The 70,059-nt window shown below is 40.4% G+C and overlaps 7 protein-coding genes across 8 annotated transcripts in view; 1 reads left to right on the forward strand and 6 right to left on the reverse strand.

Moving 5' to 3' along the window:
• The window catches only part of cnih2 (cornichon family AMPA receptor auxiliary protein 2), an 8,358-nt gene extending 306 nt beyond the window's left edge, over positions 1–8,052 (forward strand). The window contains exons 2-6 of the mRNA XM_061085583.1: positions 2,510–2,578; positions 5,238–5,285; positions 7,534–7,646; positions 7,728–7,871; positions 8,025–8,052. Of these exons, the coding sequence (XP_060941566.1) occupies positions 2,510–2,578; positions 5,238–5,285; positions 7,534–7,646; positions 7,728–7,871; positions 8,025–8,052 (402 nt within the window). The remainder of the gene's footprint in view (positions 1–2,509; positions 2,579–5,237; positions 5,286–7,533; positions 7,647–7,727; positions 7,872–8,024) is intronic.
• A 7,500-nt stretch (positions 8,053–15,552) lies between these two features.
• On the reverse strand, positions 15,553–27,613 carry tm7sf2 (transmembrane 7 superfamily member 2). The gene is made up of 11 exons (XM_061085571.1): positions 27,544–27,613; positions 26,329–26,411; positions 25,536–25,732; positions 24,838–24,892; positions 23,560–23,754; positions 22,417–22,520; positions 19,915–20,034; positions 19,624–19,792; positions 19,461–19,541; positions 18,600–18,722; positions 15,553–16,288 (listed from the first exon to the last, which is right to left on the reverse strand). Exons 2-11 carry the CDS (start codon positions 26,402–26,404, stop codon positions 16,128–16,130), a joined length of 1,281 nt encoding a protein of 426 aa, XP_060941554.1. The 5' UTR covers positions 26,405–26,411; positions 27,544–27,613; the 3' UTR covers positions 15,553–16,127.
• Positions 27,614–27,899: 286 nt separating this feature from the next.
• vps51 (VPS51 subunit of GARP complex) lies at positions 27,900–35,243 on the reverse strand. Its single transcript, XM_061085560.1, has 11 exons — positions 34,836–35,243; positions 34,207–34,336; positions 33,226–33,372; positions 32,917–33,136; positions 31,605–32,520; positions 31,231–31,446; positions 31,020–31,103; positions 30,785–30,919; positions 30,558–30,679; positions 29,721–29,808; positions 27,900–29,613 (listed from the first exon to the last, which is right to left on the reverse strand). Exons 1-11 carry the CDS (start codon positions 35,016–35,018, stop codon positions 29,353–29,355), a joined length of 2,502 nt encoding a protein of 833 aa, XP_060941543.1. The 5' UTR covers positions 35,019–35,243; the 3' UTR covers positions 27,900–29,352.
• A 2,164-nt stretch (positions 35,244–37,407) lies between these two features.
• frmd8 (FERM domain containing 8) lies at positions 37,408–47,307 on the reverse strand. The gene is made up of 11 exons (XM_061085565.1): positions 46,941–47,307; positions 45,627–45,724; positions 45,350–45,517; positions 44,899–45,000; positions 43,865–43,923; positions 43,251–43,417; positions 41,902–42,117; positions 41,678–41,801; positions 41,396–41,545; positions 39,963–40,191; positions 37,408–39,829 (listed from the first exon to the last, which is right to left on the reverse strand). Exons 2-11 carry the CDS (start codon positions 45,715–45,717, stop codon positions 39,702–39,704), a joined length of 1,434 nt encoding a protein of 477 aa, XP_060941548.1. The 5' UTR covers positions 45,718–45,724; positions 46,941–47,307; the 3' UTR covers positions 37,408–39,701.
• Positions 47,308–49,733: 2,426 nt separating this feature from the next.
• Positions 49,734–52,106, reverse strand: rom1a (retinal outer segment membrane protein 1a). Its single transcript, XM_061085577.1, has 4 exons — positions 51,957–52,106; positions 50,518–50,948; positions 50,137–50,383; positions 49,734–49,952 (listed from the first exon to the last, which is right to left on the reverse strand). Exons 1-4 carry the CDS (start codon positions 52,104–52,106, stop codon positions 49,734–49,736), a joined length of 1,047 nt encoding a protein of 348 aa, XP_060941560.1.
• Positions 52,107–54,548: 2,442 nt separating this feature from the next.
• Positions 54,549–59,583, reverse strand: si:dkey-273o13.3 (uncharacterized). Its single transcript, XM_061085345.1, has 9 exons — positions 59,435–59,583; positions 58,233–59,288; positions 57,754–58,165; positions 56,873–57,667; positions 56,527–56,555; positions 56,162–56,323; positions 55,960–56,026; positions 55,666–55,770; positions 54,549–55,400 (listed from the first exon to the last, which is right to left on the reverse strand). The coding sequence occupies exons 1-9, from the start codon at positions 59,581–59,583 to the stop codon at positions 54,549–54,551; spliced, it is 3,627 nt and encodes a 1,208-aa protein (XP_060941328.1).
• Positions 59,584–62,434: 2,851 nt separating this feature from the next.
• zfpl1 (zinc finger protein-like 1) lies at positions 62,435–67,064 on the reverse strand. 2 transcript variants are annotated; one of them, XM_061085576.1, is made up of 8 exons: positions 66,913–67,064; positions 65,440–65,552; positions 65,235–65,346; positions 64,916–65,109; positions 64,652–64,730; positions 64,015–64,206; positions 63,800–63,923; positions 62,435–63,707 (listed from the first exon to the last, which is right to left on the reverse strand). In XM_061085576.1, the coding sequence occupies exons 2-8, from the start codon at positions 65,539–65,541 to the stop codon at positions 63,521–63,523; spliced, it is 990 nt and encodes a 329-aa protein (XP_060941559.1). In that variant the 5' UTR covers positions 65,542–65,552; positions 66,913–67,064; the 3' UTR covers positions 62,435–63,520. The 2 variants fall into 2 exon arrangements, with proteins under 2 accessions (XP_060941559.1, XP_060941558.1); XM_061085575.1 differs by having other exon boundaries at positions 66,902–67,064.
• Positions 67,065–70,059: the final 2,995 nt, after the last annotated feature.

Raw genomic sequence — 70,059 nt, forward strand, 5'->3', positions numbered from 1 at the left:
CAATCTTTAACTTAACCCTAACCTAAACTTAATACAAACCCCCTTCCAACATCCCATTGAAAGTGGATCAGAAAGTGAGGACCGGACAAAATGTCTGTAATACTCAGTCTCAAAATGGTCCTCACATAATTATCTGTACAAGCATACACACACACACACACACACACACACACACACACACACACACACACACACACACACACACACACACACACACACACACAGATAATGACATGCGTAAGTGCTACAGCTAAATCTCAAACCACAGTGAACTTGTACTTAATGGGTCCATCTGACCTCTTAAAAGCCACCAGACACTTTGCCTCACTGAGATTTAAAATAACAAGCCCTGGCGACACTCAGATGCAAATTTTTTGTTTGGATGAAACATCACCGAATTTAAAAAAGAATGTGTAAAACTCAGGATGAAAACTTTTAATTTGTGCTTTTTTTCGTCTATTTCCACACATCATCCTCTAGCTGACCTACTCCCTTGGTGGTTAACCACTAGTTGAATTAAGTGGAACTAGTCTGACCCTTGTTCAATTCAAATACAGATTGCAGCTGCCTCCATCTCCCCCACATTAAAGAAACATAGGATCCCAGAATACTGACTGATAAACTGTTCCTGCAAACAAGGTGTTTGGCCTACAGTGACCTGCACTTGATGAGAGCAGGGAGGCGATAAAACATAACAAACCTAAATCCTGCCACCAGACTGTTCAGTCAGTCTGCATCAGTCTGTGGCATTTTAACTGCTATTTGCACAGAGATCTCTGGAGACCAGTGCACCAGTGTCCAGACTCCAGAAACTCTAAAGCTCTCATCCCTCACCTTCAACATGGAAGCAGAAATAACGTGAAATACAAAAAAAACATCATTATGAATATATGACTTGAAATGACTAACGTACCAATTGGCTAAGTGGGTGAGACAATGAGTCAGTGAGTGTATCTGTGTGTGTGAAAGAGACGAGGAGAAGAATGCGTCTGGCTCTGCGCTCGTGTTACTGAAACACGCACCGACCTATGATTTTGTTCACCCCTTCCCCCAAGGCTGCTTCCACCAGGAGGGTTCAGCACCCCGCTTCTACACGGCTCTCCACCAATCAGAATCGCTGTGTAGTAACCATGGCACTCACTTAGGGGCTCACCATGTCACCATGGAAACTGCATCTGTTTACAACAGAGCTAAGTGTGAAGGAAGATGAGGGAGAGACGTATAGACTCATATAGGCGAGATTACAAGCAGGGCTGTTGCTATTTCAAACGCAGAGAAGGCTTCACTGCTGTCAATCATTGGTAAATCAAATGCTGACGCTCACTTAGCTGCGAAAAATACCTGTTTTTTTGTAACTCTGTAATGAGCCAGTGAAATGAAGCATGCTATTTAAAAGCAGAACGGATGAAAAGCACAGCAGGGGGCCTATACGCCAGGAATTGTTATTATTTTTCATAGAGCAATTAATCAGAGGGCCAGAGAGAAAAATTACACTCCCATACAGAGAGCAGTTAGTGTTAGCAGTGTTGTGAATCTACAATTCATCATCCATTTACATTTAGCGCAAAAGGCCAAAGACATAACATTATGGAGGGTTTCCAATAGATGTTCAGTACTCCTCTCGACTAAGCATACCTTTTAATCGAATTCCGTAACTTTCGATGTGACAGCCTTCTGTGTGTCCATGGATATTCAGTTTCTACTGAGATCAGGCATATGGAATAAAGACTGGCCAGGAGGTTAAGAGGAGATGGAAATCAGAAAATAAGGGTCACACCGAGAAAATGGATACTCAGCAGGGCGCATACATCGGCCAAGGTCCAACAGTCCACTTAAATTCAATCAGGCTGCACCAAAGATAGAAACTCACTTCTATAAATGTGCCTACATTTTTTCATCAGGAGCCATGAATAATTCCCTGCATGGGAAATCAGCGAGAGATAAAAAAGAATACAAACAAAAAACGCCCTACCTCATGATGAAAAAGAAACTCAACATCTGTCCCCTGACCCTGATCCACACCCAAATCCATAGTTGACCCAAATTACAGACTTCTACCAAGTTTATTGTTTTTATCTAAACGTGCTAACAAAAAAACAAAAAAAGTCACCAACGAAAGGGCAGACGTGAAAACATAACCTCCTTGACAGAGGTTAGTAACCAGGAGGAGAATTGAAAATCTGAATATCAGCTCGTCAGATAATGGTATAAAAAAGAATAGGAGCTCATACAGAGAATACAGGGGGAAAGGACAAGGCTGTAATCACACATACACATATTAACCATTCAATCACCATGAGTGTTGAAGCAAAGTGAGCAGTGTGGCTGCAGCTGAGCAGGATGCACTCGGTGTGCTGCACAAGATGATTTCTTATGAGTGTGATGTTGAAAAGATTCCAGCTGTGCCTTTTAATTACACTGTATATACATTACCTACAGTATTTGCACTCATTGTGATTCTAAAGGTAACCGAATGTAAACAAACTCACACACGTCTGTTATTTTTCAGATCATCGCTTTTGATGAGCTGCGCACGGACTTCAAAAACCCCATTGATCAGAGCAATCCCACCCGAGCGGTAAGAACCCTGCTGCTTCATTTCTTTCAAGAGTGATCAAACCTCCTGCTCACACAGAGAAATCCCTTCCACCCAGTTCCAAGAAGAACACGTCATTGGTTTACACAGAGCGACCCAGAACAAATCCAAGATCTCACTAGGAAAATATTGCACATGACCTTCAAATTTTGAGTTCAAAAACAGGCCGGTTTTATAAAGAAGGTCTGTGAATAAATCAACGTTTCATGAGAAACCAACAGTCGTGTATCTGTAATCATTTGAAAAATGATTTAATGTAAATTAATGATTTGTGATTTGCAAATTTGGATTGACACCTTTCTGCAATTATCCTATCCATTAATCCTACAACGTCAAATATTTGTCATACTTTGAAAGCAGTTACGGCTAATCCAGGCTTCCAGGTGATTGCAGCACCGAAGCTCTCGGGCTCATTTGCATCCTGATTGAAACAATCAACCTTCTGCAAAGACGTGACCTGTTGGTTCAGTCAATTAAAGAGATTGATGCAAATGGAGCTGCTGTTTGTAGAACGAGATACTGCACAGTCGCCACACAGGAACATTTCACCTTTGTAATTAAATGAAATAAAATAAAAATCTGCAGTATAAAACATGAATTCTCCTAAAGTAAGGGCAAAATTTATCTTCTTTTCCTGCAGCGTTGCTTCTATTTAATAAATCTAATTTTCTCTTTATTTAAAAAAAACATTTATTAATATTCAGTCAATACTAAGTGCCATTATTCATGCAGCGCGTTAACAGCAGTTGCGAATGTCCCTCTCACAAGGTAGCTAATGTTCTAGAATTATGCACCGGAACTGCAAAGTGAGAGTGATGGGGAGTGGGAGAGAAAACTGCGAACAAACAGACAGTAGGAGTGTGGAGGCACGCCAGCTACAGGGGGGCGGACACAATAACTGCAGCACCTGTAAAAGAGAAGAAAAAAACACACACAATGCAATCAAATGGAGCAGCTCTGGCGTAGACACCGCTGGGAAGGTTCAGACCAAAGAGGATGTTTTGCTTTTCTACCTCAGATGAAGGTGGAGAGGTGGAAAAGCTTCATCCAAAAAACCTTTCAGAGCGAACTGACGGCACCGATTTGTATCAAGGCTGTTGTGTTGGATTGCATATCATTGTACAGGTGTTTTTAAATCTGTAGCAGACGACCTTAAACTTTAAAAGTAATAGGATCTGCCAGGATTCGCTGCTACTACCGGCCTCTCCCAAAATCAATAAACCGCCGAACAGAACGAGGACTTACATGGCGACAGCCTCCGGGAAAATCAACAGCAATGATCTCTGATGTTCAAACAGCTTATACAGTCTGCAATAAAAAAGCAGTAAATATTGCTGGAAGGGAGTAAACATGTGATTCCAAATCAGCTGTATGTGCACAGCCATGTATCACAGTCTCACAGGGAGCCGTATTGACATTGTATGAAAACACAGTGTTTCGTAGACAAACTGTGGAAAGCAGAATTATTGCCTCTTGACATGTCTAAAGAATGACTCACCCCCATAAAGAGCAGTGCCATGTTGAGAGGGTCCAGTATTATAACTCTCAAATTATTATTATGATAATAATTGTTACTTTTATTATTACTATTAAGATATTTATCTTATCTTACCTTTATGTTCTCTATAATCTATAATATTGTAAAGTCTCAACAGCTTGAAGTGCCTTGAGATAATGTATGTTGTAATTTGGCGCTACACAAATAAAATTGAATTGAGTTGAAGCATGAAAAAACACAAAACAAAAGTCATGCATTTCTTCACTTTAGATTAGATCACTAATCATATAAAACTAAACACTTCTTCCTCTATTATTTGATTTGCATATTGTGAAATATCTCCTCTGTCTCTGATTGATGTCTTCAGTTGTGCGTCTATTGCTGGAACAATTAAATATTCAGAGTGAATCAGGATGACCTGACACAAACTAAAGCACCTCAGGTAGAGTCCAGGGCTGCAAAGTCGAAGCAGACCCACTTCAGAACAACAATTTATCTGTGCAATAACAGAAGAATAGGGGCTGGAGAATAGATGGATATAATAAGTGAATAAACTGCAGCAAAACATCTCATTTCCCTTTGCTAGCCAAACAATGGACGCCAGAATGAAACATTTCCTGGCTGCTTATGGTAAACGCAGGAGAAGATGGATGGATTAATTTCTATGATTGATAATTGGGGCTTCCCTCATGGCTCACAGGAGACTTGAAGCTGTTAGGTTTACAAGGCAAAGTGCCAGAGAAGCTGCACCATACATCACTGTCACTGCCCCACATGTAGCTGTTGTACTCTTCTAATGATCAACAGATTTATTTAGTTTAGTTTGAGCAACGGTTAGTGGGATACTTATTATTCATGGGTTATTATTTGTTACCATAAGTTTGTTAATATTTTGTATTTCTGGCTCAGGAGGACAGGCACGACTTGTAAACATGGAGGCATCTTAACCTGCTCAATAAATTTATAAATAAGCAAAGATGTCTCTACATTTTATTGACTAAAATGAGTCAAACTGAAATGCTTTAAATCTGAATTATCTAAATCTCAAAAGCACATGTTATTTCTGGCCTGGGATTTATTTCAAATAAATATACAAAATATCAGCAGCATGTTAATCAGACTTTCTTCATATCCACTCCACAGAGGGAACGGATTCTCAACATCGAAAGAATCTGCAACCTGCTTCGCAGAGTGAGTAATCGCTGCTGCTCACCTGCTGCCGGCAGATGAGTAGAACAGAGCCCCCTCAGACAATCATGACCATTTGTCTGTCTGACCATTGTGAGGACCATCGCATTCTCTGATTCATTTCACATGTAACCCATCCTCGCCACCCGCCATAGTTGCTCTCTCTGTGCTCACACACACACACTGACACACTCACTCACACACACACACTGACGCACAAACACAGGTTTTGTGCCTGTTGTGATTCGATTTCTTTTCTCATTTTGAGGATTTCACGAAAATAATTCAAGGTTTCTACAAGTTGTCATGCTACTGGAATTTGTTCTGCCCTTCTGTGTATGAAACCACTGACTTGCAGATGTTTGCTAATATTGACAGATAGATTGATTTATTGATTCATTAGGTTCCATAGTGGTGAGCAAGGAACCTAAGTCCCACTGACACTTAACACTCCATCGCCCTATAATTGAAAAATGAATTAGATGGTACATATACTTTCGATACCTTTAATGTAGTGCACTTATGGATATAAAAGCATATATCTGCTGCAGAGGGAGATGATGTGCAAGAAGGTAGAATAATAGCAAATGTGTAGCATTAACTTAAAAAATTATATCTCTGATCAGAATGGAGCTATGCGTAGTTTTCCAGCAATAAGAGCACATTCCCATTTAGTTTTTACCCCCTGGTTTGTTTAATTTTAAAGTACTGGACAGATTTTTTACTTATTGGAAAACACATTCAATTTAAGCGGGTTTATCTGACCTTTACCCAAGGTCAGATAAAGGATTTATTGTTTTACCTTCTCTAACAATGTGAGATATTTTTCAAATGTTTTGCTACTTTTTCAGAAAATAATTGGATTATGAATTTTTTTAATAAAAAAAATCAGGCATGTCTAGGGGACTGTCAATGAGTATGCGAAAATTGGTGCGAATTCAGATAAAAATCCTGCTGGGCCTTGGTTGAGGCATACACTCTCCTCATTTTGACTTAATGTTTTGTGTGACATTGTGTAAATGCCAACTCAGCCCAGAGGCTTATTTTGCCCTGTTTATAGAGACGCTGTATTTGTACAGTCACTAATCTGTCTTGTCAAACAAAGAAATCTGCTGATCTACGTGTTATTCCTTTAAAGCAGCTAAAATCTGTATTTTTCTGTTAACGATCTTCGTGTAATGCAAAGGGGACACCTCTGTGTGAACTCATTAAGAGTAATCTCCCGATTCTGCCACCTGAATCCACCACTATGCTCAGCACCAAACAACACATAGAATAACATGGTGATGTCTTAGGCAGCAGCAGCACCAGGTGTTATTCCCTGGAGAAATGTGAGTAAAAGAAAAGCAGAATTATAGTTAGTGGAAGAGTCAGACTGCTGCATCAGTCATACCCACACTTGTCCCCATTTTTCTGTCACTGATTGCCTTTCTGCCGGAAAGATGGTGTCTCCATTGATATTCGATAAACTCTCATTATTATCTCAGTTTTTAGTCCTGCCAGGGAAAGAGTTGTCAACGAGCACAAGACCAAAACAATGTGTGGATCTGAGGTTCAGAGGTATAGATCAAGCAGAGAGATTTAAGTCACCTCAACAACAAATAGTTTGTCAAACTAAACAAAAATTGCAAATAATGCACTCAGGTAGAAGTACTTGAGTAAATTAACCTATTCCTTAACGTAACAGTCTATTACAGCATTATGACTATTCCTATTCCGATACCATTGTATTTTGTTTCTTTACCAGTGATGGTGCTGCTGCTGATAAAAAAAATAGCAATGAAAACATGTAACCTAATCCATACATTATCCATGTGAGGGTTTGAGGGTCATAGGGGAGTTGGAGTCAATCCCAGCTGACATTAGGCGACAAGCAAGTGGCATCCTGTACAGGGCGCCACTGCATCACAGTGCCAACACATAGAACAGCCATTCACACTAATATCACACCCACGCATTATTTAGAGTCAATTTAATCCCAATTAGCAAGTCTTTAAATTGCATTACTAGTCAAGTAAAGTACAGATACATTCAAATATACTTAAGCGCATAATGAGGTCAAAAATGTATCTTGTTACATCCCGCCACTCTAATAACCTGTCCACATCCCGTGTGCACTTAGTATTTTAGTTTTCGTGTGTTTTTGCTGCACTGTAATAACCTCATCACTAAATAATGTGCAGACCTATAAAAAGACTGTGTGTGTGTGTGTGTGTGTGTGTGTGTGTGTGTGTGTGTGTGTTCTGGTTAGTTGGTGGTCCCGGAGTACTCCATCCACGGACTCTTCTGTCTGATGTTCATGTGTGCTGGAGAGTGGGTCACACTCGGCCTGAATATCCCACTGCTCTTCTACCATCTGTGGAGGTACAGTCCCAGAGCAGATGTCTGACACGCTTCCATTACTCTGGTGGTTGAATGAACCAAACCTCACTGCTCTTTTCCCAGGTTTTTTCACCGGCCGGCCGACGGGTCAGAGGTCATGTACGATCCGGTCAGTGTGATGAACGCCGACATCCTCAACTACTGCCAGAAGGAGTCGTGGTGTAAGCTGGGCTTTTACCTGCTCTCTTTCTTCTATTATCTCTATAGGTACGTACAAAATCACACTTTTTTCATTTACCGTAATCCTTTGCTAATGTTGTGATATTATATGGACTTGAAAAAGTTGTATAACAAGCAGCACAATCACTTCTCTGTCCTACCTCTTTTTTATTTGTTGCCATGGTCTATTTCCTGCTGAAGTATGGTCTATGCCTTGGTGAGCTTTTAACTCACAGGAGATCTGGAGAGAGAAAAAAGGGAAATATCTATAAGAAAGACTGAGAAGAATGAACTGGAGACTTCAACTCTTCCTCTCTCCATATTCCCATCCCTGGCTTGGGTTTCCAACAGTCAAAACAAGGACAAACCATGACCAACCCGAGTGATAATGTGAATGTAAAGGTGTTGCCTCCACTCGATTATGTCGCTTTATCCCAGATACTGCTGTGGGTCAGCCAGACGAAGTTTTGGAGGATGGGAAGGAATCAGAATGAGGACGCAGAAGGTGTTTTTGTTGCCTTTGACCCATTATAAGATTTTGACAATATAAAGGGCTGGAGTTTTTTTCCCCCATGCTGCTCTTACTGCTATAGTCGCTCAACTCACTGTGAATCTCCAAAGGCTTTGGAAAAGGAAATAATCCATGTGCATTCTGAGACTTTGAAAAGCAGGATTGTGTTGGTGTCATTCCATGTGTAAAATAACTGCTTAGGTTGTGTGACAGGTTAATAATAACTGTAAGAAACAGGCTGAACAGGGCAGGAGAACTTTAACAAGTTGTAAGAAACGCAGGAGGCCTTGCAGGGAAATAACACTTTTAACCAGGATGAAAACAAAGCATTGGCCTAGGCATTGCCTTGATGATAACCTCCACCAAATGTTGAATTTCACACTGTAACTAAAGCATCAAAGAAATAATCATAGGTTTGACTTTAAGAGTCACTGATTTGTGGTGTGTATTTAAATAAGTTCCAATCCATAGCTGGGAGGGCCTATTATTCCAGGTTCATGCTTTCTGAGGAGCTTCAGGCTCAGGCAATTAACATAAAAAAAGTTTATATCTAAAAAAAACATTGTGCCACATTTAAAAAAGAAGTAAATTTGTTCAAGTGAAAAGAAAAATTATGAGAATCTGTATCTACATGCTGTGTTGTTACTGCCGGGCCGTGACTTTTATTTTTTCACTCTTAAACACAGGTTAGATCTTGGCGCAATGTTTTTTACTTAAAGTAGAAACTTAGTTCTGTCGTAAATCTTTTTGTATGTGTGCAGGGAGCGCCTTATTCCTATTTCCTATTCCTAGTGACGTTTACTCCTTATCATCTGCATCTATACTATAATCATTTTAGCACTGCATCTGTTCTCTAAAATGAGGTAGATTATAGAAAATATCATGTACAAAAAGCAATTTCAAAACAGCAAACTAGCAATGTAATAGGATTCATGAGACATGTCGATGCAGTTTTATTCAGTGTGTGTAATGATAGTGTGTGGGACGCAAGTGACACAGGAGACAACAATGACTCTATGACAGCGTCTCAGTTATTTAAGAAGTGTAGACGCTTGGAAACATCTACAATCATATAATCAAGGTTTTAAGGGACGTTTTAAGGTTTTGCTGATGACTGAGATTTGTAAACAGCGAAGCCTTTTCTCAGCTGGTGCCACGTTCGCTGTCATGTGTTCATACTTTTGATCTAATTGTCAATAAGTGAAGGTCCGCTGCCCTGTTGAAGTAATTGATTATGTATAATAACGTCATGATTATGTCTTAAATTCACACCCTGACATCGAAATATCATAAAATCATTGGGCACTGTAGTTTAAAGCAAATGTAACTCCAGCATGAGTAAATAGTGGATTTCTTGGGAACTATACTCAGCATCGTAAAGATACGTATTTCCAACAGCAGGATAGTTAATGTGGGATTCAAGAAACTACAGTGTCCTGGTTCATCATAATGAATTGAACACGACAGCCAGTTTAATACCGTGGCTCTTTAAGCTTCTTTTAATACTTGGCTTTAACAACAGAAAGTTAAGGAATAAATCATCGCTGGTTTTGGTCTTCTTGTGGAATGTGTTGACAATTTAAAAAATGTGGAATATCAACAGATTTGTCCTCTAAATATGTTCACTGTGATGCAAATGACACTAGAATGGCACTCAGTGGAGCGCAATCCCCCGCCAAGGCCCACAGAGGAAACTCTTCCCACAGATCTGGATATTATGGATGCCAATTTCTACCAGATATATCCTCCTTATCTCAGCTACACATTGGTAGTAGTTTGTATTTTGTACAAATCAGCGGCTGAGAATAGATTACCTCCCCAAAAAAAACCTTTAATCTGGTAATCTGGATTTTTGTTCTGATCTGCAACAGTTATAGACATTCACCTCCTTAACATGCCTGAGAAAATGACAAAATAAATATCACATTGTTAACAAGAATGGCACTTAGTAGAGCGCATACCTCCACCAAGACCCAATCCATAAATTGAATTAAGCCATCAACATCTTGCGATGACAAAGAATTCCTAAATTCCTGGATTCCATCCTTCCACCAAGTACCATGTTAATCCATCAAGTGTTTTTTGTTCCAAACAAACCAATGAACTCGGGAGAATAAAAATAACCTCCTTAGCTCGACAAAATGACCTAAATCCATTTGTATTGACTAATTGTAATGTACCTTTCATTTGGTTTACCTTTCAGGAATTTTCTTGACATTTACTGAATAAAAATGTAATGTTATAGTTTCCCTGTGGAGCATTTTCAAGTTGAAGTCATGTTTAGACCTTAAATCCCAGTTGTCAGCGTCGGAGTCTCTCGGCTGAAGCGACTTCAATAGTTCAACAGTGCTCACGAAGACAAAGTAGACATTTTGTGTTGTGCCAAATGATGTTCCCATGAAATGAATCACAGGACACTGAGACCTCAAAACTCAGCCAACAGTGTGAGCGTGTTGAGTCTGGACAATCACTAATAAAGCACAGGAACACGAGGGAAGGGGGAGACACGCAGCTCGGTTGAATGTCATCACGTACTTGCTCTAAACAAAGCATTTTAGACAATTGTATTTAAGTATATCTATTTGTATCTGTCTTTTATACATTTATCATTAATGTACGCTACAGTCAATTTGGTGGATTACTTTATATTTATTAGGTTACACTACACTGTACAGCGATTCACATGCTGTATTCTAATAAAACAGTGATACCAAAACCATGCTCTCTTCTTCAGTGTCTTATTACGTGCCCATCTGTGAGGAGTTTTGCAGACAGGATGCTCTGCCAGCACCAGAGATAGAGAAAGATGTAACTCTGAGGATGATGAGGGGGGATTTTTTTCAGAAGACGAGTGGCTGAGCAGCAACGCTGTCGAAAAACAGCTGCATGGAAAAGTGGTTCCAGAGACATTCACGCAGCCTCTTAAAAGGCACCGAAATAACTGAATTCAATGAGAGAGCCTCAGTGCTCGGAAAAGAGCTGGAGAGGCAGCGGAGAGAGGGTGATAGGCTTAAAGTCTACACGTATACATTATGCTAACATTTCAAATTATAGGGCCCTGCATGTCTGTTTGAGTAAGTTGACAGACTTAATTTTCATAGCAAGAAATCCCAAATGAAACTGTCACTGCATCTGTGGCACATTTATACAATTGTGTGACTCCATCCCTTAGCTACCTCTGATTTCGAAAGGAAAAAAGGAGCAAAATGCTGAGTGTGTCTCTGGGACACCTCAGGGACTGTGTGCAAGGTTTGCCAGGTTATCACTTGTCTAAACAATGATTCAGACAGAAAACAGAGCAACAACAAGGCTCCGAGCAGGCGTTTTCCCTCTGTTTGAAAAGGACTTATCATTCCCCGCTGTCACCATGGAAACTAAATTGTATTAGAGGTTCCTGCTGCCTCACTCTGAGGCGCTCACTCCAAACAGAAAAATCCAATTCAAGGTGGTGTACATGCCTGGCAGCACCGCTCGTCTGTACAAGACATTTTTTTTTTGTAACATCCAGTACATAGAACAGCTTCATGCGTGTTGTCATGACAACCAAACCCCTAATGCTTCTATAGATGACACCTAATGCCAGGACACACACACGCATGCACATATGCACGCAATTGCTCACTCACTCACAACACATGCATCTGTTTCTCGTTCTGCCTCATTCCAGAGTTCACACTGTTACACACTCATCATCCCGGGCTCTTCCTTTTTCAGCACCCTCCACCGCGATAATTGTCTCAACTCCTTTCCCCTCTCTCCTACGTCTGTGCTCTCCACGTTGCCATGGAAACTGGCTACAACTGATGGGACTGAAATGTTGCGATTGGCATGTACAATTGGCTTGTGCACGCACACACACACACACTAATACACATACGCACATACAAACACAGACACACACACACACACACGTTTGCTCATTCATTAATATGCAAGGCACTCTTAGTTGTTGCATATGATTCTGGCTGTACAGATGCAACCACAGGAAAATCATAATTGCAAATATTAAGGTCACACACTAGATAAGTAAAAATGGAATTCAAGTTTGATGTCAAGTGTTATCGGTGGAATAGAAGAGGCAGAGACATGACAGCACCTCGAGCAAAAACTGAACTATTTCATTTTAAAGCTTGCGTTTGTTTCTAAATGAAAGAGCAGAAAGAAAAAGTATTCAAATCAGTTTTATATTTTTGTTGATTATGAAATGACGTTTTTGTGATTGATGTTTTTTTCATCCCACAAATGAAAAGGGAGCAGATGTGCTTTCTTAAAAATGACTGTTTGTGTCCAAGATTGTGTCAAACCTGTTCACACTGGTGGTTTTTTTTGGGCTGTGGATCGTCTGTCCAAACTGAGTGTGACTCACTCTGACTGTCAGCTCCTGTCTCATATAAAAACACATCCACTGCTTTCCTTTGTAACCAAAGACAATCTCCAATTGACGACCTTATATATATATATATATAACAAATCAATTTTTTTTAGCATATCATTGTTCTATCAAACATATTAACATATTTGACCTTGAAAACGCATCTTTGCTAAAATTAAAACCAAATCAGTGCTGTTATTATTTACTGTGACGGGGAAAAACAAATAGTCTGTAGCTGTGCTGGTATTTTTGTAAGACATGTAGTGGAAAATGAAGGTTGTTGCTATGTGGTTAAATTCCTGAGGCATTTTTATGGCTATTTTAAAGAAGGAGCACGACTCAGGTGAAGTCAGACGGGTCTGTTCAAAAATAATTTAGAAATTAAATTTTAAAATCAATTATCTTATGAATGAGCCTTCTGCCTGTTGAGGTATCGGTGTCTGTGTTGGTTTTACTCCAGATCACAGACAGCTGTAGAAGAGGAGGAGCAGCACATCAGCTGAAATACTCATAGACTTAAAGTAGATACATATACTGCACATATATCTATATACACTTTTGACAAGAAATGATCTGTAGGATACTTCATTGTGGCTAAAAACCCTGCAGTAAAAATTCAAAAAAACAGCACATCCATGAAGGACAAGAAGTGGTGTCACTCTCTATGTAGGTGTTTGCATCCTATTGCATTGTATAGATGGGTCCTTACGTCTTTCCACTGATAGAAAAGAGTTGGAGTTGGTGCATCTCTATCTGAGTTAGATGTGAAAGTCCCTGAGCGTAGGCACTACAATGTACCGATAGTTAACAACCTGACCTTTGGTACGGCTTGGACACAAAGGAGTATGTGTGGAAAGAGGCAGGCTATATTCTCCTGAAGGTGCTGTATAGATGTAATGTGTGAGGATGGTAGAAATTTTCTTCACACTGGTTTGCATGTCACAATATGAAAGGACTGTATATACAAATGCAATGTTAAAGTGATTTGTCTTTATTATTTACTGACAAATGAAAATAACGGAACTCATATGACACTAGAGAACTCGATAGAACGGAAACCACCTCCAAATCCCAACAGTCCGTCTTAAATTCAGTCACGCTGCTTCAAGTGACCCGTGCTTATAGATATCAGTTCCCGAAATGTCTCTGATCGCACAATGATAAAGGAAGAAAAAAACAATTCCTGCATCTGTCTCCTGATCCAGATCCACACCAAGATTGAATGGATTCTCCCCTGACCCATTACACATCCGTCCATTAAGTGTCATAGTAATCTCTTCTGTTGTTTTTAGCATACAAACAAACAACAAAAACAACTAATCACTAAGCAAGGGGACAGGGTTGAAAACATAACCTTCTTGGTGGAGGTAATAACATTTACCAAGTGTTTTTCTAGACAGAATTTTAAAGTGAAAAAAACATACACCCAGTAAATACACATACGTACATGCATATACCTAAAACCTTTGAGGCGTATGTATTAATTCAGCATGAATCAGTCACCATGCAGACGGCTGTGGCCTTATACAAGCAGAGCCGTAATTAGCTTTTAGCATATTGAAAAACAACACAAAATAGCCTGAGCGCTGTGTGGGCGGGGCCAGAGGGCAGCTGTATTGTAAATGGCTTTCAAAGGTGGAAAATTAGGGGTTGCAACTGCACAGAGCAGTTTAGTGCATGTTTAGAGAACAATGATTATCAGTGTATGGTAAATGTAGTGGGTGTATGATTGAGAAAGGTTCATGATGGACCACTTTTTAAGACAACACCTGCCTGTAAGTATAAAGGGGTCAAAATAAAATAACTCTCCTCACAGTGATGCACCCAGAAGGTCAACAGCTATACACAAAGTTACATTTTAGTCTTTTCACTTGTATCACTTGAAATTAAATTTAATACCAAACTCATAGTGGAAATACAAACAAAAAGAGAGAATATACGTTCTGTGTGAAAACACGTTTATTTCTGTCATACTCCACTGCCTTGATCGCCATTGTCCTACGTTTAAATGATTTTGACCCTTGGCAAGTTACTTTATAAACATTTTTCAGGCACATTACCCCAATTTGATAATTCAACTATACTAGTAAGGCATTAGTTAAATGTATTAGTTAAACCAGAAACATTCTCACATGACGCAGCCAACCAGAACTAATAATTCTTCCTTCTTTAGATTTTCCCAGTGACATTTGGTTGCGATCTGACTAAAATATATTATATTATTCAATCTGAATGTAAGACAATGTCATACTTTTTATGGTCCTTTTATAGATAAAATTGAATTTCAGACACTCTTCAGACTTTTTAAAGGCCATCCGGTATGCACCATGAAATGAATGAAACACCCTGTCACCTCCACATTGACTCAACCTGCTCAGAAGCATCCCTTACAAAAGAGAACATTGCTTTCATGCTAATTGAGTCAATTTTCCAGGAGCGTCTGACAGTATTTCCTGGTACTAATAGATCTCATGTACTTTTTGTTCCTTTGGAGTCATTTATGCAAAACAGATTCCAAGCTGAAGTGTGACAGATGCCTGGTGAACATCTGCTATTAAGTGTGTATGGAGAGAGGATCCTTTTAAACAGGAGAAGAATAAAAGGGTGGAGATGGTTGTTAAAAAGGGAGCCCAGCTTTGAGCTGATATCTTTACAGGCTAATAGCTGTCTGTCAAACTGTCACTGGTTTTGACTGAAATCTTTACAAAACATAAATGCATTTTTGTGCATATGTAATGTTAGGCCAATATTGTAAACTTAGAACTCCCCCATATTAAAGTGATAGTATTCAGTCTTCTTTCCCACCCTCAGACAGCTTTAAATACATGCAATGAAGATACCTGATGCAGTTCTCTTTTGTTTTTGTTTATTTCAAATGTATTTCACAAATAAGAACACACAACAAGGAAGACACTGTAAATAAACATGGTAAAATGGGGTGACCCAGTCATTTTGGAATGGAATAAGACATTATTATTTACCTGTTTGGTTCAGTTAATGTTTGTTTTCTCATTAAAAGTAAAAAGAGTAAATTTATAATATTTTCCCTCATTTCATCACAAGGAATCAAAAGGCTGACAGTGTCATGTTGGGACGCTTCAGCCTCAGAAAACTCAGAGACTTGTAATGGGGACTGACTTTACCTTGTAGCCAATCATGTTGTTGTGAGGTCGCGAAGTGAGAATGCAAAGAATTAGAAGGAGCGATCCATCATTTTCAAACTGGACTGCAGGCTTGCAGGTAAGAGCTGATGAAAATTGTCAGCTCCCTGCATGTCCCCGGTAACAGCACCGTTTATTACTTGTGGTTCACGTAATTGCAAATGGATTCACATTCAAAGTTACCACTGGGTTCTTCTGCAAAATCACAAAGATATTGTGAAATGGTTTTGGTCCCGTTTCCAGCCGATGGCTTTCTTTTTTCAGTAGATATAAGGGAAGATCCTGTAAGGGACGCGGCGACAGTAGGTGTCCCACGCTATTCCGTATTTGGTCCGGCACTGTCTCTCGTCCCGGTCCTCTCGGTGGATCAGCAGCACGGCGAAATATATGACGTAGAAGTAAGGCAGCAGATGTGAGAATCCTGAGGAAAAGAGAAACATGGACTTTTTAGCAAAAGAAAACAACAACATATCAATGACATATCAAACAGTAGAATGTCACTCACTAAAGCAAATACCGCCCAACAGTTCCCTTTGAGTCAATCAAGGTGCAGCAAATTTCCCACACTCATAGATTTCAATTTCTTAAATGTGCCTGATTGTTTTTCATCAAGATCCATGAATTGTTCCCTGGGAAAATGGTGAAAATGTTGAAAAATGCTAAACTCTCAATGTAGCTGGATCTGCCCCCTGATCCAGAGCTGCACTCAAATTGAATGGGAACTTTCCGGACTCTTATCGCATCCTTTTACCAAATTTCCTGGCAATCTGTTCAGTAGCTTTGTGTTATCTTCCTTAAAATCAAACACACAAACCACCTAACAATCTGACAGGGGGAAGACATAACCTCCTTGACAGTGGTAAAATCTATAAAAATGTTATTAACCATTCATAAAATCATGAATTTCAAATGATCATAAAAACACAGAAAAACGAATCCATTAGTATCGTTATTGCTACTATTATGGTAAATGATCCTTGTTTTTATCGTACAGTTTTGCCATTCACCCATTCACACACACAGGGGTGTGTGAATGGGTGAATGGCAAAACTGGGATGGTGGGAGGGGGTGTTTATATACATGTCGAATTATATAATTATATCAAACAAGCTGAAATCAAGAGAACACCCTCCTCTACAATTGGCTTTTCTTTCAAATGTTCAGTCAGTCGAATACAAGCGCAGCACAGTTAGTACCAGTGAGATAGTCTCATTATGTTCTTTGAGACTGTGATTCACAGTGTGATTGAGAAAATATCTTCTCGTCTTTCTCTCACTGTTTCTGTGATCAGGGTTTACATGTTGCCACTGTTCCTTTTTTTGCCAGAGCAGCTTGCATCTGTCTGTAATGTGAAAGAAATTCCATCGTTTACCTTTTTTTTCTTGTTCTTTTCAAGGCATAATTCAGCAGTTTCAGCCAGAAACGGCTGTACATCTCAATTACAAAGGCGGCTACACAAGTGACTCACTTCAAGTCGAACACCAATTACCACAATGTGTCAGCTGGAACAAAAGTCTGACAGTCACCATTATGAGGAAGTTTTCAAGGGAACATAAAGCAGTTTGCGGAGGATCAAAGTGAGACTGTTGCTGCCTTCACTTCTCCTGCACCAGTATTGAACCGAGTATAATTACATGATGAGGACAGGAAGGAAATCATAATGACTAATGCTGGGTCCATACATAACTAATAAACAGCCACTATGTCTATCGGAAACTGTAGAGTACATAGTTTCAGTATTGATGTGAGAAGCTGAATCTTTTTCATTTTCTAGTATTTTCTTCTGGGCTACAGGATCTTTTTTTTAAGTTGTCGCAGAAGTAAGGATGTTGTCACCATCCATGGACTTACCACAAGCTACAAGATTGTGTAACGTTGTTATGTGCACCTGTAGAAGCCACAAGTTTACTTATCGACTGCGTCTTTAGTAAAAACCTTTTTATTCGCGATGTCAAGGACAAGCATTACAAATCCTCAGGTGTCATAGCGGTGTCTGACTGGCGGCGCTCGCTGTTACCATGGAAATGTTGACGACAACTGAGAAAAATCAGGTCGGCTACGATCGATTCGCTCACCGTTACATGACGTTTATCACAGAGGGGCCGTGATATTCTTTTCCAACCTACTGCAGTTTTTAAGAGATGAGGAAAAGAAAGGCTAAGGGCTGTAAATCACTACAAAATGGTTATATTCAAAAAGAAGAGCTGGAAGTTGCGATCCCTATCTATGGTTTATGGGATGCGTACTTTTCCATTTTCCAATATTTGTTTTGCTCCAAATCTAAAGTTTAATGGGCCTGGTTCCAGGGTTAAAACTCCTTTGAGAAATTGACTTCTGGAACCAGAGCCGCACTAAAAGTGGGAAGTCACCGTTGTGCTCTATTGTGTTGACTCACTACAGACAGAGAGCAGGACCACAAGTTCCACAGAGAGGATGTTGATTGTTCTTCACAAAAGGTGTTTCAGTCCAATTTAACCGCAGGCAGAGGTCAGACTGAAGTGATCAATGTTTCAAATATAAATCTGCACCATTGCTGTAAAGATTATCTCACTGAAAAGATCAACAAACATATCTAACAGTGGACATAGCAGGGTGTGATTAATACTCTGACATACAGTAAATCTCATGTATGATTTCATCAACATTTTCTAATGCAATCTCTCCAGGCTTGCCTTATGCCTGTGTGACCTGCATGAGAAATGAGGCTCGTGGAGGCTTTTAAGCTGTCTTACCACATGGCAGGGACCACGCCAGGGCCATGAGGAGGTCGCCGAGGTAATTGGGATGACGAACGAGACCCCACCAACCGGACACCAGCAGCCGCTTCCCTGTTGCCGTGGCGATGGTCTCCAGTCCTGCAGGGAGGAATTGCAGAGGAGGAAGGAAACATTTTGCAGATCACCAAAAAGAAAGACGACCACTGTTTATTGGTCCACTGGTGAGCAATATTAAATCCACAACCAAAAAACCTCTGTGTCAAGTTTGATTCACAACTACATTTTGAAGCCGGTGTCAATAACCTTATTAAATCTAGTTTCTTTCACCTGAGAAATAAAGCAAAAATCAAATCAGCTCTGTCCTGACCTAGAAAAGCTTGGTCACGCCTGTGTCTACTCGTGCCTGCACTACTGTAATGCACTATTTACATGCACCAATCACCAGACTCTCAGCTTCAGTAAGTGCAGAACACCGCCGCTGGAATTCAACCACCACCAAGCGTTTCACCTGTTTCTCTCTCTCTTGCCTCCCTTCATTGGCTTCAATTTAGAATTAATATAATTCCTGATTTGAACCGGTGTTAACAGAGGTTGGTTTTTAATAGTTTTTAGCTGCTATCTCTATCTATTATGTTTCTTATTTGTTTTGTCAAGCTCTGTTCTGTGTTTATTTTGTAAAGCACTGTTAATATAATTGCTATAGAAATAGCCTTTTATTATTATTATAAACTCCACATCTCCCTCTCTATTCTGACACAAAGGGGAATTAATCCCTTCTTTACATGAACAGCATGAAAGGTGAATTATAAAGAGCAAATTTGAGTGTATTTGTAATAATTTGGAAAACACATTGGAACAAAATAAGAGATAACTGACTTGCAACACTTGGATGTGTAGGTTCTCGTCTGAACTGGTTCTTCTGCGAGTTGGATTTTCTGAAAATATAATATCCAATACCTGATAGCAAAGAGATAAAGGTTAGTATCATCATAGTCATCAAACTCTACATTTTAGAGCCTCGTGAAAAGAAGCTAATTACCATTCAGTGTTATTATAACTGCGGCTCCGAGCCAACTCAGGGTCTGTGGGTTCACAACCAGGAAGGCTGCCTGCAGGCCGTAAGTGAAGGGAACCCAGGCCAGGTCTCCAAACACCAGCATGAAGCCAAAACCATCATGCACAATGTCCATGGTTGTCAGGACAGCCTCCTGTGAGGAGCACAATGAGATGAAGTCAAACACATGTGAAAATAAGAAGGATAAAAATGGCAGACCTGCCAGGTGCCTTATTTGTAACTGAGAATTGATATTTGACACCGCTGAGCCATCACCTCATTCCACAGAGCATCCGCCACATACAGCAGCTGGAAACTGTTGACCAGTAACATGGCGAGGGAAGGGGACCCTCGAAGCTCCACCTCCTTCATCAGCATGCCCAGGTTAATGACGACCTAACAGGAAGTGAAGACCGATCATCACTAGTTTGACAGTTTCACCTGCACTTCACATTTATTGGTGGATAAACTCTGGGAAGCAGTTCATTAATGTCGTCACTATTGGCGGGTACAAGTCTGTTTGTTGGTTTGTGAGCCAGATAATGCAAAAAAATGCAAAACGGTTTACATGAAAGTGGGTGTAAGAATATGGTGTGGGTCAAGGAAGATTTTTTTTCACTTTTTTTAAGATTGCAAGACACAGGGATGTTTGATGTTTTCAATGTTTTCCCAGGGAATTAAGGAATCTTTAGGCATATGGCTTTAGGCGTAACTGATATCCATGAGCGTGTGAAATTTGATGCAGCTCCTTGCCGGAGGTTTGCGTTGTACTCAGTGACATTCTGGTTTCTATTATTGATTTAGCCGCTGATTACTTTCATGATTAAACAGTCTGTTCTATTAGAGTTTAGAAATGCTCATGCCGTTTGTTGACATTATCAAATGTCTTGTTTTGTCTGAGCATCAGACCATAGCCCAAACATATTTAGATTTACATCATAGAAATAGATCAAGTTTTCCCAGTTGCTGGAACCTCCAAATAATAAGCATTTATTTGCAATGATAAATTGATTCTCAATTTATTGCCGGTCAACTATTTGAATGCAAAGTGACACATGATCAACGTTTTCCTGAGGTCAGATCCATCTATGGCTGCTCTAATGGTATTATATTTTCTGTTATAAAGGATTCTCACTAATGCATTTGTGAATTGAGAACAGAATGATGAAGTCCAAAGGCTAAAATCATAAAAGCACTGAACCACCATATCATGCACAGCTCATGAACAAAACCATTTGTGCTTTACAATCATTGTGTAAAGCACAATGAAGTTCACATTGCATTTCTGCATTGTGAAATATAGTTAGTTTGTCTGCGTTTTTTTTTTTTCTAGCAGTATGATTCAGAAACTACTCAACGTAATTCCATGAAATTTTGTGAAAGGGAGGAACATGACCCAAGGAAATATCCATTAAATTCTGGTGTGGAACCAGATCAGGGGGCGGATACAGGAATGTGTTTTGCAAACCATAATACTGTTCGCAGGGTGACATGATGCAATTTGAAAAGTCACATCACACAGTCACTAACATCTTGAATATAAATTTAAACGAGACTTTTAAAAAAACAGGCCTGTTACTCAAACTGTGGGTTTATTTATATCCAAAAATATTATATATTCATAACAATAATTTTTATGCAATCCATTATATAATCTGGGGCTCTGAAAAACCTGCAATTGTAAAATGTCAAATCTTAAAAGTAAATAGTTTGCAACAGGAAATTAAAATCTCCCACATACTGTCTGTAGCCAGTTGGTGGAGGCTTTTTCTGTCCTCTCCTACGCACACAGCTTTAAAATATTCAGATGTGCAAAGATTTGACTCCAAACACAAAGAAACAAAAAAATAAACCTGCAATAAAGGACTCATTACATTTTACAGCATTACGCTATACTTTTACTTATCATGTGGATTTTTGTGATTGAGATAAAGACGCTGTAATTCTTGTTATAATTCTTACTTGTCTTAAGTGCATTTATTCTTATCGGGTCTGATGACTCAGACAAAGATGATGATGCAAACCCCTGTGCTCCAACTGATCTCTCACTGTGTCAGGTCATCAGGGAGAAAGCTCAGTGATTCTGACTGTGTCAAACTCACAGTCCACAAATTCTACAGTAGATGACAAGAGAGCAACATCACCACCTGTTGGTCGTTTTGGGTTCGATCACCAACATGTTACTAAAACATAATTGATTCTGGAGAAATGATGATGATATTTGAATTTAATAGCAACACAAATACAACTGATGCTATTTAGATTTAGTCTGTATACTATGGTGCACAGTACAAACAGCTAATTGACCGTAAAAGGTTTATCTAGATAGTGTTAACCCTAACCCTATCGTGTTTTGGATTGGAATTGTGCAATATACCTTTAAAATCATAAGCATCTAAATTTAGAGGACTCTTACATAATGCGAAAGATAATAAAAGTTTTTTAGTTTTAAGCACCCCACTCCAAATGTCACACAGATTTGCATATTTCAATATTTAGATTGAAATGTCAGTCCGTAGATTTATTCATGTTTTGGTTTAAAATATTTTTTTCTGTTGTTGTGCTGCATCGTTAGAAGATAAACGCTGGTGCTCAGCAAATTCTCTGTGTCTAATGTAAATGTATTCAATTCAATGACATTTAATAAAACTGGTCTTGGCATTGGGACAATGACAGTTTTCTTCAGATTAGAGAACTGTACATGAGCCTTTCTATCTGAAACGTTCATCAGTGTCTGGATTATCTACTGATCTGTTCATTTGTGCAGGTCAAACTCACCCAGCCAATCAGACCTGGTCTGAGCTCACAGAAATATTTAAGGTCAAAGTTCCCGATCCGAGGATTTAACTCCCGTCCAATGAAGAAATCATACAAAGGATTTCCTAAACAAAACAGAGATAGAAAGAAAAATTCACAGGAGGATTTGAAATACAGTTTAAATCTGCAATGTCTGCAGATACATGATGTGAATACAAAGTGGCTCTCAACACAACAGGCATTATGTCAATTACTTTATCCTATAAACCAGCAAACAGTTAATTAGCAATTAGCTGACACGTAATTGTGACAAGAAGGTTATGTTTTCGTCTACGTTTGTTTGTCAGTCTGATAGTTAGCAGGATTACGCAAAAAGTACAAGACGAATTACCAAGAAACTTGGTGAAAGGATGCAGTATGGATCAGGAAAAAATCGATAACATTTTGGTGCATAACTGGAACAATTTCACAGATAATAGTTAATGGATCTTGACGGGAAAAAAACAGGCAGGTTTTCAGACTAATATTTAGGAGTGTGTGCTGGTTAAGATCCAATTAAAATGTGTATCTAGTGAATTTAATAATGGTTTAATAAGAGCAATCCTAGTTTTTAAAGTAACTGTTGAGCACAGGGCAATATGTGCTCAAAGTCCAGTATAATGTTTATCATCATTTGTTAAGTGTGTTGCTTACAAATGCTTTTTTGCTTTTGCTAATTAGGACTAAACAATACATCAGCAGCAGATGAAAATGTGGAAATTGGTCACAAAACAAAGGATGCTGCAAACATGGCAAAAAATGCTAAACAAACATTTTGTCACGTCTCTTTAACTCTGAGTTTGTTTAGATTGCTTTCTCTTTCCTACATTACATGCAAGGGCCATTTTCCCAAGTAAAATAATTACTGATGTTAACTGAATTTTTCTCCTGCTTGACTTTAATAACATGGTTTCCCGAAAAGACTATGCTTTCTGTGCTAGACTGTTCACTTCATGCCTGCAGGCTCCTGTGGATCTTGGCCGTTACATAGTTACCCACAGGAATACCAAGATCCTTCACTGAAAAATAAAACAGGCTTTCGGATGCACGGTGCATCACCGCTGGCTGTTTCAGAACAGTATTTTAAGCTGGAGTCTTTCTTCAGTGATGAAGCTCGGCTCTCACCTGTGTTGCCCCCCAAAGCGAGAGCATGGGAAGGCGCCCAAAAGGAGCGGATGTAGAGGTAGACAGAGAGCAGGAACGACATGGCTACTGCGCTCACCGCCAGAGGCAACAGCAGCTCAAACAGATGCCCAAGAGGAGCCCCGAGCCCCAGAAACAGCAGCAGCAACACGCCGGTGACGCACAGGCCATGGAAACCTGAGAAAGAGACACACAAACAAAACTAAACATTGGAGTGCCGGGGGAGCGAGATAAGCTCGCTGACACAGGATGGTTTTCAAACAGGCAGGGGAAAGTTGGAAAAGGTGGGATTTCGCATTGTGTAACTAGAGTAAACTTAAGCTCAAGGTCAGACAGTGTTGAGGTGAAACTAGAATAATATGATTCTGACTGTGTCAAACTCACAGTCCACAAATTCTACAGTAGATGACAAGAGAGCAACATCGCCACCTGTTGGTCGTTTTGGGTTCGATCACCAACATGTTACTAAAACATAATTGATTCTGGAGAAATGATGATGATATTTGAATTTAATAGCAACACAAATACAACTGATGCTATTTAGATTTAGTCTGTATACTATGGTGCACAGTACAAACAGCTAATTGACCGTAAAAGGTTTATCTAGATAGTGTTAACCCTAACCCTATCGTGTTTTGGATTGGAATTGTGCAATATACCTTTAAAATCATAAGCATCTAAATTTAGAGGACTCTTACATAATGCGAAAGAGAATAAAAGTTTTTCAGTCTGATAGTTAGCAGGATTACGCAAAAAGTACAAGACGAATTACCAAGAAACTTGGTGAAAGGATGCAGTATGGATCAGGAAAAAATCGATAACATTTTGGTGCATAACTGGAACAATTTCACAGATAATAGTTAATGGATCTTGACGGGAAAAACAAACAAAACTAAACCTTGGAGTGCCGGGGGAGCGAGATAAGCTCGCTGACACAGGATGGTTTTCAAACAGGCAGGGGAAAGTTGGAAAAGGTGGGATTTCGCATTGTGTAACTAGAGTAAACTTAAGCTCAAGGTCAGACAGTGTTGAGGTGAAACTAGAATAATATGAGTCTCACTTAAAACAAAGAGTAACAGTGGTTTATACTTTACAACAGTTTTACAAATGTAAATAAATAATTTGCATATTAAACATGTGTACTATTCAAACATAGCTATAAAATGTTGTAGCTATTGTAATTTTTACTTTACTACACTACAGTACTCACATTAACTTGTGTCTTTAGTGATCAATATTAAAAGATAAACTCTACTTTACCATTAATGGGATACTTGAGGCGCGTTCCATCCCTCAGCACTAATCCTTCAGACACCTGCAGGCAAAAGTGCTTATTATAAAAACGTAAAGTGTTCACTAAAAGTTACAAAGTCTTGGTTTAATGACTGATTTTGCTAGTTTCAAATTACAATTTAAACAACAATAATGCTATATAAACATATTATCACAATTTCTGCAATATAATGATGGACAATTGTGTGTTATTTGTTAGTATAAAAGAACAATGTGTTTTCTTTAATACTCTATAGACCAGAGGTTATCAAACTTTTCAGCCCACGATTTCCAAAATGTAACAGAGACTACGACCCCCATCATATCAAATGATGTTGATTTCATTGAGTTCATAAACAATTAACCTACATGCACTTGTTTAAATTTTTCCTGTGCTGCTGTAATTCACCTTGCTCATGCTAATGCTGTCACTGATTTGTTGTAGTCACCTCAGGAGTCACATGGACACAAAGAAAATCAGAAGGCTGATGATTATTTTCATGTTTTTAATTTGAATATTCCCTAGAGCATTTTAGCCTTTGGAACAACTATGGCGAAAATATGACATTGAGATTTGTTTTTAAATTGTATTTGATTTCAGGAAATCATCTCACCGCCCTCCTTCTGTATCAGATCCCCAAAAGATTAAAGTTTAATCTTGATCCATGCTAATCAATGTGTCCTACCTTTCCTAATGGCATCAAGTAGAGGAGGGCATGAAAAGCGATCCATCCCAGCAGAAGCAGGGGTGCCAGAGGGTCCCACAGCTCGTCACCGGAGGGGAGCAGAGGAGGCCATTGGAAGAGAGAGGCTTCGGGGGATCGACTCATACAGATCAGGAACAGCACCGTCAACGGAAGAAAGATGGGAATGCATAAAGCACCTGGAAGGTGACAACACATTAGAGTGAGATGACAGACGGTGTTTAGAACACCTGCTTGACAGCGATAGGACATATAGGCACTGACGTAAAAAACATGTTCATCTATTATATCGGATTCATAATGCAAATGTAGCTTATTAACTGTGAACAACTACATCATCTTAAATCAGCTTCAATATTTACACTTATAATTGTCTGTGTTGGTGCAGCAAAGCTCCTGGTTCAGATCAATATTATTAGATCACAGGATTTTACTTTGAAAACTTAAAAACCAATTGGATGTGATGTCCATTTCATGGAGCATAGCAAAAAACAAAGCACAACCACATACACAACCACATACACACACACACACACATACACACACACACACACATACACACACACACTTAGATTTTTAAAGATGATTTCTGTACTTTGCATCAGCCATCTTAATAATTTTCACTGACATGAGAGATTGATCATCCTATTATTATATATTAAGACTAAGTGACTCATGCTGTAAAAGGTGGTAATGTCAAAGCAAAATGTAAAAGCAAAATGTCTTGATTAAAATAAAAGTGGAGGCGAGGTGAGATGTCTCTGCTGTGACTCACCCAGGGTTCCTCCGAATTCCCTCTCTGTGTCATGTGAGGATCCTGGTTTGGATGCTTGATTGTTAAGCCTCATCATTGGACTCCTGTGAAATGACAGAGGCCGATGCATCTTAGTCCAAAATAACGAAATCTAAAGACCAAATGAATCCCAGTAATCAGATGGTAATGCCAAAGCCTCCAGATGATGTTGAGTTTTTAATAAAGAAAAATTTAATCTACGTAATGTTTTTGCTATTTATTTTAACAAAAACTTATTTGGTTGTATAATCTGCAGTAAAATGTACTTAGATATATTGTCTTGTTTTATGTAACTTATGTTATACAGTACTATATAAGTGTAAGGCTTTGTTTAATTCTCTTAACTGAGCACAGTGTGGGCCTCTTCACAAATAAACATCCTTGTTCAACAGCCGTAGAAAGCAGGGACTTTGTTTTTACAAACTGTGAAACAATTATCACCTAATTTTCCAAACTGTACTGATAAGAATGACAGATGCCAGTAGGTTAGGAAATAGTCAGAAAGCTTCCTTTAAACAGCCCCATTATAATTAAAACAAATTCATTTCATATTTGGCTAGCTCCAAGGCACACTATACATTATCTCGAGAAAATTCACAGAGTAAGGTGTAGACTTCATAATATTATAGAGAAATCAAACAGATCCCACCAAGAGCAAACCCTTGGGGACACTGGGCGAGTATCTGCCTCGACTGGTTTGGGTGAGAGGAGAAAGATGAGGGAGCGAGGAAGAAGGGGGAGTAGAGACCAGGAACAGTTGTGTAACACTGCTGATAACCTGTCAATGCATCTCTGATAATATCCCACATTTAAAACTTTGAACGGGACTTTTACCCTTGATACAAAGTGCAGTTGCTCTCGGTTCTTTTACTGCAATAGAATTCATTAGGATCTGATGCAGAGTTTTCACACATGATCCTTAGAAGCAGCTAAGACAAGTCCAGAGTCTCCACCTGCATCAAGGAGCTTCTAAATGTAGTTGATCACGCTATGAGGAGTATTACATGTGCATACTAGTATTATATGATCGCTACTGCTGTCAACAAACGTCCAAAGTTCAGAACATTTCTGTTCGACTCCCCCTGCTGATGCAGAACTGATCCAACCGCAGAGACAACACAGACTGTGCAGTGACCTGAGCGTAGAGAGTAAACAGCTGCTGATATCTAAACACGGTGAGGAAATGTGAGATCTTACCGGTGTGTAACGTGGAGCTGCAGTTAGAGTGTAGGAACTCTTACGCATCCATCAGTCCAGCAGCCTGCACAATGAAACGCCCCCGATGCACTCTATTTTCAGAAGGAAATTGCCTCTCAGCCAATCAGATTCCTCCGTGGTCATCAGAAGAGGGTGGAGAGAAGAGGGCTCAGCCAATCAGATGAGGTGTTCAGGTGGCGAGTGTGCTGCACGCTATGTTGAGAGAGGGCTGGCAGTAGTTGTGAAACACCTGAATTACATCGATTTGTTTTTTTATTCTATAAAAGTTATTAGTATATTATTACTTTGTTTGCTTTTACTTGGAGTCTTGTAGCGGAACCACACACTTTGACTGATTCATTCAGACACTTTTATTGTGGACACATGACTTTTAAACCAGGTGTTTGTTTGTGTAAGACATGCACAGAAAAGATGGAACCAGCCTGAAGGCAAGATGGGTCTTCTGTAGATGTTTTAGTGTAAGACATACGTGGCATAATCAGATGACATTCACACTGCAAGTTATTCAGCAAAAAGACACTAAGGAGAATATATTAATACATAACATTTCCACCACAACTTTTTAATCATTCATATTCTGTTTGTATTTCCTTCAATGGGAACATGGGCTTCCCCTTAAATATCTTATGATTATTAAATGACAACTTTTACATTTAAAGGGCCCATATTTTACAACTTTCTGGAATTTAATTTGAGGTATTGGTACCCCTAAGATGAAATATCAGTGATTTAAAGTCGAAAAAACTGCTGCAATGTGTATTTCCATGTTCTCTCTTCTGCCTCTCTGGAGCCGCAGACAGAAGAGGCTGATTTCACCTGCCTCTTGAGCCCCTCCGATTGGCTGACTAGCACCTTGAGTGCCACGCGACCAGGCCTATCACCAGTCTAATTCTGGCGCATTTAAGATCTCTCTGGTAAACACAGCTGAAAGTCACGTTGGTATGTTTGGATACCAAGACCAGCCACATATTCACATTTGGTTACAACAGGATGTTTCTGAACGGTAAGTTACACCGTCCTCGTGTTTGTTCAAGTTTAAGCAGGACATTCCGCCAATGTCGGAGTAACGTCCCGCGTTTCGCAAGGGAGTAGCACACCCACACGGCAAGTCAGAAGAAATAAAGCGTAACCGCTGGTCTCGAACAGCTACGTTCTTAGGATGAATGTGCACGGAAGAATGTTCTCTTCCTTGCATCCCTCCACGCTGCAGTGTTGTTTGTTGTAGTTAGCCTGTGGTAGCTAACAAGCTGCTAGCTGGGCAACATGTCTGCTTAGTGTCGCGTTTGGTGTGGAGGGTTAGTGGTGGGGAGCTGGAGGGGTGGGTTGGGAGGCTGGAATGGTACCGACTGGGTGGGTGGGGCTGAGAGACGAGTGTGATCCCGAATGAAGGAAGTACGAAACGAGACTTTTCGTTAACATATTTCGTAGAATGGACTGAGTGAAAAAGTCTGCGGATTGACTGTTTTAATACTATGAGGGTCCCTACTGACCCCCTTCAAGTCCTTACAGATAGTAAAAGCCCAGAATTATGTATTTCACACAATATGGGCCCTTTAACCAGTGTACTAGAAACTTGTCATGTCTGGAATGCAATGTAGATTTGTCCCAAACTGTCAGTCAGTGTCAGTGTATATGCCTCAAACACAAGATGATCGACTACAGTATAATTTAAACAGATTCCCAAAAAGCAATTTTATGAATCTGATCAATAAATTTGACATTCTGTTATATTGCAAATATAATATTTCAATTAAATACAGTTTTTCTGACTGAGCTGCGCTTTGACCCTCAACCTCGTTCACAGATGACTTCGATCACACTCTGCTCCATCGGGGCGGGATCCAGGCAGCGGTGGGCGGAGCTGCCCACGATCTCATCCAGCAGGAAGTGCACCAGGTTCTCGTCGGAGACAAAGCGCCACAGGTACATCTGCAGGTAGTGGCAGTCGACCTGGATCTGCTGTAGCCCGTAGCGGCCAAATGTGCGCAGGCGGACGCACTCCAGGAACGTCTTCAAACTGATTTTGATGATTCCCGTCATCACAGAGACCTGAGGGGGTGGAGGGACGTGTTAAGAGGATGTTTTCAGATGAAGGGTAAGTTAAGATTCATCAGCATTGAATAAGATTCATCAGCATAACAAACATCTGCACTCACCTTGTTGAACTCCACTGAACTGAAGATGTCGATCCTCTCAGAAAACAGCTTGTGGATGTTGCTCAGCAGATTGGTATCCATAGGAGCGCTGCAGGCACACAAAAGATAAATCACTCAAGTAAGATCACAATCAAACCATTAAGGTTTCTCTTATGTTAAGAGATTGCTCATTATTAATTGACGGGCCCGCAATGAAAATTAAGGTGGTACCACAGATTGGAGGCATGTGAGAGTCTGTTTGCTATTCACACAAAACCTTAAACAATCCATTCACTGGACTATAGGTCTACTGAATTTTGGCATTTTCCAAATGGTTACGTATTGGGGGGATAAGAAGAGATATATATTAACATAATTATCAGTTCAAGAGACAAAAGAACCAAAAGTTACCAGGGTGCCCTCAATGCAGACATTTGCAGCTAATAAAGGAAAGAAGCTACAAATGACTTTGGACTTAAGGTAGGGTTGGGAAAGTCTTTTTTGAAACACTTGATTTCTTATTTGCTGTAATTAATAAAGTTGTCTGAATAAATTATTATAAACACGACCAATTCAGGCCGAATGAAATGATCTAGGTCTCAGATTTTGGGAGGAGCTCCTATGCTGTGCCTCAGACTTACACACAGTGTCTTGCATTTTAAATTATGCATCTTACGAGTCAAAGTTAGCCACATGCCAGTGGAACACACACCCACAACATCGCAGGATTTTATCATTCTATCACAAATAGTTTGATATGTTGTTAGTACTGAATATGAAAGTGTTGTGAATAACCAAAACCAGACCAAAGCTGCTGGAGGACTTTTCTCTTTCTCAGTCTGTTTGTAGCTTATGTACCTTGGAGTGTAGCTGGCCGCATAGCGCGCTTGCTGCCTGGAGTTGCTGTAAACAGAGAAAGTCCTTTTGCTGGAGTCGCTGCTGTGTGCCTTCCTCACACCTTCCTCATATAAGAGCCCGACCTACAAAAGAGCAAAACAAGGGTTGAAAGACAGCCTGCTTGTGCATGCTGATGAAAGCATAACGACAGGACTGGAAGACGTGTTGCTCAGTATCCACAGTTTTACCTGCACATCAATTGAGGTGGTGTCCTCCACTACTCTTTTCATCACAGCGCGGACATTTCTAGGCTCGATGGTGTTCACCCAATCTCGTGTTTCAACACTCTTTCTTAGCATCTGGGAGATAATCAGGCCCTGAACCTGCACAAACGAATGACAAAATTCACAATACACACATGGGTGGGAATATTTGGAGTATTGATGTGTTGTCCCTCAGTGAATATTGCTGGTAAGAACTGACCTTGACATAATGGTTCAGTAGCTTCTGTGCTGCCTCCCTGGCTTCTCCACATAGAGTTGTGACCTGTGTTACAGGACTGTGATGCTGTGAAAATACAAAACACCTACAGGTTATTTTTTAGAAGTGAGCTACTTTAAATTTGAAGACTTGTTTTAAAAAATGAATAACACGAATAATATGCTGCATTTGTAAAGTGAGTGTTTCCATTTGCCTGCACGAGGAACTGTTCGTCTGTGAGCGTGAGGATGTAGGAGATGGTCGAGGTTTCATAGTCCAAGCAGAGGCGAGACAGCAGCAACAGGAGGGCCGGGGGAGTCGAACCTCCTTTGTCTCCTGCGCTCTCACAGAACTGGCGAGAAGACTGGCAAATAAACTTTATAAAGTTCACCACCAGGCTCTCACGTACACCACGACTACAGAATTCACCCTGCAAGGAGAAGACAACACAAAACAGAGGGTTAAAACTGTACAGGATGGAACAAATTAAACCATTAATTCATCCCAATACCAGTTTTCAGTCATTTTATCAATCCCTGTGAACCCAATATGTTCATTTATCTGCTGAAAAACAGCAAAACCACTCACCTTGAAGTACGGCTTGTTGGAGAACGCAATGTCCTTAGCTGTGAAGAGATGCACTGATGCCAGCACTGATTTAATCTGATTGAGAATCGAGGCTGAAAGGGAGGAGAGCAGCTCCGGCAGGCTGTTTGGAGCATCTCGCCCAGATGCCGGCCCCCCATGATGAGCTCCGCCTCCAGTCGCTGAAGCGCTAGCCACAGAGAGACGCGGTGTTGCCAAAGCCTGCCTCACATCTGTCAAGCTGTCCAGGTAGAAGCTCTGCAGGGCGGAGAGGTACTGCTTGACTCGCTCCGTCGCCGCCCGGATCACAATCTCCGTCCCCTTGTTTGGCACGGACGAGCCCGGCAGCAGTTTGGACACAGCCTGAAGTCTGCGGTGGAAGCGGTCAAGTGCACGGACCAGGAGGGAGTTATCTCCAACACCTTTCTCCTCTTGTATCCTCCGCTCGACAAGTGAGAAATACCGAGCTGCCAGGTCATCCACAAAGGCACTCAGCTTGCCGTTTGCCATCTGGGGGATATTTTTAGATGCTAGCTCTCCTGTCTGAGCGTGGTTGACAAAAAGTTCTTGATACGATGTAATTAGCAAACATAAGCTGCTGACAAATTCATTGCAGCCTCTGTCAATGAATTCCAGGATGTCAGTGTTTGAGGTGGGAGAAGCTAGAGCTCTCGTTTTAGGTGACTTATCATCTGGAGATCCGGGTACTGCAGTCGATGATGACCAGCGCACTGAAGCATCTTTCACAGCTGAGGCAGAGGAGTATGGTCTTATCTCTGCTTCCAGGCCCTGAAGGTCCGACTCCAGTCGAGATCGTGCATGGCTCAGGAATTTATCACAGAGCTCCTCGGCTGGCTCGTCCAACTGTAGCAGCAGCTCCACACACTGTGATAAATCTTTGGCGCTTGATCCACCGTCCCTATGTGCACAAGTAAACAGGAAGAAATATATGATCTACAGGAATCGGGAAATAAGGATTTCTAAATCTGTCGATTACAAAAATAGCTGTACCATTGTAGTTTTAGTACAGGTTGTAAACATGTTCACATATGGAAACATTTTCAGAGAAAAATATGATCTTATGAACACTTATAAATAATATGTGTGATCAAATCTGAGTAAAATTATGTGAAAAGTCTAAAATAACTAAATTAATATAATGGATAATATATATTAATATAATTTAATCTATATTTCTGTGCATTCATAAACCTGCATGCCCTCATATTTGTCCCATCCTTTTCTAGCAGCAAAAATGATACATGCTTCCTCACAGTGGCATCACTCATATTAACATAGATTAAGAAATTCCCACCTGAACTTCTGTCGAAGCTCCTGCGCCAGCTTGTCCATGATAGCGTGACAGTCATCCTGAATCCCCTTGAAGGAGGGCAGGTGGCTGTACTGATGCAGCACACAGCGGGCACGGCGGTGGGAGCTCACTGCCTGAGCATAGGCCTGCAGCTCCAGACACTTGTTCAATCGAGCCGGCAGTTCAAACAGAAACTGCAGCTTCCTCAACAGAGTGTGAACCCCTGGAAAGAAATATGCAAAGATAAAGAAAATTGAAAATAACCCTGACCCATAGGTGAATGACCAAACTAAACTCCAGTGTGGGTCTCACCTGACAGTTTTGTAATCTGGGTGTGCTGGTCCTGTAGGGTACCACTGATAGAAGCACTGAACTCTGTGATTGCTGCCATGTTAGCAGAGAGACAGTCCATTTCATCTTCCATCTTTTTGAAGTCATTCTTCATCTTTCTTATGGTATCTGGAAACATGGAGGGGTTGCTCAACAATCTTGGTTCTCACAATTGAACAAAACTTGACAACAGAAGTAAAGCCGAGTTCACACTAGTCCTAGATCACTAGGGCCGTTCAACCTACTTGACTTGCCGTCTTGTGATTGGGAGATTTGCAGTCGGTGTGAGTTTAAACCACATCCCTTACTGGCGACCGGGGTTCACACACTACACAATGTTTCCCCATGAGAACGTCCTAAAACTATGTTTGATCACGAAAACACATGCAAGAAGAGACACAGTGAATCCAAGTGATCGTCCTGCTCTTCAGTCATCCTGCTGTGGAAGACGCAGCTGGAGCAGGTGAAATGCTTCAGTTATAAGGACTAAGAGAGCGGCTCGAGCTGCATTGTTCTGTCCGGACCCATCTGAGCCGGAGTGAAGACTAACCAACCCGAAAGGCATTTCGTTTTTTGTGTCTGAACCTGATGCAGTATGTAAGCTGCACTGAGTTTGTTACCCTGTCCCTCACACACATGGTGATTGCATGTTTTCCCTGATTACAGACATGAGCAGTGTGAAAACAATCAGAGGCCACCTCACAACAAAATCAACCTTCACTACCTGCACCCTGTCCTGCCCTCTGATTGGAGGGAGTTGGTCAGAGTTGTCGCCAACTAAGGCTAAGACAACTAAACAGGGACGACGTGTCTGTCAGCCTTTTTATCGAGTCTTTGAAGAGTTCCCACACAGCTATGGGCGACTGCCAGTCGAAACACAGATCGAAGGTTTTTCTCTGCGACTTGCAAATCGCACTGAAAATCATGTAGCGTGAAAAAGGCTGAAGTGAGATGTTCACTCACCTGTAGCAGATATAAACTTGTTGTAGTTTTCATACACCAGCGTCTGCATGTCACTGTCCAAAGAGCGGATCTGCTTCACCATGCAAGTCTCCTGGTCCATCAGCTCGGCAAGAGAGCACTCTCTTCTGAGCTGCGTTTGGAGAGAAGACATGATGGAGCGGTCACAATCACTCATAAAAAGAGTATATGCATATTTTATATATATAAAAAAAAGAAGTAAAACAACACACTTTATTGAGTACATCTTTGTTTTTCATTAGGCAATTATTCGTATAACTGATTTCAAGAAAGATTTGTCAAATTAGACACCGCTAGGAAATGGGTGTACTTTCAGCAAATTCCAGTACATTTCCTTTTTTGCCACTTTGACATGTGAAGTGAATGAGCAATTAATGTAAGCAATGAAAACCAAATCATTTTCACACTTAGTTTTCTCCTTCTTTTGGAACCACACACAGCAAATGGTATAGAGAGTGTTGTATTGACCTGTAGCAGAGACTCTGTGGGAGTCTTATAGAAAACAGGCTTCATCTTGTTTAACAACAGTGAATGGGTTGACAGTGCTGTGCCGTTTAACACAACACCGGTACCGACAGCGGCTGTAACCTCACCCAGCAGAGGTCTCTCACCTTGTTCAGGTAGTGCTCGGGGTCAAAGTGAGGCCCGTTGATGTCGCAGGGATCCAGGGACTCCATCTCCTCCTCGGCCTTGCCCTCCTGGTTCAGGCCGTAGTAGAGCTTCAGCATGCCGTGCACCCTGCGCCTCCTGTCGGGGCCACCGTCCTCAGACTCCGCCGCCGTGCCGTCGTCCATAGCGAGCTCCAGCGGCCAGCTGACAGATACAATACAAACAATACGACGATAAACAGGTGCCGGACGTCCAGCAGCAGCTAACAGGAAGCCGCTAACAACCACCGTCTGCACACAGTCACTTCTTCTTCTTCTGAAAGCAGCTGAGACCCTAATATTTACACGTTCTTTCTGAATAATTCAATCAGAAAATGTCTTGTTTCTCCAGAAGCCCCATCGGCTGCCTGGAGAGTCTGACTGCTTCCGGGTTTGTAGCCTATCCGGTGATACGTCGTCAGGGTGCAGTCACGTGACTACACTTGGCTGACGTGGGGGAATTTTGTAGTTCTCCTCTCCAGGCAGAGGGCAGGGGAACTACAACTACGGAATCGATAACTGTCGTAAATTTTTAATCCTTATTAATGGAGAAAATACTACATTTATGGGTCTCTCTGCCTGTTCTTTCACCATTACAGCTGTCTAAGACAACAAATATTCCATTGATCTATGACCACTGACATCGCAACCGTTCCTTTGACGAAGGCTCCCATTGACTCCCATTAAAACATAAGGCGCACACATAAGAAACACATGAATGAAAGAGTGAATAAATAAAGTATAAAAAAAAAATCTAAATGAAAGGAAACCTTATCTTGTATTATTTACAACCCAAAATTACCATCTATCATTAATGGAAAGTATCCTCAAGGGTGGAAGTAACAAGTAAAAACAGAAAAAAATGGAAGAGATGAGAATGCTACCAAATTAATAATGGAGGGGATCAACATTTAGTGAGTTAAAAAAAGATAAAGTAATTTGAGTTGACATTTTATTTCAACTGTATTGCTTTAATAATCAACTGGGCTGCGATTCCCCATTCATCATTCACAACATGTATTGATAACAAAAAAACACATCTCATACATGTCAATGTACAGTATTAACTAAAAGCAAACTGAACAAAAACAATATTTGCTTAACTAATATTGGTTTGTTTTTATTTTGTTAGCAGACTCCTCTGGTTACATTTTATTTTAATGTAATTAACCAGTAAAACAATAAATTGTAATTCATTATGTACGTGAATTTGGAATAGTGTAATATGCTCAAATCGTACACTTAAGAGAAATATTTCTGAAATATTTACAGAAGGGTGATCAAGAGGAGATATTTGAAGCTCGAAAGACAAGAAAACAGAAGCTGAAGAGCGACAGGCGCCATCTACAGGGAGCAGTTATAATTGTATTAGTCAAAAATTAAAAATCTGGCAGAAGTCTATGTAGCATCAGGGAAAATAAAGTAAAAGTGGAATATAGCTTTGGGATTTAGGTCAGGGATTTGAAAATTATTTTTAAATTAAGAGTTAAGGTCAAAACTATTTCCTCAGGAGTAATTCCAAAACAACTGGCTACATATGCATCAACAGTGTTATATAACTCTTACATCCCTGCAGATTATATTACAATGAAATTAAACACTACAATACTTTCAAAGCCTTATTAAAATTATACAGCAGGTCTGTCAAATTAGGTTGCTGCTAATAGTCATATTGTGGTAAAAGTATTGATGCCGAATATAAAATCATACAAGTTAATTCAAATGAAACTAGCAGAAACACTCACACTCATTTACACTGCAAGCCTAAAGGCCGGCGCATGCTTCTGCGTCGTCAGGGGCCCGCAGGCACGCAGCTGTAACGCAGGACTCGTTCTCATTCATGGTTCTCCAACCGTTGCGCGTGTTGCCATGCAATTCCCCGCCAGAACACTAGGCGCAGTAATGTTTTTTGTCGAAGTCGGCTCTTCTTCGTGTGTTGCACGAAGAAGAGCGATTTATTTACATCGCCACGGCGGCTCCTCAGAGCCTTTTTCTGGCGGAAAAATCCGCCGGTTAGTGACGGGTTATACTAGTGGACATAGTGTCGGATCTCTTCTGCCAAGTGCTCTTCTATCTGGTCCATATTCGTTCTTCTAAATCCTCCGTGGTTTCCGGGCATGAACCGGAAATGCGACTCCGGAAATGATGTAGTCAGCAGACCAATCACAGCCCTCGCGGCCGGGTGACGCTTGCGGGGCTTTGCCGTCTAGTTAGAAAAATTGGCCGACGCGCGTAAGGACGTAGGAAGGGCCGTGAGGGGCCCGGAAGGGCTCCTGCGTCTCCGTTCCCGTGAAAACGCAGAAGCACGCGCCGGCCGTGGTCAATTCAGATTTTTTTTTGTATGTAGCTGTTCACATTATCTTGTAAAATGGGGCAAGTATCAGACTCCAGTGTGAACTGTTATGGTCCTGATGTGACCCACATTCACAGAACAAGATGTCACAGGATGCAGCACCCGAGCCCGCTGTGTGAACGTAGTGTTATGTGTCAGCAGTGAAGTAGTAAACACATCATCACAGATATTCTAAGAAACGGCCACTTTGCATCTGTTTATTAACAAAAAGAAAGAAAAAAACTAGACAAATTTTAATGAAGGAACCACCATTCACTGTTCAACAGCAGCCCAGCGTAGTTAACCAATATATCAATGCACTCACATCAGCAAGGAAAGGTGAAATGCATAATCTATTTGAAAATATGGGAAATATATTACAAAACACAAATTATTTAAAACCACATTAGGATTTCTGGTTTCCAAGCACCAAAAACACTGTTATTGAGATTCCAACTTAGTACAAACAAAAAGGCACTTTATGTTTCTGCTCAAAGAAGATAACGCTTGAAATGACTTATTTCTTCATTCTAGTGTACAAACACTGACCAGTATATGAAAAACAAAGTAAAAATATTCGCTCATAAAAGCTAACAAACGATACAAAACAATCAGCAGATGTAAAAGATTTTCAAAACAGCGTATTAGTATTAATAGTGCAGTATCACATGATGATGTGTAGTCTTTCAGAATGCCTATTCTACAATGTGACATGCATAGTGTACGTGAGCAACAATATATTCGACTGCTGCGGTTAGGGTACCGACAGCATCTGATATAAAAGTCAAAAGCATAGAGATGTAAGCACAATCTGCAGTTTGCATGCTAAGGAGAATCAGGGAGAAGACGCCACATCTGAAATGAGGACATATTGCATTGTTATAAAGACGTATAACTCCTGTAATGTCCATTACTGAGGTGACACTGTTTGTTTAATGTACGTAAGAGAAAGAAACTGCCCAAATAGGGGTCGGGATGGAGTTCAGACACACTCCTGGAGGGACTAACCCTGCCTCTGGGGTGTTTAGGTAGCAGACTGTTGTTGCAGCATGTTCGATAGCTATGGTTTGGTGTAAAGACGGAGATCTTAACGGCAAGCTCGTCTTTACCATAAGCACAGAGAGGGCTGCCGCGGTCCAATGAAAGCCACATACCTCAGAAAAGATTTTTAATTCCAATTGAAGCACTAAATGCTCTTTATGAGTTGAGATTACCCTTCATTTTGCCAACACAATTCTACTTGTGTTTGAAAAGATAGTCCTTAGATGGATAACCAAAACTTAGACCTTGAAGTTGCAGTTTGAATGGAAGGTTTTCTTTTATTCTAGCTTCTCTTATTAGAGAAGTTGCACAACTTTTACATTGCATAAGTTTTACTTTGCTTATCAGGTCCGACCAAGCAAGTGAGTCAAGTCTTGACTGGTAGACGAGTGTCACTAGGTAATACGTTCTTTATTTTAACTGAGTACATAGATTGGTAAGATTTTGAGTCTGCTGTACCATAGTTACCATGTACCATAGTTTTACTTTAGCTCTCCAATGAGCACTTGATACTGTGAACAAGCAATTTTGGTTTGTACAGTCCGATAATGTGAAATATCCTGTTACTTTACATGTTTAGATAACGTCACATTATTCTGCTTTTACAAATAAAAATTCATTTAGCATGTTCTTTCCAAGCAAACCAGCAGCAAGTATCAGCAAATTGGGTAAAAATCTCAGATATGTGTACTTACAAGTTACTTCCACAGCAAATCCAATGTGCTCCCATGTAGACATTTTTTATGATCTGTGACACCAACCGTTTCTACCAGCACTTTTTACAAGTGGTTTCATCCTTTCATGAGAACAAGGCACTGGCAGTTTAAAGAAGCAGAGTAGTGGGAAACACGCCCTCGGATTGTCCCCTGAAAGTGTTTGTCATGCTGACGGTAAAGAGTTTTTGCCAGCTCATACAGCTCTGAGGAGGATGCTTTAATGTTATAAGGGGATGTATTGCAATGTTCAATCCCATAGAAGAGTTAAAGTAAGAGGTAATGCAGTGGTTATACTCATTTGAGGTTAAACATGTTTGAATAATACCAGTAAAAACGTCATTCAGAGTACTGCAAAAGGTGGAAAAGGTCACAAGATAGCATACAGTCGTCATCTGAGGATTTCTCTAAGGCATGTCCCAGACTAATGAAGGAGGTCCCTCATATAGTGCTCAGAGAATAGTTCTATTATGTAAGGCCATCTCATGAATAGCCACTTCAGTTTAACCTCAGAAGCATAGCTGTTAATAGATCTTTTTTTGCTTTTCACATTGCTGTACTCTCTTAATATACAAAATGTCCAAAGATAAATATTGTCACACACTCTTAAATCCCTCACTTGGTCCTCTGCATGATCATATATTATCGGTTAGATGTCAAGAGCGCGTATAAAGTCTTTTCTTTAAATCTCAGTGTAAAATGTTCACGTTTGGTCTTTGGGACGAACAGGGCAGAGCAGTGAGTTTAACCCTGCTCCAGACTCTCTGTCACTTGCACAGCAGAGTATGTGGCTGCAGAGTATGTGGCTGCAGACGTCTGTCGGGTGAAGAATGACGCAGCTCTTTTTGGCTTCAAGCGTTTGATTTCCTTTCCTGAAAGACAAACATGGACAAATATTGAAAAATTCCTCCAGCTGAAGTTACCACAGGGAGAGTGTCATGGTTTAGAAGTAGCTCACGTTAGAGAGATTACGTTAGGATTACTAAATGCCACCATCAGACTCACCATTGTCCACATAACTGATAGTGTTGAGCGAATGGACCCGACTGCACACAACACTGCTTTGCCTGTGCAGCACCCCACGTCGCCCTCCACGTCCGTTCCCTTTGCTGCCCTCTTGTCCGGCTGGCTGCTGAGACACACTCACCTCGCCGTCCATCTCGACTGCAGCTGCACCCTCAGACGCAGACTTCAGCTCCAAACAGAACTCGATGAAGCCGCTCATTAGCTCTGCCTGGTTCCAGACAAAAAAAACAGATCATTAAGTCTGATTCCAAGAAGTAGACGCAATACACAGCTGCACTTGACCTTTTGATGGTCTGTTAGTGAGCCACAGGCATAAAATGTCACATTGCGAGCCTCGGATTAGAGTGTGATTATTGTTGAGTGCCTCCGCCATTATGTAACAGCTCTTCAGCATCTGTTGGCTGAGACAGTCTTTTTCAACCTAACACTCATTGACCAGGGATTATATAGAAAAGAGTACAGAAAATTGCTTTTTTGGTTTCAACCCAATGTCAAGTGTTGAGCTTCTCTAAGAACAAATAGGCTCAGCAGCTACACCTGATCCTCAAAGTTTAAAAAACACCAGGTGCAGGGTGCTCTCCAGAGATCGCTGCATAGTCTCTGTACTTGTTGAAAACATTTGAAGTGAGGTACACATACGAGGACTGCATCTAGTACCCCACCCGGCAGCAAGACGACTAATATTGATGTTCTAAATGCAGCAGAGAAGGTGGATGTGTCCATCAGGTCAGGAAAGGTGTGACCCCAAAAAAGAAAAAAGTGACTCAAACACACAAATGTGCAGATGTTAATAATCATATATAGGGAGGAAACAGTTTCTGGTTTCATGGTACGACGTGGTTAAATTCCAGTTCGTTGTACCGTTTCAATCTTAAAATACTTTTAAGTTTCAGTGTCTAAGATTGAGGTGAAAAGATCTATTAGCAGAAATTGAATATAAAATAGTCCTAGTGATGTTTTCAAAATTGTTGTTTTCTTTATTATTATTTATTGTTTTTATTACAACTGAAGGCTGCCACAGGTTCTCTCTAATGTTTGGAAGGGTTGGGTGAGGCAACATGCAACTTCACCACAAGATGGAACTACATTCTACACACTGAACCTTTAACTACAATTGACATTTGGCTGGTGCTGTAAAAGCATGAGCTGCTAGTGCTCTGGCCGACATTTGGGGTAGATTCTGCAAAACATTAACTTATTTAAGGTGTAAGTTGAATCTGCATAACAGGAATAAATATATTAGTAAAATATAAAACTTGATAAAATAACTTTAGTTTGTAGATCAGCACATAAATAAAAATGCTGCGAAAATACCGGGATTTTGGTCACTATAAATCATGATATAAAATGTTCACAAAATGTCCTATCATATCAGATGCTTTCTGAATTTCCTTTCACTACCACTGTCTTACTTGTTTTGAGTAGATCTTTAGCAGTTTGTTGACTGGAGTTCCGTCTTCCTCTCCATCAAACTCCAGCCATAGAATGTGCGAGTCCCCCTCCTCCTCGGGGTAGCTGTGGTCCCACGAGAGCTGGCTGAAACGCAGGCCGAGCAGAACATGCTACAAGAAAACATGTCCGAGGGGAAAATATCAGCATTGGTTTCATGAGGAGAAATGAGAAACGCTTTCCTTATTTCTGCAGTGTGCAAAATTTTTTACAGAGCTGTTCACCAAGAAAACTTCAGGTCTCACCTTCTCTTTGACATCCATCACATAGACGCCCTCCAGGCAAATCCCAACATTGACGGCTTTGCGCTTTCCCCTTTGGAGGATCCCTTGCCCTTGTTTGTCAATCTCACCAAAGAAGAAACCACACCTGTTTGTGCAGATTGAAAAATTAGCACATATTTATCATTGCCTTTTGAGTTTTAAAACATGTAGACAGAGCATCAATGGCTCATTACAAAAGTTCTTACCCATAATAAGGCAGTGTGTGACACGTGTTGAGGTACTGGTGTAGGAGCTGTGTGGGCTCAGGAGGGATTGCAGCAGATGTGGGGATCTTTCTGTACTCCTCAAGTAGTTTCTGCTCCAGCCCTGCCAGACGACTCGACTTCCCTCTCAGAGTGGAGAGTAAACCACCGCTCCCCAAGGTGACATGTGCAGGCACATAAGAGGTCAGCTTCTTCTCTCTGTGGAAAGTGGAGCAGTTTATATTACAAATTTAGTACAAATCTCAAATGCTACAGATTATTTCCTCTCCTGAATCACCAAGTTCACATATATTAATTAATAAACATAAAATACATGCATATTTTAATGTCATGCTCATTTCACTTAAATGTTCAGTTTTTTGTGTTTAAAGAGGAGGCTCACAACCAAACGCAAGTCTCACAATAAAGCAAACTGCTCTCCTCAATTACTACCACTCACATGCTGACGTATGAATTTCCTAAAGTGGAACAGATTCTGTTCTTAAGCGCAATAAAGACATAAAATAATGAATACCTAGAGATGCTCTGAAAATAACTTCTTGTGTGAAATCTACAACCATTATTAAACAGTAGTGTTTTCTCTCATGTCCACTATTTAAAAAAATTCAAATAAACACCACTGACACAAACTACGATGTTTGATGCTAAAATCTTGCAAAGGCACAAGAGACTTCCTCAAAAACATTTGTTCACTTATCTGTTACTAACAGCTGGCAGTCTGCGACGTGTGTTGCAAGCACCTAAAATAAGAACAGTGACTACACTACTTTAAAACTTCTCTATTATATGAATAGCACTTTATGAGACTTGTCAAGTACTTTATGAGTAATTCTGAATCAAGTCTCAAAAGGCTTTCAAGAAAAACAAGAAACAATGATTATCCCACTCCAATCAAAACTGTTGACCTCTTGATATTCATCAAGGGTGTAATTTTTTGCAATTTGACGATTGTTCATCAAATTGCAACAATCTGTTGTTGATTGCGCTGAAGTACTCAAAGCTGTGAAATCAACCAACTGCCTTTTATCTGTCAGTTAAGGTACATGATTTTGGTTTGTTCTTTTTACAATGTCTTAAAATTATAAAATAGGGTTCAAATAAGAAAATTATGGAGCCAAAGAGCAAAAACATGTTAAATCTGGATAAAACTGGCGTGTGTGTTTTGACAAACAGGTCATCCCTTATTTCAGTCTTTATTCGAAGCCAAGCTACTGTGAACTACGCATCATCTCTAGGCTTGTTTAAGAGAAAACTACAAGTCAACACTTGGATCATCTACACAAAACAATTCAGAAAATGGTCATATATTTTAAACAATCTTTCTGACTCACCTTACAGTAGCAGTAAACTGTTGGCCGTCTAGACCAGTTCCCTCTTCAATAGCAAGAGACAAGGCTCCAAGACTCATCCAGTGCTCTGGATCACAGGGGTATCGACCTGAGAGGATGTTGTTCCTGGCCTCTTCATACAGAAGTTTCAAGACTCCTTCATCATCAATCTGCTCAGGAGGGACACAATAACCAAAATTATCCAACTGTTACGGTATCAGGACAAAAAACTCAGAGTTAGAGGGAGCCCAATATCTTTGAAAAGAAAACAAGCTTTCTAATGATCGTGTCTGATTATTAAATAAATAGATGTAATTTGCTGCCTCATCTAGAGCACTTTGTTACTTTGGTTTTTTTTTGAGTACTGATGAATTATGATTATTATAAAACAGAAAAAAACATGTTTACCCTTCTGAAGCTGATGAAATGGTAATTCAAATTTACAAGAAAACCCATTATGATTACTGCACTCTAATGACTCTCAGACGATGACCAAATTTCTTCATTAAAGCCGACTAAGCAAGCTTTTAGTAGAAAGTGAGGGAAAACAGTGTCATCATAAATTGCTCATATCTAAGATTAATCAATATTCTGCAGTGGATCGGATTTAGTGGTACCTGCAGCTCTTTAGATTTATGATAAAACACATTCCGTCTGTATTGGAGATACGGCTCATCTGAGGAAAAAGCAGAGAACAATGATGCATTATGGTTCTGTGTGTTTCCATATCATTCTAACAAATGAAATCCATTCTCAACGCTCGGCATGGAGGAGTGAAGGTATGGGGACACTGCAGTAGATGTGGGACCAACATCAAATCTAGTTCTCAAGCCCCCTCCAGCCCACTCTGCACTGGCTCACAGTTCTGCACTGTGTGTGGGTGGTATCCCTACCTACTCACAAAAACACATAACAGCATTTAAATGATTATGCAACACATTTGTGTTCCTTTTTTTTGTTAGATTAGTGCTAAGCTGTCACTTTGTCACCAGTTCTTTGGTAACACTGGACAAAAAGCAGCTTTTTCTGCCGAAGTAATGAGAAACAACAACAGACTTTCACATCCCCAAAAGTCCACTATGGGTGACAATGCGCACTAAACAACATTTTCAGTTTGTAAAAAATAAAACTTAAATTCAGTCTTGTCCCATTTGATTTGCCATAAAGTTGTATTCTTGGCCTCACTCATTAAATAGACTTGATCTTTTTCTTTGATTTTTTCTTGATTTTTTCTTCAATACTATAGCGTTTACTGCGTAACCTATTGTAACACAGTAATCAAACTCCGACCATTGATATGTGTGATCATACATTATAATGCATTGAACATTTATTGCATATCTAATAAAGCATTTGTGAATGAATTTGACTGCTACACATGTAACATGTAAGATCTCTAATGATTATATTCATTTTATCTGCTATTATTTCCTCGTTTAATTGTCAAAAACATTTCTAAAGCTTTTGCGCATCCTTCCAGAATTAAAATATATGATTTAACAATATCAGTTCTTTGACCTTTTATTTCATTTATATTACTAGTAAAACAAAAGTTTCTTTACTCTCTGCTCTGAGTCCCTTTCATGCTTTGATTTGAGAAAACATTAAAGGTTAGTGCATTAAACCGAGCAACATGTTGACTATCTCTCACCTTGTGAAATGTCTTCCCCTGAGGCCTCAGTGAAGCGATACAGCAGGTCTTGCCACTGGCGACACAGCTTGTATGGCTGATGTCTCACCTTTAACTGCAGTTCTTAAGTATGGAAGAGTATGGAAGAGATCAAATGTGATACACAGATACTGTATGCATGTTTCCCTGCTCTGACTCTGGTGTGATATTTATACCACTTTCCATTCTCGGAGAGTGGTCAGAGAATTTTGGAACCCACAGTAAATCAAGCCTCTATCATTTAGCCCCAGGCAAGTAGACGCATATTCCTCTTGACATTCTGCCAAAAATATCTTAAATCATGTCACACTGGTAGCAGCTCTGTAAGACACAAGCATCCATATACATATCAACATTCTTATAACATCTGTGCATATAATTTGATCAGAAGAAGGGTCGAAGCAGTAGAGTGTCTGGGCGCTAAAGGTCTTACCGAGCAATGGAGAACATAACCAGAAGGCGAAGGCATCATGTGCAGCTTCAGGAACATTGAGAGCCTCATGAACACTTCGGCCCAGCTCCGTCACAGTGACACTGCCGAGCCCTTCTACAGTGAGGTGGACTGCACTGTCCCCAAACAGGTATACGAGCACATCTTGAGCTTTGTGAACAATCACAAATATATCAAATTAAACAAAAAATAAATAAAAGTACTCCATGTTAGAACAAGATAAAGAGGTGATTGTTATATATTATTTGCTCCACCGTACCCCGGGAAAGTGTTGCAGAAGAAGCAACACTTCCTCTTTGCGAGTGATCGTCTGCTGAATCTGGAGGAAAACTGCAGTCATCCCCTTCCATCTCTATTCTGAGACACAATGAGGAAATTCAGAATCTGTCACAACACAATAACAAACAGCTTCAATAAAACTGTGTGAAAAAGCATCTGAGCCTGGACTGGAAAAATAGAGGGGATACAACACAAAACTTCAGGATTTCTACAGTTCGACGGTTTGAATCTCAGCTCGGCCGGAGTCTTTCTGTGTAGAGTTTGTTATCTCCTCGTGTCTGCGTGGGATCTCTCCAGGTTCCTCCCACAGTCCAAGAACATGCAGATTGGGCTAAATTGATGGGAGACTGTAAATCCACTGTAGTTGTGTATGTGAGAGTGAACGGTTGTTTCTCTCTGTTGGTTTATACACTGGTGACCTTTGCAGGGTGTAGTTCTCCGCCTCTCGCCCATTTTCAGCTGGGAACCGCTCCAGCTCCCACCCACAATCCTCAAGAGGATACACATTAGAGAAGATGGCTGGACTTGATATCTGCAAATCAAAGTTATCTGTGTGCAGCTGGCTGAGTAATGTCCAGCCAATAAGGTGTATGTGCTAACAAGCCTCATACTAACATGGTTATATGCAATACTTTTGCTTTAGTCTCATATACTTTAAAAATACCTTGGCCTCAGAGAAGACTAGAAAGATATCAGCAATATAAAGGGTTGGTGTTTTTTCACTGGCATAACCGACTTCATCCATTTCCTTTGGTCCTGATTCAGTCAACAAGTAATCAGGCTAATTTAGGTGTCACTCTGCACCAGCGCCACCATGTGACTGGAAAACCACCAGTGCAATCAGAACATCCCAGTCGACCACTGTTAACCTCACCCTGTTGAACTGGTGCGATCGTTTGGCCCCAACACGTCACTGTGGCTTTATGTTATGTGAGCATCGACATTACAGCCTGGATGGTGGTGAACACAGAGGGATGAGACCAGCAGCGTGAGGCCCGACCTGCACTCATTTAACAGGATTTTCCTGCACCAAGTACAAACAATGGCTGAGACACTCTGTGTGTCTGGATGCTAACTTCACTTCGTTTTGTTAGCACTAGCTAAGTTAGCTTGAGGGCAGGGGAAGCCATAGCGGCCGTGCTAGCTATTGACGCAATGACTTTACTTCGCTACTTACAGACATGGTAAAACATTTCAGTCAAACGCTGATAAGTCCCAGAAGTGAGCTAACTTTGGGTAGTTCACCCACCAGGCGGATCACACACGCTGTCTCAAATGTTGTCCGTCCACCTACCTGCCACTTCCCGTCAATTTCCCTCCACTCGCGGCTGCTTATCCTGGATACGGTCCAACCAGTAGTGTCCCCAGTGTAGCTCCAGACATTAGCCACCGCCTGGGACCTCCCCGTTAGCCAGCTGTCTGCGGCTAGCCTTCCTCTCTGTTGTTGTGAGCGGTTCCTCACTGGGTGTGACAGTCACCGTGGAGGATTCAAAACTCCTCCACTACCGAGTCACCCGTGAGGGAAGCGGCTGTAAACTGATCCCAGAGCGAGGGGGTCGATGGTGGGTTTCAAAAACACGTTCAAAGACAACGTGTCAACTTGTGAACGACTTTACACGGAACCGGTTCGAAAAGATTCGATCCCGAGAATCGGTCGACACGTCCGGAGAGCGCGCTCACGTAGCGTCACGTGACCAGAACGTCTTCCCACGCAGGCAGCAGATCAGTGTGTTTATCTGCTGCACAGGCTTTACTTTATATAATATTAATATAAAGTTTAATATGTTTATCTGCTGCACAGGCTTTACTTTATATAATATTAATACAAAGTTTAATAGGTTTATCTGCTGCACAGGCTTTACTGTATATAAAATACTTTATATAATATTAATATAAAGTTTATTCGGTTTATCTGCTGCACAGGCTTTACTGTATATAAAATACTTTCTAATATTTATATAGTTTAATCGGTTTATCTGCTGCATAGACTTTACTCTATATAAAATACTTTATATAATACTAATATATAGTTTAATGTGTTTATCTGCTGCATAGACTTTACTATGTATAAAATACTATACTTCAAATTTTCTTTTTAAAAGTTTGACAGTTTGAAGGACAGCTGGATTTGCCCTGCCTTAAATGTAGATATTTAGTGCACAATTACCAGTTTAGAGCAAAAACTGCACAGTGAAGTTCACAAAGCTAATAACGTTTGCATGGTTCTGGCACGTATAATAATGTAGCATATATTATTTGTCTGATGTTGCTTTATTTGTGTTATTGCACTGATGTAGTCTACCAGGTTTGTAACCTGCCACAATACGTTTGACACATCGCTATCAAACAAGGATGATGGATAACGTACACAATTCAATATACAGTAGAAGCACAAATATGTGATGGAAATATTGGACATCTAGTGGTGAGGATGACTGGTGCAGTGCCTGTCGTAAACCTGCCTGTTTGGAACGGACTAGATACTTGGCCTTTGGTGATGCTGGTTGCAGCTTTCTTTCTGAATCTGTAAAAGTGACCTGATGTAAACAGCAAGTAAAGACCTGCTGAAGGACCCTGAGGCAGCACCACCACTGCTGCACAAAGGGCTGTTCACCTAGTTATTCAAACTTTATTAATATTTAACGTAGAGCATGTCCAAATCGCATCAAATTCAACACTGCCCTTCCTTGGGCTCTTATACACCAGCAAAGTGTGAAGCTGATAAGACAATTCATGAAATAGGATTTCCACATACAGAAAGACAGAGAGCTTTGATAATTAAGGCGCGTATAATAGCAATAATAATTACACTGTTAATTATGTTTGCTTAGTAAAATATACAGCCCAGGTCTTTTGCAATAAGAATACAGTACATGGAAATCCTTTCCCAGCTTTATTGGTGATTCTACACCCAGATATGTGAGCTAAAGAAAATCACTCAGCACACAGTCCTGATTTTTAAAGGGCTTTAATAAAGCTTTTCCCATGGGTTGATATAACAAATAGATTCCAGAGAAGGACAAATTTATTTTTTTTGGAAATAAAAAGACTGCAGAATTCTTTTATAATTACACCTAATTAACCACTGGGAGGTAAAAATAAAGTTCAGGTTTTTTTCCTTTTGTGTGGCAAAATCAGTATTTGTACTTATACTTAAGTATACTTAATGTATCAAGCCTCAGAAACAGCCTGCACCTGCATCTTACATCCATCTGACGCAGGGGTATACCTGCCATGGCAGCAGGCTGAGTGGCCTATTAATAAACAGGATTAACAGCTTTAATAAAGGTGAGAGAACAGAGGACACAGTTGATGGCTTTCATCGCATTATCGACACTGATACATCAATCCTCTTAATCCTATTCTTCTCACAAGCAGGGAGAAAGTTGCACCTTAGAGCACTGGTTATGGAGAGTGACATGTGGAATATCATACGCATGCATTTTATTTACAATAGAAAGGAGTTGAAACAAGTTACTCCACTGCATCAGCTAATTGGTATCTTCAAACTTTAAAAAAGTAACCTATCATTATATGTCGTTATCTTGTTGCACCGCAGGAAATTGTGCCTCCCGTCTCTCTACAATTCAGATTTACATCCTTATTTTGTACAACCAAAATCTTTATACTTTTCCTCATGAATTAATATTTACCCAGTGATCTTTTGATCGGCCGATGATTGCTTTATTCATTATATTTGTATTAATTATACATAGAAAAGCATTGTAGTAGTGAAATTAGCAATGCATGACAATTAAACAAGTGAAGTGATTTTGTGTATTTGTGAAACAAATGTAACAATAAAAGGGTTTATTATTATAAAAAATGAGAAATAATAAAAGATAGAGAATGTGGTCAGTTGTTTATCCATTTTAAGGAGCAGAAGAAATCATGGGTTTACACTAACTTCTGTGGGTGGCTCTTCTCTGGTGTAATACAGTGTGGGAAATATGAATGGGCAAGTATAGTGAGATAGTAAATGTTTACCAGTGATGATCATCTGATAATAAAAAAATACTAGACCTAAATCGTTGATCGCCCTCTCTGTGTAAAAATTATTTACATGTGTGTGTGCGTCATGTGTGGTTTAGGCCGTGGCCGTGGGGGTCCCTCCTGCTGCAGTAGTGCCCTCTTCCACCTGGTTTGTGAGCATGAAGAACTTCAGCACAGGGTTAATGAACTCCATGAAGGTGTCTTTCACGCTTTTCTCCAGCAGGTAGCCTTCTGTCTCGATCTCTGTATTTTCCTTCCCCGCCACTGCCTCCATGGCGGTCTGCAGGAACCGCAAGCTCACCAGCACAGAAGCCTGGGAGGAAGAAGGTGGGAAAATGTTAGATGTTGAGCTGCATCCACAATATCTATGCTATATATATCTATAACCTCTTCGCAGTTCAATCAATTCCGTAAAAGACCAATTTCATGGCACCTATAGCACCACCAATCTAGCGTGGAGTCACTGTGGGGCCACTTTAATTGTTATCATGCTGTACCTGTAAGACTAAGACTGACAGCACTCCAGCCCCAATGGTGTTCATCAGACCCATATAGTAGTTGACCAGGGCCTCTCTGCAGCCTCGGAGGTAGATGTTGAGCTCCTCCGTCTGGTATTCATAGTTGTAGTGAGCCGAGTCGTTGGTGAGCTGATACTGGATGCACGGCCGCGGAGAGCTGGGGTTGCAGCAACTGAACGGGACACCGTCCACCAAGTAACGGCCATCCACGTTGCTCTTGATGCGGCTAAGTAACCAAAGGAAACATGTGTCAGATAAGAGATGTTTTCACCAGTAAACACAGTATTGTTATGTCCCTGAGCTTCGATTTTAAATATTCACTGATGTGAAAACCTCTTCCAACCATTTCCCACCACTTACTCTTTCACTTCCTTAGAGCTGAAATCCAGGTAGCGGTTGCTGATCCACTGGACCTCGAACCAGTCCCTGTAGTCACTGTTTCCACAACACTGAAACTCAAGCTGCAGCCGATCGATGTTCTGCTTCTGGAAGCAGCGGCCTGGGGTGTCTGTGTCCTTGTAGAATCGGATGCCATTCTTCAGGCCGCCCTTCAGGGAAGACTCCAGGCTACCCTTCATTGCGTAGCTCATGATGACGGCTAGCAGCATGAGGACAGTGAAGAAACAGGAGATGGCGAAGTAGGGCTTCAAGAAGTTCTTCCAGCGAGGGAATCGCCCGGCCTCCAGGGCATCTTGACAGATCTTTGAAGCAAAGTAGTTGATCCCCAAGGAGGCCAGACCAACTATCATCAGGGTGTTGGGCACAACATGGATGTCTCCATTCTCCATTACCTGTAATTAAGTCACACAGTAATGTAATTAATGTACTGAAAGTTATATTTGTTTTAGATGGAAAATCTAAAATTGGTTTCTTTCATCAATCTTTGACACTCTCATGTTTTGGGATGAATATTAGATTAAATAATTTCAAATGTTTTTTTATTTTGTATGGACATGTTAGAAGTCCTAAACTTACACAATGCATAATATTATACTGTATGATAATTTGCATTTTATTTATCAGGATAACAGTCAGTCTTAAATATTCTGTTAAGAAATAAATATGTGGTTAACAACCTGAGAGTTGTTGAGGAAAGTGAAAAACAATCGCATAAACAGACAGTGTGTGTGTGTTAGGGTCACATTCATTTTTAATCACTGAAATATTATTATACTTGTTATTTTTACAAACACCAGAAACCTTGCAAAAGAAAGTGAAAGCTGTGAAGATTATGTTATTGGAGGCTGAACACAATAAAAATACGCAAACTATTCCAATATAATATTGAAATACGTCAACATAAGCTGAAACATAGTTTTGATTATAGGTATAATCAAAAGGTATAATGCCAGTGGATTAGCATGATTAAGACTGACAGAGCCTGGTTTTATTAAATGATGACTCAAGAGCTAAAGTGGGTCACAGTCGTTTCCAGTTTACAAGGACATTTCTTCATCTTGTCAAGAAATTCTATTCCATTTTCAAATTTTCTTTTTAAAAGTTTGACAGTTTGAAGGACAGCTGGATTGGCCCTGCCTTAAATATAGATATTTAGTGCACAATTACCAGTTTAGAATCATTACCTTTTCATGTGTTATCTGTTTTTTTTCTCAATCACAAATATGAACACAGTATGTCCACAAACTCCAATGAACTGTAAAGTCTCTATTGCACCAATAAACGTGGCCCAATTACAATTACACAATTTTCCGATCATAGCATTTTAAAATTAATAATAGCAAAGCTTAGGATGTATGAACGAAGCTTCAAAGTCCTGGAATTATAATTTCAAAAATTACCTCTGACCGTCTGCGGAGCTCCGTCTTAAGCAGGCACCCCAGGGTGAAGGTCATGGCCCCGGCCACTGTGGCGCTCCAGGAGAGCAGCCACAGTCCCTGGGCCAGCTTCACCCTTTTCTCAAAGGGGAACTTCATCTTCATCACCACCATGGTTGCAGCGAGGGGCTCCGGGTCTCACCGAGGGAATAGGGGAAGGAGAGCGATGAGGCGACGAGGGACGATACTGTGCTTTGTCTGTGAGAGAGGAGCAGAGGTGAGAGGCAGAACTCCAAAGCCTCAGAGAGCAAGATGACAAAACTGTACTAAAACTCTGAATTTGGAAAATTAAGAAGTGGAAACACAGCAGGCGAAATTCAAGACATGCTGAAAACATCTATTTAAAAAGTCTGGTGAAATTACCGCAAAACCCTTAGAGAATACATTTATAAAACTTTAGACGTTAGAGCATCAAAATTCACCTTGTTCGATTCCCCAGAAAGTGCAGAAAAAAGTCCAGTTATCTCTACCGACCACTGTGTACCGTCCAGTGTGCCACACAGTGGATTTGGCATACTGGATTTGGCAGAACCTGAATGTCAGGAGTGTCTTACCTCTAATGCCTACCTATCCTATTAAAGTGGTCTGTGAATCCAGGCCATTGTCAGATCAGCACCCATCACTCACACAGAGGGACACAGATGACAAACCAAATTGAACCTGACAGGGAGGTGGATATTATCTTAATGTGTTAGCTGTGCACAGTAACATATATCCTCATGAAACAACCTCATATACACATCTAAACTGAATTAAATCTGAGATTAAAAGACAACAAGACAAGGATACGTGTTACAACAATTTAAGAATTTTGATAATAATAATATAATAATACATTTATTTATACAGCACCTTTCATACATAAAATGCAGCTCAAAGTGCTTTAAAATTAAATCAATAAAATCAAAGACATGAAATAATAGATCAATAAGATCATATTTGCAATAAAACAAAGACTTAGGAAAAAATAAAAATCAATAAAAATGTAAGAATAAAAATATAACAGATCAAATTTGATTGTAGAAATAGGTCTTCAGTTGTTTCTTAAAACTATCAACAGAAGAAGCTTTTCTGATGGTTAGTGGGAGTTTGTTCCAAGCCTTTGGTGCATAGACAGAAAAAGTTTGTTTTTGGGATATTGAGCAAGCCCGCGGCAGACGACCTGAGAGAAATGTCTATATTCCGATTGAAAAGTCAGCAATAATAATTCAGCATAAGTCAGCATAATAATTTCTTGTCTTTCTTTTTATTTAGTTTTGCTTCTTATAATGAAGTGACTTTTAAAGGGAGCATTGATAGTTGAAAAAAAGTATATAAATGTCTACTGCCAGTGAATATTATTTACATTGAGGACATGACTACAAAGGAATGTGTAGTGGCAGAGAGAGTAAGTGTTGATTGTCTTATAATCCCCACAAGGACGACAGAGGACTACATGTTGATCATACGGTTGTTTGCAGAGGTTCCATGCAGGCAGAAAGAATCCACACACTGATCATGGTATTGCTTTTGCTTTTGTGTTTGTTTGATAAAAACCCACTTTGCATTTCCCCCCAATGGAGTCAGTGGTTGTTTCTGAGCAAACACAAGGTTGAGGGATTTTTTTAGACATCTGAAGTGACATTGATGCACTTGGTAGTTTTATCTAGTCTGTAAATTACAAGGATTAGAATATCCCCAGCAACAAGTATCAGGTGTATAAATACTAAAAAAAAAGATTAACTAAGTGTGGTCTAACCTGAACAGCAAGGAGCTGAGAAACCTGAATGAAATCTGGTCATGAGTTCTGTCTCACCCAGCTACAACCTCCATCACCACCTTTCTCAGAAATTAAATCAATGTAGCAATTGTTTCTTCGTATACTTTATTAGATTTTATATGGACAGAGTTACATGGGTTACATTAAACGCAAGCTTGCAGAATTTGTTTATGCAAGCATATCTTTTGGCATGTAAGTTATTGCAACCAGAGGAATAACATGTTTTACACAAAGATAGGACCATACTTAAAGCTGAGACAACATTATAACATATTTTGTGTGTGTGTATATATATATATATATATATATGTATATGTAATGCTGTACAACCATACGTTTTACAACAGGGAAATAGATTAACATGAAACAAATCTTTTAGTATGTGTTTAGGAAGCCTTCAACTGTGTGTCTACATACATAAGGACTACATATTATACAAATACGTAATGTTTCATCCAGTAAAGCGAAAACACAAACAAAAACATATATGTAGATCAATACAACAAAGATACATATCTTTATCTATTTTACTATTTTACCATTAAATTAGCAAATCCAAGGTGCAGAGGAAAAACTGAACAATATTATTTATTATTATTTACATATTATAGACATATAAGATACATTTTGCCTCCAGTACCACTTGGCAGATGTTTAATTGTATTGTTTTTTATTTAGGAACAAAACCAGTGAGTCCTAAAGTTTTGCAGTTACATTTATTGGACCAAACTAAATGAGCTTAATTGAACTTTAACCTTAAACCTAAAAATTATGATTTCAGACACCTCACGCTACTGTCACAGCTTAGTTCGCTCCACTTTCAACACCTCGTCTGGAATCCCTCCCATCCAGCCGCGCACCTCCGCCCTGCCCTGACCTTTGCCGTCACTGGTCTGTGATTCACGTATGAAGTGGTTGAGCATCAGCTCAGCCGTCTGCAGGCTGGCCAGGCCACTATTTACATCTGACATCCTGCTCTCCGCCAGCATCCCCATAGCTGCCTCCCTGTCACTGTTTGTTCTCCAATGATGAATGATCTCATTATCTAAATCCCCGATAACGTCTTCCCGGGGGTGGTGGAGGTCCATCATGGCCTCGGTGCCCCTCAGCTCCTTTTGCATGTGATGCCGTGCCAGAGGAATTTCCTCCAGGCTGGCTGACCGGATCAGGATGGAGGAGCCAAGGCTTGGACTTGAGGTGATCCTGTAATTGCCCTCAGCTGTCATGCTGTCAGACAGATTCTTAAAGCCAGAAGGGCAAGCATTGCTTTGCGGTGCTGTTAAAATCTCATTATGGATTTTGAACTGGAGATGAGATGTCTGCCGCAGTCTTGCAGACCGCAGGCCTACAGTTTCCTCACCCCCTGACTCGCTGTCTTTGTCCACGTCTGCTTCTTGGTGTCTCCACGCATGAATTCTATTCGATCCTGTCAGTATAAATCGTGGGATCTCGTCCCCAATCTCTGACCAGTCGGATTCCTCCTCCTCTGGAACTGACCCTAGAGACTGGTCCTGGCTGCTGGCGTTAGTGTTCCCGTAGTTATGGGTGTCCATGAACTGAGCTGGAGGGGGAGCGATGGGCAGACCCACTGGATTAATGGAATCGTCTGACTGAAAGTGGATGTTGGTTTTGTGTTGGACAGATGCTGCCTGCAAAGGTTACAAATGGATGAGTTTATTGATTAAATGATGTAGTCAAGTAAGATATTGTTGAGTAATTCACATCGGCTCATTCATATTTCAGTTGTTTTACTTTGTTGTTTTACATAGTTGGTCAGTTTTGGTTTACCCCACAGTAACAGAAATCCAAAGAAATAGCAGTAATTTTCAATATGTCTTTTTTCACCACTGAATATGAATATGAATGTGTGTGTACATTGACTGTCTGCCCAGAACTCAAAGGTCAACATCTTACTTTGAATGTTTCCACACTGTTGCCAAATTTGGCATCAGCGAGCTGCTCCATCAACGCTGAGATACGATGGTTCAACCTCTCGCGTTCTCCTTCCATATTCTGAGCCTAACACAGGAAGTACAGCAGATGAACTTTAAGTCAATGGCGGATCTAAGATTTCTATATTTCAGGGAGCATAAAGAGGCACATGAGTCAAAACTGGCTTCGATATATTCATACTCAGGTTTTAATAAATTAGGAATTCATGTTTTTGTAGCTTATGGTCAAGACACTAAGAAATACCAGTATTCTCACCACTGAGTTTAGCTTTAGCTGCAGGAGATTATTGGTCTGTTGTGTTGAGGAGCAGCTGTCATGGAGTCTAAAGACAGAGAGAGGGGGAAAGTGCAGTAGTCCACAAGAACAAAATATATTACAATCTGAAAACAATATCTCTCACATGGTATGAAATTAAGAATCAGTTGCAGATCATATATAATAAAACGGCTTCCTCTACCTCTTAAATTTATCGGCGAGGCTGCTGAGCTCCATACGTGTCTTCTGAAGTTCTGCCTCCAAAATCTTTTGGCTGTTCACAAACTCCTCTCCCAGACATTCCATCCTCACTGCTGTTTTCAGCAAATTTTCATGCAGACCTTCATTCTTCTCCTGTAGTACTCTGTCAATTACAGAAAAGACAATGTACACAAGCTTCTGGTGCATTTGTTCAATGAGCAAATTCTTTCATATTTTTGCAAAAGTATTTTCATTCCTTTGGATGTAAAATCACACATATCAGTGTGTTCCATGGTATTCACATCCAAATTAACGGATTAATGCTTTTATCAGTTAATATAATCAACAGAGTTACATCATACTTACATTATTCTACCCATCTCATGTGCTTCTTCCTGCATTTAAGACCAACAAAAAAAGAAATAATAATTAATGTGCACAACAAAAAAAGTGAAAAAGCATTCGTTGGACTTCCATTATTCAATTACCCTTAGTTTGTGCTTGTAACTTATCTATTGTTCAGAAATAGATAATCTATAAGTTACACAGTAACATGCACACAAATCAATACACAATCAAATGAGTGGAACATCATTGCATAACCTGTTAATTAAGCAAGTAAAACACAGGCAACTATTGACCTGTCAATAATTTCTTATTGAACATACAGTAACAGTGGATTTCAGAAAGAGTTTTGAATATAATGTCAAACCTTATGTGCTGATGAGTCAGTGAAACTAGTCCGTTCCTCCTCCAGGCTGGAGGTGCTCAGGGTCTTCTTGGCTGAGTCTGCTTTAGAGAGAGACTCTGGCTTCTTGTGTGAAGGAGGACTGTCATCAGAATGGCCCTTTAGATGAGTGTGGTGGTCATCATGGCCATCATGGTCGTGGTCCTTGTTTTTGGAGTAGGTTTGGTTGAGATGCAACGGATGTCCTTGGTGATGCTCTTGAGTGTCAGCGTGGTGGTCTCCATGGTGATGCTGGTGTCCTGGACTGTGGTGGTCTCCTCGGGGATATTGCTGAGATTCAATGTGGTGGTCTCCTTGGTGATTCTGATGGGATTCAGTATGGTGGTCTTCATGGTGATGCGGATGTGATCCACCATGGTGGTCTCCATGGTGATGTTGATGGCCTGAACTGTGGTGGTCTCTATGGTGATGCTGATGGCCTGAACTGTGTTGGTTTCCATGGTGATGCTGATGGCTTGAATTGTGGTGGTCTCCATGATGATGCTGATGGCCTGAACTATGGTGGTCTCCATGGTGATGGCCCTCACTGTGATGGTCTCCATGGTGATGGTGATGTGGTGGGCTGTGGTCGTCTCCATAATGATGGTGATGTGTTGGGCTGTGGTCGTCTTCATGGTGATGGTGATGTTGTGGGCTGTGGTCGTCTCCATGGTGATGGTGATGTGGTGGGCTGTGGTCGTCTCCATGGTGATGGTGATGTGGTGGGCTGTGGTCGTCTCCATGGTGATGGTGATGTGGTGGGCTGTGATGATCTCTGTGCTCAATCGATGATAGGCTGTGGTGTCTGTGTTGATGTGGTGTAGTAGGACGTTCAGTGTCTGGGTGGTTGCTATGTGGATGGTGACCTGAATTGTGATCTTCATCATCATGTGTTGGGGTGTGGCAACCTTCTTGACGATGACTTGTGTTGGGGGGGTCTCCATGATGATAATGATGAGTTGTATTATCTTTCTGGTGAGGAGCATGACTATGGTGGTCTCCATGGTGATGGTGTGGACCGTGGCCATGGTCCTTCCCATGGTGATAATGATGGTCTCCATGACGATGGTGGTGATGAGTTGCACTGTGGTCCATAGTTGGGCTGTAGCAATCTCCATGATGATGGTCTCCATAGTGACGGTGATGGGATGGGCTGTGGTGGCCTCTGTGGTGCTGAAAAGTGTTGTGGTGTTCACCGTGGTGGTGGGTTGGGCTATGGTGATCACCATGACGATGATGATGACGGCGGTGTCCGTGGTGATGCTGAGGACTTGGGCTCTTGCATTCTTCATGGTGATGATCATGGTGACTGGAAGTGTGATCTCCTTGGTGACGGTGGCGGCACTTATAAGAACAAGAGCGGTTGTGATGCTGAGGAGTCTGCGTGTGAGGTTTTTTCAAACCTCTTATGTCGGTGCAGCTTCTGGGCCTGTGATACATGTGATCGGTGGAGTCTGCAGAATCATAACTGTGGTGGTGTGGGAAGGACTTAGAGTTAGAGAGACGAGAGGAGTGCTGACTGGTGTGGGAGTGTCTGCTGGAGGTTACTGAGTCTGCACTGGTGGGCCGAATCCTATGCTGTCTGTGTTTCTCAGTGCGGCTGTCTATCGTACTGGCTTTGGAGGAGGAGGCCTGCCGTGGACTGCAGTGTCTTTGAGCATCTGTGACCCCGAGGGTGGTGAGTCTCATCGGGCTGAGCACCTGCCGAGTGATCTCATTCAGAAAGGCGGAGAACTTCTTTTTTTCCTTCATTAAATTCTTCTTGGCTTCACATTTACTTGTTTCTTGTTCAATGTCATCCAAACTTCCATCGCCATCACTGTCTTTGGGTCCAGTGAGAGCCTCCATGGATTTGGACTTGCGGACATCATTTCCAGAGCCTCTCGCAATCTTCTGCCTTTTACTGTGGGTCGGTCTGTTGCGAGAGGACTTGCCTTTCTCTGTTTTCTGTCTGGCCGATTGCTTGTTTTGATCACCCCCTTCATCTATCAACGGGGCTGTGTCGTCTCCTTCTTCAGAATACCTGCGTTTCCCTGAAATATCAGTACAGGACTGTGAGTGCTGAGGCCTCCTCAGTGGATGTCTGTCCAAACGCTCACTGCTGGAGTCAGAGGACAGGCTGGAGGAAGATGCTGAGGAGGAGGAAGAGAGGGGAGAAGAGGAGAAGGAGGAAGGGGAGGACGATGTTGACGAAGAGGAGGAGGAAGAGGAGTGTGAGGAGGAACTAGTGGAGGAACTCAGGGAGGCTTCTGTGAGAGAAGCACGGTGGTGACTTTGCTTGTGATGTTTATGGTGAGAGGGAGGATGATGAGTCTGGTCAGTGACACTTGGCCGTCGATGGTCGGGTCGATGGTCGGGCTGGTGATCGCTGAAGAGGCTGTCCTCTGCTGATGAATGGGTGCTAGTTCAGACAGAAAACAAGAGGTCAATGTCACACAGGATTCTCTGCTACTTTAAACACAGAACTTTTCCATCTCTTTCTCTACTGAAACAATCAGATACAGATTTTTACAAATGTAATGAGAGAAGAAAAATTGCATGACCTACTCTTGACTATGAGTGGCATCAGAATGGTGGGACTTTTTCTTGTAGTGGTGTTGATGGCGGCCTTGATTTTGGTGATGGTTCTTCGCTGGTTGAGATTTTGAGTTTGCAGGCTTTCCACGCTTGTGGTCTTTTTCTTGATGGTCACACATTTCAGACTGATCCGCTATCTGTCAGCTGAGAGTCGTCCTCAGAAACGGGTAGAATATTGATTCCCTGGTGGAATATTTCACAGTCATGATCATTATGCGCTTTCCACAAAATACATCCACAAAATGTTTTTATTTATTTAATGGTGTAATGTAAACTAGATTTAAAAAAAAAATTGAATTTCATATCAAAAGATTAATAATAACTTACAAAAAGTAGACAACAGAAGCTAGATGGTATTGCGGCATAATTTGTAAAAAAGTACAACTAGATAACAGTTTGTGCAAAATACAACATTGTAAAATACAAGCAACACTAGAACACATTCAATTTATAAAACAATAAAAGTTTAGTTCTTCTATTGTACTTCTATTTCAGACATTATATCAAATATTTGACATTTAATTTTCTTGAAACATCTGCAAACATCTGTACTCACGTTCTCAGGGAGCTCTAGGGATGACGCAGGCAGAGATGCTCCTTGTATCAGAATTGCAGCCTTTCTGTGACGAACCTAGTAATAGAAGTGGGAAGCACATCTGAACGACTCACAATCACACATCAATATATATACTCTGGTGCTGTCCAATGACAGAGGAGCCAGTTTTGACAGATTTGAACTCTATTAACTCTATTGTACACCACATTCATTCTATACAAGTTAATATAAATGATTGAAATGCCATTCTTATGTACAATTCACTCTGTAGCCGTCTTGTCACACACAATTAAAACTAAATAATGGAACAATATTCTTACAATATATACAATAAATAAAGAAATGAGAAAATATATATTTTTTAGGGATCTTTGGACAATGCCACAAGGACATGATTTTAGGGGTTTGTTAAAAAGACGTGCTTGACTTCTGTTATGACATTTGACCAAAATGTGGATAATTAAAAAACTGCAGGGATGTCATTGTGTGTGGGAATCAGATATCACTCACAACTTGCTTTGTGCTTGTTTGTTTTATAGAATTTTTGAATATTCACAAAACACGCTTTTAACAATTAATGTGTTGTCTGTGGTGATGCTGGGTTAAGAACCACAAAGCTGTGACGTGAGGGCAAATGTCAAACGTTCAACCTTGGTTGTGCAGAGCAGAGGAAGAGAAAAACTGGAAAGCTTAAAGTCCACACGATAACTACAGAGTGGCAAGTTATTGATCGGGATGTCCCTATTATGTCACTGCAATGCGCAATGTAATAACTCAGAGCTACTGAGAAATAATTGAACTCCAATAGAGTGAAAAAGGTAATTGCACTACATCAGACAACATGATGTTTTAATAAAACGCTCATGACAAATTGTTCTGTGCCCAGAAATACATGACACAAATGAAATCAAAGGGTTGGGTTGTCACATCTGTCATCCTCCTTGTAAAGGGGCTTTATTATAATATTTGTAGCCTCAGGCGACTTTCCCTACATCAATGTAATGTTGCTCGGATCCTCTGTCGATCAATGACAAACCTACGCAACTGCCAGACACATGGAAAGTCAGAGGACGCAACTCATGCGAACATGTGATCTATCTGTGAGTTTTTACTGACACCACTCGCCAGGGGTGATTATGAGAGTTCTCAAGGACAGTGTGTGACAACGTTACATCAAAGGGGATCTAGACCATCAGAGGCCCAGTAATGAAAGCAAAAGCTATGCTGAAAGAATGCCACTGCCCATTATTCTGTGAAGTTTCTGATACATGTTTCTTAGGCAACTAATTACCTCTGACCAGGAAAGTCACGATTTAATACACCTGTCCGTCTGTTTGTAAACAAGATTACACAAAAACTACTGGACACATTATCAAAAAAATTAGTGGGAGGATCCTCAAATAATTTGTCACTTTCTTGAACATTGTGAGATAGTTTCTGTTTGACATTTTCGTTCTAATGAGGCCGTTACAGTTGTTACATTGTTTAGTAAAAATGACTTTAGGAAATTAGATGTCCACATATGCTTGTTTACATCAGCTCTATTTCAGGTGAATGAACATCATAGCCAGTGTTGGAGCTGAACAACCAACCAAACTAAAGAGCAATTAGGTCAAGTTTACACTCCCTATGAATAAAAACACAAATAGGATGGCACTCAGAAGACTGCACACAACCAACAGAGGTGAAAACATAAGCTCAATGGCAGGTAACTCTCTGAAACTCATAAGAAAACATACACTAATGCAAAAAAGATTGTTTTTCCGCAGAGGAAAACCTTTGGATGTTGAGTATTAGAAAACTTCCAAGGTAGTGAGCCAAGGTAGTAAGTAATCATCCAGCCAGTGTACATTAGAAATATAAAGTGTGTATTGTCACTAGCCCTGGGCTCTGTCCAGTCAGCAACTTCACTGACTTTCACAGGACATTGCTGAGGAGGTCCTGAGCCAGGCACACCACTAGGGGGAGTGATATACTAAGTATTTGTGGTGTAAGGCCGATAATTAATATGGTTTTATCTACAGGCAGGTCTGAGTGGTACTTCTCATTCTGAGCAAAAGTTCAGTGTTCTGCTCAAGGCTGGAGCATCTAATAACCACCTTCTCCTTCAAAAAGAAAAAGACATGAGATCGCTTTCTTTTTTCTATTCTTCTTTACCACCTTCTTTAGGATATGGCAATGTGACATTATGCAGAAAATTATTTTTAACTCTTTTAATTGCAATAAAACATGCCATTTCATTATACAAACTAGAACTCAAATGTATCATTTGAATCTGGTTTATATATATCTCTGTTGGTCATGTTATCACAGAGACTGAGGGATTTACAATATCAGGTCATAAACAAACACAAACCCTGGGACACTATGTGAGCTTGTATTTACTGCTGGTGAAATAACGTCCAAACATGATCTTCGAAAGTAAACTTTTATTACAGGAGTCAGAGAAATATGTAGTCTCTCCATAGAGAAATGCTATTAGAGAGCGTAAGTGAGTAGTTACTTGCCATTATCGTGCAATTTTGCTTTGTGTTATTTTCATTCATTAATCTTTCTTTGATGAATTTACAATTTACTATGGTGGTATCCATATGTAACAATCTGTTGCTAAAAACTGGGGAGAGGAAGAACAGATGTTTGAAATACTGTAGTCAAATATGGAATAGTAATATTATATTTGTTTTAGACCTTAATATTATTCATCATAGAAATTGAAATAATACAACTTTCTGCACTCTTGATTTTGCCTGCGCACAGCAGAAGATGATTTATGACATGTGAAAAATATTAACATACTGAAGTTCTGTAGTATTCCCCTTTAATAGACGGTCAAAAAAACATCAGGGAAATGTACATATATGGCAAGTCTAAAAGCAATGCACTCAATTTCAGAAATAAAGCAGACACCCATAAATAGTTGTGTTAATCATGTGAGGGGGTATTTGATTCCTGTTCTGACCTCTTCTGTAAGGCCACTCAATTCAAATCCACATGTGGAATCAGTGTGTAACCCTGTGAACGTTATTTAACGTTTCATAACTGAACATATACATTCTGACATTTCAACCAGCAAAGGATGTTCTCCCAACATCAACAGTGTTTTAATTAGTTTCTAATGAACTTAAAATACGACCTTAAAAAAGGTCAGTGACGAATGTTAGTAAATATAAATACTCTTTGTCAACAGATATTCGAAGCAACACTTACTGGACCCTTTATCTACTGTTCGCGATTTCAGGCCTTGGTCCAACATTAAACTTTCAGGTTGCTTTGCTGGGATCACAGAACACCTCCTGAATGATGTGACATATTTTCATGGTCAGAAGGGCCATGGCATGTTTGTAATGCCTAATGTAAATGAATGGATCCAGTAATTCCATTCTGAAGAGATGCAGCATCTTTTCCACTCAAGTTGGGTAAATAGCTCCCTCTACTGGCATAACCGTGTATTGAAAGTCCAAAGGTAACACAGAAGGAAGAGAAGGAACCGATGCTCGTATTCAGTTTTTCCCCACTCGAATGTTGGGGTTTTGAAGAGGATCTAAATTTGGGTCCGAGCCAGCCGAGGCACGTCCGAGTTTAGCCATGATGATTATCAACGTAAAAAATCCAAGAACTCCAACCAGCATGAGCATGAAGACCCGCTGCCTCCAAGACAGAGATGTCCGCTTTCCACCAGTGCGGTTCCTGGAAAGATTCATATATATTCAATTTGAGATCACAAAACCATGTCACAAAACTTCAATCCAAGTATCACAGCAGTAACTCATAGAACTTACTTGAGAATTTGAGCAAACCAGCTTAACGTCGGTCTTCTCCGGTATTTGTCGTCATCAAAGTCAATCTGTGTGACGGAGCTTTGGCCGACGTCTCGAGTATCGTAGAGCTTTCTTGGGGATGATGCTGGAGATAACAACAAACGACTCTTCAGTTTTTCTGTTTTAGGCAACACAAGGGAATGCAGAGCTGCAGAGAGGACTTTTCATTGCTTTACCTGAGTGTAATGTTACAGTGTCACAGGAGTTGGCAGTAGCAAAGTTCATTACTGACTCCTCCTGCAAAATTGGATCCCCATTTTTACAAGGACCCCCAAGATCTTCCTGTGGTGGAGCTGAGACTGGGTTCGTTGGTGGACTGACGCTGGTGTTAAAGGAGTGGCTTGGGTATATGGTACTTTGCTCTTGTGCTGTCGAGACAGAAAAACACATCATTTAATTATTTGATCATGTTGCCCAATATGTACAAATGTTGACTTTCACCATTAACTAAACCTCAAAAGTGCAATATGTAACTTCAGCCACTAGGAGTCTCTCAATTAAAACGATAACAAAAGAGCTTGCTTGATGATGTTGTGTAGCAGCATGGGATCATGGGAGATGATGTTGTTGAAAATCTACCTGATGCAACTTGGGTGTAAATCAAATTGATGGATGAGGTAATGACTGGTTAAACTTGATTTATATGGTTTGAAAGATTTTAGATGATGAAAGTTGTTTCTAATAGTTTTAAGACATTTGAATGTAGAATTGTTACACATTGTATGTTTCAATAACATGTGACACATGACTAAAAATAGTCAGAAAAATTAAGCGTGTGTTGAAATTCTCTGAAAAACCCCCATTATGTCTTACCATCAAACGTTGACCAGTCAGTATAATCAGTGACATCATTTGCTGTGGGCTCCTCAAGGGCCTCAATGGGCTCTTCTATCTGTCAGTCAGAGATCGCATTTGATTAATGTTTGAACATTACATCTTTAAAATGTGCATTTTAAAATACAGCCGGAGGGTTCACACAATTCTGGGTGTGTTATTTTCTTTTCATTTCTTTTGTTTTCAGAAAGACTGTCTAAGGGTTGTGAGAGCAGAAAGAACTTAACGAGAATAGGCCCTTACCAGCGGCAGCCCTAAACCAGCTCTAGCCCAGTTAACAGAGGACAGCTGTTCCTTCAGCACATCAGCAATTGGGCTGGCCAGGTTAGAGGGGGGGAACACTGGACCCTGACAGGTGGGACACTGGTACCCTGCTGGAGCCGTGTGGAGTGGCAGTCGAGATGCCAAGTTATTAAGACAGGACCAGTGGAACACATCTGTGGATGGCAAAAACAATTTCCTGAAATCCAAACAGGGACAGGAAGCCTTTTTTTCCTCCATGTGATTTGCTTGACCAATACATCCCAAGAATTTAATAGAAATAGAAAATATAGAATCTTACCATAGCAGATCAGTCTGACTGTGTCTTGAGCATTCAGCAGAGTATTACACAGAGCACAGTTAGGGTTGTAGTCGCTGTCCTGGAGCCATTGCAGATATGACTGCACGATACACTGAATGGCAGGGGATGGAAATGCAGCGTTTTAAAGGGGGCATTATGCACTTTGCAGAAATACACGTAGTGTGATACACATTAACCCACTGACCTTGTTGTGGTTGGAGACGAGGCAATGCTCACACACATTGACACGATGCTCGAAGCAGAATAAATTGGTCACCTTTCTCTTTGGGCACTTGCAGAGACCCATAGCCACCTGTGCTGTTTGGATGACAACCAACAGTCCAGCAGGTTTGTTAAAGATGCATATAAAACAACAATATCAGTTCTCATTGTTCCATAACTTAGAAACTGCCCTCCTTTTGACCAGAGCAGGGGTAGAAGCAAGAGATATGTCTTCATTACTAGAATAAAGTATTGACATTTAAAGGTTTACATTGTATCAATGTATCCTGGGGTAAATGTTATCTTGCAGACATAACAGAGGCAAATAGCTCTTTGTTTTTTTCCTGACAGCCTGACATGTTCACTGTTGGTATATTTCAGTAAACTTTTGAGGAAATTCATGATTGACTCATTTTGAAAGAGAACCTTGCTCTGCAAGTTATTTAATCTGCTGCTTTAATCAAATACAGACATAACTGTCTGAAGACTATATTCATTTACAGTTTCACCAATTGATTTTTCAAAGAATCTTGACATACAACAATAAATGTAAATACTGTGAAGGAGGATTGTGAGCATATTCTCACAAACTGCCATGTTAGTATTTCCAGGGATTTTGGTAATAATAATAATACATTATAATACATACATACTTTATTATATATTACGATTGATTAAGCATTAAGGTCTATTAAACTTCCAAGTCAGCAAGCGATAATGAAATGAATGCTACATTTTAACTGTTGAACTCTCTGCATGTCAAGTTCAGCAAGAACCAGGACAGAGAAACCTGAAATGGCTACATTCTAATATGTACTATACACTACATTAAAAAATAAGGACAGAACACAAGATGAGAAGTCTAATCAAAACAGACTGATTTGTAAAACAACAGGAACAAGTGTAGTCCTTTATCAGACAAAAGAAAAAGGCCAACATAGGCCATTCCAAATGTTAATAAGTGACATTTTCTGAGATTTCTGTTCAAGAACAGTGACATTAAGATACACATACTCTCCTAGTTGTCATGTCACCAGCAGTCAAATTATTATAAGTTCGATTATATTATGTATCAGAGTTCCTGCTTTCACAATCAAATCCTCGTCATGTTATGGATATAGACTGGATATCATGAAACCATTTGATTCAATCATTGTTTATCAGTAGCATTCAGCTCTTAGAGCAGCTCCCACTGATTGCTGACGTGATTTGTATTCCTGTAGCTGCACTATTTAGGCCAAACAAACACAAGCTGACTTCATGTAACACCACAAACTACAAACACGTCTTGTTAGTTCCAACACCAGCTCCTTCCTGCCAGCGTTCACCTGAGCAGCTAGCATTAGCTGCTAGCTAAGCTGGAAGTTATCAGGTGAGGCGACATTAGCGGGCTAACCGAGCTAGCAGCAGGAGTTGAGGAAGTGTCCGCTCCGGTGAGAACTTACTTGGTGTTTACCTGTCACACAGACTTTAATCACGTCCCGGTCTGTTCAGACTTTGAGTGGCTGTCATTGACGCTTCCTGCTCGGATCCTCACGGGAGGCGGATACACAAGCTGTCATCGGTAAAGTAGCAGCAGCAGCTAGCTGGTTCCTCCCTCTCTGTTTATGTGCCACGTCTCTTCCGCTTCGTGTCTCTCTGTTTTGAAACAGGAATCTGCACACCGCCACCTGCTGACCGGAGTGTGTAAGGTTCTTCTTCTTTCTCTTATATAAAGTGCACTTGGTGGTTGGCACACAGGCTTATAGATGCAACACCGCCCTCCACTGGACTGGAGTATGGAACGAATACATTATTTGAGCTTTCCGTTATTTAGTGCTGATATTAATTCACTTATTTTTTCACCTTGCCTGTCACAATTAAGAGGTAATTCTGCCTGGTTACCAATTATTATCACACAGATCAACATAAATAGTCTCTAGGAGACTAAAAGAAAACGTCATAATTCATCTTTGATGTGGTTGCCTTGTTATTTTTGTGAATTATTATTATTGTAGGATTTAAAAAAAAATAACTTGTGTGTGTCCAATTCAGTTTTCAGGGTGAAGCTAATGGGGATCCTAATAAATAAACATATAGTGTTTCAAAGTTTACAGTTTATTACAATTGGTGCATATTCAAATCATATGTCTTCTAGGTCCTTATTTGTAGGAGGGTCACAACCATCTCTTTGTCTGGGCTCCTGCCTGACATTCCATTAATGGCCTCATGTTTGTAAAACTTGTAATAGTATTTCCCTGTGTCTGTGTGCACATATGATGCTTTAAAAAACAGCATTTGTATGTAAATTAATGTTCAAATGATTGTTTGGCATAATGCCAACATGCCGACCTTCTCGTCTCCTTCATCTCATAGGAAGCTAACAAAGGCAGACCTACAAAGTTTCCATATATGGACTGTCTCCATGGTGACATTTAAGATTTAGTGTTTGAAAGTGGTGACAAGCTCTCAGAGGATATTATGGCACATTGGTTCATATGGTTTTCAATGGGGCTTAATTTAAGCATTTTTGTTCCCTATACACCTACTTTGTAGGGTGTGATCTGCTGTGTTCCTGCGGATTAACCCGTACACTGACACAAGCTTGACCCTCCTAATTCGTGGAGGCATTTTGAAACCTTTTCAATCTGCTTTGCAGAAACGGGTAATATTGTAAATTCTACACTACACATGAAGAGAGTCTGCTTAATGCGATGTTCTATATCAGCAGCCGTTTACAGTTGCTGCTGCAATGAGTGTTCATGCAGCCTCCTTTTTATAAACTGCACAACAGGCTGTAATTACTTTGTATTCCATCTATATTTGTAAGTTAAGAGAGTGACATCTAAGGGCAAATGTTGAGCTGTTATGATGTATGATTTTGTAAAACAGACTTTGTATCTGCTCATTATCTTCACATTGCTGTTTGGTATTCCTCATCCTCTCTCATTACCTGAATAAACATGTTACTTCACACTGCAGAAGACTCTCTCCTTTATGTCACGCTTATAACAGCAGCCACAATGTTACCCTGAAGCCTTTAACAGCAGCATGAGGAAGTAAAATAACAAATAAGTAGTAAAGATAAATAGCCACTGCATAATTTAGTAGCATCTGCAATATGTAGGGTAAAGAAAATGATATATATATATATATGTATAGTCCTACATTTTTATTAGATTTTTCTTTACGCTTTTGCAGTCAGGTTGAATTGTAGTGGAGAGGCATCAAAGGGATACAAATGTCAAGTGTAACACAATCACATTTCTTTCCATAAAATACAGCAGTAGAAATCTCCATGTTCTGCTGGGCTCCTGCCTTTTTGTGTCAGATTGCAGTTAACGTGTTTACTCAGCAGATGGTGCACAAACTGACAGCCAAGAGCTATAGCTTTTACCAAGAACACAGAGAGTGCACACTATAAACACTCTACATGCATAGGAAGATGTTAACCTTTCAATAGCGAAACAGAGCCCAAAATGGGGTAAGATTATAGATCTTCTATCTGTGCGTGGATCCTTTAAATAGATATCAATGAATGTAGGAATCCATGACCCGAGGCATTTGTGTGCCTGCAGCGACTTCATTAGAACCAGTAAAAGACAAAGGAGAACAGATGTTATGAAGGAGCAAGTGTAGTTTTTAAATTGCTCATAATTAGCAGATCGACGAGATGGTTTGATTGCAGCAAAATGTGAGTCTTCATTTGATCTAATGGTGTTGTCTTAATGAGCTCCATTTGACTCTGGTCTCGAGGAGAGAGTCTGCTGAATGTCATAAATGTAAATGGGAGAAGAAGACCGTATAAGGAACGTTGGGAAATGACTGTCATAAAAACCTTCCCATCCTTGACAGACATCTTCATAGTTAGAGTCATTCAGAGCAGTTGATTTACAGAGTTGGGACCTCACATGGCAGCCATGATAGCTCACGGTCCAGCCCTGCGGACAAGCATTTTTCTTTAAACGTATATTAATGACATCAGTGTGTGCGGGAATCTCTCTGCATGAATAACAACGACGTTTTGTCTTTACAGTATATGCATGTCTGCGAGTGTGTGTAAATGGCCATGAATGTATTGGAGAACGAGGGTACAATTTTTTTCCCTTCACACCTCACTGCACATGCGAATTGCCTGTGGAGGGAAGTGAGTGAATCAAAAATGAAAAAGACGAAGAAGAAGAAGCGCCCACAGTCCGAGTGCAAAAGCAGGAAGCGGAGATGTGCTGAACAACTTCAAGGTTTAATGCATAGAAATTACAAAATAAAACAGTTTAATGCAACTGAGTGTAAAATCCATCCTCGATTTAACATCCACCCTTGTTATAAAACATTTGTGTGAATTGGCAGTTTCTAAATGCTTAAATAAGTGTAAATACATGTGGGATCACCTCACCCTCAGTGGCATATTGTTTTAATTTGTTTGAGTTAGAAATATGAATGTGAGACTAAATGGCTTTGTGCAAATGAGCTTGATCTGGTAGCGTCCTCAGCTGTGACCAGGGACACACACAGTATAAATCACAGACTGAGCGTAAGGACACAGGGAAAGGGCATTTGAAAAGCACTGGTGCGATCAGATGGAAGGGAAATCTAGAGACAAATGACAGAGGCGCTGGAGGAC

This window comes from Limanda limanda, chromosome 14 (genome assembly GCF_963576545.1).
Source record: "Limanda limanda chromosome 14, fLimLim1.1, whole genome shotgun sequence".
Lineage (NCBI taxonomy): Eukaryota > Metazoa > Chordata > Actinopteri > Pleuronectiformes > Pleuronectidae > Limanda > Limanda limanda.

What these genes read in the sequence shown, in the direction of transcription:
- tm7sf2 (XM_061085571.1), bottom strand. Translation starts at nt 26,404, where the DNA reads ATGATGAGGCTTAACAATCAAGCATCCAAACCAGGATCCTCACATGAC. An exon ending in CCTCAAGTATCCCATTAATG is followed by an intron (nt 23,755 to 24,837) that starts GTAAAGTAGAGT and finishes TCTCTTTCTCAG; the next exon opens with GTTTCCATGGCCTGTGCGTC. An exon ending in TACACATCCAAGTGTTGCAA is followed by an intron (nt 18,723 to 19,460) that starts GTCAGTTATCTC and finishes TCCTCCCTGCAG; the next exon opens with GACTGGAGACCATCGCCACG.
- frmd8 (XM_061085565.1), bottom strand. Translation starts at nt 45,717, where the DNA reads ATGGAAGGGGATGACTGCAGTTTTCCTCCAGATTCAGCAGACGATCAC. An exon ending in ATAAATCTAAAGAGCTGCAG is followed by an intron (nt 43,418 to 43,864) that starts GTACCACTAAAT and finishes CCTCCTGAGCAG; the next exon opens with ATTGATGATGAAGGAGTCTT. An exon ending in TATCAGTTATGTGGACAATG is followed by an intron (nt 39,830 to 39,962) that starts GTGAGTCTGATG and finishes TTTGTCTTTCAG; the next exon opens with GAAAGGAAATCAAACGCTTG.
- si:dkey-273o13.3 (XM_061085345.1), bottom strand. Translation starts at nt 59,583, where the DNA reads ATGTGTGACCATCAAGAAAAAGACCACAAGCGTGGAAAGCCTGCAAAC. An exon ending in AACCGCTCTTGTTCTTATAA is followed by an intron (nt 58,166 to 58,232) that starts GTGCCGCCACCG and finishes GAAGAATGCAAG; the next exon opens with AGCCCAAGTCCTCAGCATCA. An exon ending in CTCGCCGATAAATTTAAGAG is followed by an intron (nt 56,027 to 56,161) that starts GTAGAGGAAGCC and finishes CTCTGTCTTTAG; the next exon opens with ACTCCATGACAGCTGCTCCT.
- vps51 (XM_061085560.1), bottom strand. Translation starts at nt 35,018, where the DNA reads ATGGACGACGGCACGGCGGCGGAGTCTGAGGACGGTGGCCCCGACAGG. An exon ending in CCAGATTACAAAACTGTCAG is followed by an intron (nt 33,137 to 33,225) that starts GTGAGACCCACA and finishes ATTTCTTTCCAG; the next exon opens with GGGTTCACACTCTGTTGAGG. An exon ending in GCGGCCAGCTACACTCCAAG is followed by an intron (nt 29,809 to 30,557) that starts GTACATAAGCTA and finishes GTGTGCCTGCAG; the next exon opens with CGCTCCTATGGATACCAATC.
- zfpl1 (XM_061085576.1), bottom strand. Translation starts at nt 65,541, where the DNA reads ATGGGTCTCTGCAAGTGCCCAAAGAGAAAGGTGACCAATTTATTCTGC. An exon ending in TCGTCTCCAACCACAACAAG is followed by an intron (nt 65,347 to 65,439) that starts GTCAGTGGGTTA and finishes CCTGCCATTCAG; the next exon opens with TGTATCGTGCAGTCATATCT. An exon ending in CTGGTTTAGGGCTGCCGCTG is followed by an intron (nt 64,731 to 64,915) that starts GTAAGGGCCTAT and finishes TCTGACTGACAG; the next exon opens with ATAGAAGAGCCCATTGAGGC.
- rom1a (XM_061085577.1), bottom strand. Translation starts at nt 52,106, where the DNA reads ATGGTGGTGATGAAGATGAAGTTCCCCTTTGAGAAAAGGGTGAAGCTG. An exon ending in AGCTCTAAGGAAGTGAAAGA is followed by an intron (nt 50,384 to 50,517) that starts GTAAGTGGTGGG and finishes TTGGTTACTTAG; the next exon opens with CCGCATCAAGAGCAACGTGG. An exon ending in TGTCAGTCTTAGTCTTACAG is followed by an intron (nt 49,953 to 50,136) that starts GTACAGCATGAT and finishes TCTTCCTCCCAG; the next exon opens with GCTTCTGTGCTGGTGAGCTT.